Source organism: Cavia porcellus, unplaced genomic scaffold, assembly GCF_034190915.1.
Source record: "Cavia porcellus strain 051 isolate PalLab524CR breed Dunkin Hartley unplaced genomic scaffold, mCavPor4.1 scaffold_30, whole genome shotgun sequence".
In the NCBI taxonomy this organism is placed as follows: Eukaryota; Metazoa; Chordata; class Mammalia; order Rodentia; family Caviidae; genus Cavia; species Cavia porcellus.
In genome coordinates this window covers 24,501,853-24,573,941 of record NW_026947513.1, presented here as the reverse complement: position 1 = coordinate 24,573,941, position 72,089 = coordinate 24,501,853, and positions in this window count along the sequence as shown.

Sequence of the window (72,089 nt, the reverse complement as noted above, 5' to 3'; positions counted from 1 at the left end):
AGTTCTTGTTTACTTCAGCAAATTCTGACCCAAAGCCCTAGACTACAGAAATGATCCCAAGATACCATTAATCTTAGAAACATCTTTGGGATGTTAGCTGTCTTCCCATAATGAAATCTTTCTCAATTTATTAAATTTTAAAAATTATACTGAACTTATCTGAATCCTACCTATTAAGTTATTTTTGAAATGTTAGCTCACTAGAAACCGTGACGAAATAAGTAATTAAACTATGAACAGGGCCCACAGCTCCACCACCCAGCCTGGGTTAAAACCTCTGACTGGTGCTTCTGTGGCATGGACTCCCTCAGGGTCCACACCAGCATGAGATTCCAGCACATTTACTTTTGTGCTCTTCAAGAAATTCCCGTCTCTGTAGCAGAGAGAGATCTCCTGCACACTACCGACCAGTCTCCTCTGGTGGTTCCTGCCAGAAAAGCTAAAGTTCTTTCCATAATTCCTGACTGTCCAATAACAACAGTAATCAAACGCTTTCCAGATATGCACAAAGATGAGCCAAACAGGTTAATTACTGATGCTAGATATCACTATTCTTTCCCGAAGTTCATTATTCAGACTCCTAACTATAATTTAATTACTGTTGTTGATATCACTGTTTTCCATTATTATTTTAGTGTCCCAACTATTTACTTCTGTTCTTGATTTCTCCTATCACCCTTTAGTCAAACTCTATTCTATAATTTTGCTCTCTAATCATAAGGAAATGTTTGTATTTTAATTGACACACATACATATTTAGGTGGCCAGACATGAGTTTTCAAAATATATATATTCATTGGCCCTCGTGTGATATTTCCAAATATGTATGAGGTATAATTATCAGATATAATTAGCATCTCCATCACCTCACATACTTATCCCTTCATGTAGGGAACATTCTAAAGCTTAGCTATTTTGAAATATACAATTAATTCTTGTTAACCATAATTACTCTATCATGCATTAGAAATTATTCTTCCTAGCTAACTGCATTCCTATAACTGTTAACCATCCTCTCTCTTACACAACTTTGTACAACGCACCTCATCTCCACTTTCCACACTAGAAAAACCACTATTCTCCGTCTTCTTATGCTCCATGCATCATTAAAAGTGAGATTCACAGTATTACATCATTTGTGACAGTCACCACTACAAATTAGAAATATAATTATCACTATTGATAAAGCTTAACTTTTTTCCTAATCTTTAATATTACATATTTTCTTTAAAGAGAAAATATTAAAGATAATTATGCTTTCCTTGAATTACAGCATAATTACCTTCATTCATAACTGTTTCATGCTGAAAAAGAGGTTTTTTCCATTCTTTCCTATAGAATGATCGCCGTGCTAACTTAATTACTGTTTACATAATTTTTATAATCTTTCATTTCAAAATTGTTTTGATCTGAGTAAATGTATAAGCAGATGTACCAAAATAGCTTGAAAACGTCAAGACAATCAACAGGAAAAAAAATGGACTTAGAGATTTCATAAAAAATTTATGTATAAATTTAAAAGTACATGACTCTCTCCTATGAAGGTGAAATGTCACTATTTCACATTATTTTTGTTTTTAAAACTATAGCTTCTACAAATACTCCACTAGCAACATTAGCCTGAACTGATTATTTATGTTTTTCTTTGTAAACTAAGTGATAAATGAACTGCTCTCTGTTGCTGCTCTCCTAAACATACAGAAAGCTACAAAATATTCCCTCTCAGTGGAGAGGAAGGTCTCTCTACTTAGAAAAGGAACTAACAATCATAGACCAGAAAAGTTAAAGAATTTTTTGAGAAAAACGGAAGAAAACAGAGTTTGTGATGATAAAGATAGGCAAATATGGAAAATCTAAAATGAATTTATATTTCTAGCTTCTAAATATTTGGATACTTTCCTTAACTCATTCCATTATTAAACAAAAATTATGGAAATTTTGGCGATTTAGAGACTGTTAAAGAAAGGGAAATTTTCAGACAAAGAAAAATGGCAAAAAACATGAGACTGTTTCTCTGCCATGCATAGTCCCTTCTATGCCAAACTGACGAGATGATCCAGGAAACGTGAAGGGAGCAGACCTCTGCTGAAATCCTGGAAGGTCCTTCACATCTTGGTGGTCTACTAGGCCCTGGCTACTCCCCACCACTCTGGGATGCCCTTTGTCTTTATCCCTTTAGTAACCAGCATAACACCCACTCACTAGGTGCCTACATGTGCTATAGTAGTGCCTCTTGCTGTAGAAGCCCCAAGGATCCCTCACCTTGCCCTATGACACTCATGTAACTGCCCAGCTGCTTGTCTGTGAGTCCTTCTAGAACCTTCTATAACTATGGAAGTAGGTACAGTATTTTCTTTCCACGGTTACAGCATTAATAAGCAGTTACTCAGCAGTTAGCACACAACCCTCACATGCGGTTAGTGACAAAGTGGATACTGGGATACGTGTCTATTTTCCAATTCATAGATGGTAATAGTTTTGCACTACAATCTTCATAGCAAGGAAAACGAGATTTGAAACCCACACTGTCTCCCAGAAAGAGGAAGTTACCCTGACAACAGGGTTCTAAAATGTTAATTCCTGTCATCTTTTCCAATGTCAATGAAAATTTTGTGAAAAAATGCAAAAAAAAAAAAAAAAGATGAAAAAGGTGTCTTCTGTTGTTTTCAAACTGTTTTGTAACAAATTTTTAGAAAACCACTAGCAATGCAAATGATCCAAAGGCCTGACATTCTTTTCTTATGTAATAGACCAATTTCACACTTACCTATATCATATTCCACATTCTTGATTGCCTTCATATGTGTGTGGTACTGAAACTTTTTCTTTGAATTTACTAAAATATTAATTACTAAAATTGGCTTGGATTTATGTATGTTTGTAATTTGATTCTTTAAATATCTTTTGATGCCTATAAAACTTACAAAAATTGTTTTTATCTCTTTTTTGTGTATTTATTTAATTCAATTAAATGAAAGGTCTAAAAATGTGTGTTACAAAATACCTTTTGATGTCACATGATTTTGATATAAAGCCCAAAACAGTAAACTGACAGAACAAACATTCTCCAGTTATTCTCAGGCTGTTCCTCATAGTAGTGTTATAGTTACCTTCTGAAAGGAATACCTGCAGTCCAGGCACATATTTTTTAAAGGCATGCTATTTAATTATTCGTTTAAAAGGAAACGTTAATCATGTAAAAAATAAATGAAGGTGAAGATGTCTGCCAATATCATCTTACAGCTTTCTTCTGTTTAATTAATATTATTTCATGTTTTAATTAGAAGTGTGCTTTGCTAATCAATAGGATATATTTAACTTACATGAAACTATATCCAAGAGAAGGCCCCTGGGGAAGCAACAATTTATTCTGGACTATGTACTCACATTCTGAATAAAAATTATTCAGTTCACAGAAGACTTTGCTGCATCTTTCACAATTAAGTTGAACTCACAATAATACATGTTTATTCTTTCTTAAAATTTTCTTGAGCACTTAATATCTCAGAAGAGTTGCAGAAAACAAATAGACACTGATGCATACAGTGCTATTATAATCAGTTTAAGGTGCTTATTTCCCTGTTTTTGTTTTGTTTCATTTAGTGAAATCCTTTTTGAGTTTTTAGTGTATGAGAATATATTTTTAGTACTCCTTTTTGTTATATGCACATTACACATCTTAAGACATTTTTTCTCCTATCTTACCCTCCTTCTCATTAGCCCTCCAAATCTTGATCAAATTCCCAATTGAACAAAAAGTATCTCCTGACTATCTATTATCTAGCTTTTATTTTATTCTTCATTTATATTCTAGGTTTCTCATAGAAGAGAAGCCATGAGATATTAAGCTTAAGTGTCTGATCTATTTTGCTCAACATGATGGTCTCAAGGTGCATCATTTTGCGGCAGAGTAGTTAGCGCTCCACTGGGTATAAATACCACATTTTCTTTATGCATCCAGCTGTCGATAGGCAGATAGTCCTCTTCCAACAGTTAGCTGTCATAAATCATGTTACTGTGAAAAGTGATATGGATGCATCATTGCAACATTGTGTCTTTAATTCTTTCAGCAAGACTTCAATGAAGATAACAGCTACATCAGATGAATTCTAGTTTTCATTTTCTGAGGAATCTCCACACTGATTCCCATAGTGGTTGTACAAGTTTACATTCCTACCAACAAAGTAGAAGGTGTTTATTTTAATTTGCATTTCTCTTTTGGCCTGTCATAGTGAGAAAAATTTTTATTAAACTTCTTTTCAGAAGTTCCTATACAATGTATATGCCTATTTTTTAGTTTTTTTTTTATTTTAAAGAGAATAAAACCAAACAAAAAAAAAACAGAATAGAGACAATCAAACAGAACAATGAAAGCAATAGAGGATTTCAAATCAAGATGATAAGAAATCAGCAATGGCTACCATAATGTCTCTTGTTTTCTTTTAAAAAGCTGTCCATATCATTGGACATATGCCCATTTTTTAAAATTGGGTCTTATTTGAAGGGTTATATTTTAGATTATTTATTATTATTCATAATTATATTCTGGATAGAAATCCTCAAGAATAGCTGACAAAAGGTTTTCCCACCCTGTAGACAGGCTTTTCGCTCTGTTGGTTGTTTTCTTTGCTGTTTAGAGGCTTTTTAAATTTTGTTATGCTCCCATTTGTTGATTCTTAGTATTATTTCTTATGCCACCAGAGTTCTACTCAGAATATCCTTGCTTATGCATATGTCTTAAAGAATTTTACCCATTTTATCTTCCAGCAGATTGTTTCTCTTTTAACATGTAGATCTTTAATTCATTTTTATTTTAGTTGAGTAAATGGTGACACATGTTGATATTCAGTCTTCTGCATTTTCATAGCCAATTTTCCCAGAAACATTTATTAAGGTGATGTTATTTTCTCCAGTGAAAATTTTGGCCCTTTGGCCAAAATATAATAGCTATGTGTGGCTGGGGTTCTTTTTGCAACATCTTTTCTGTTCACTTGATCTACATATCTGGTTTTTTTATGTCTTTTTTTTCTCATCCATCCCATTTTTGTAACCATGACTTTGTGATGTAACCTTAAGTCTGAGATGGTGATTCCTCCTGCTTTGGTCTTACCCAGTATTGCTTATGTTATTCTGTGTTTTTCTGGTTCCAACTGAATTTAGGATTATTTTTTGTAGTTCTTTGAGAAATGTTATTGGTACTTTCATTGGAATTGTGTTAAATCTATATAACGGTTTTGGAAGTATGGCCATTTGACAGTTGGTTCTGCCTATCCCAGAAGAGAGAGTATTTTTCCATTTTATCATGTGCTCTTCTATGTCTTTTTTTTTTTTTTTGATGTGCTTTTTCAGAGTTCTGTAGCTTTGGTTGTGGAGGTTTCTCACTTCCTTAGTTTGGTTAATTCCTAGTAGTTAATTGTTCTTGATGCTATTGTGAATAGTATTGTTTTCCTAATTTATTTCTCAGTGAGTTCATTATTGGTATACAGGAGCACTATTGATTTCTGTGTTTATTTTGTATTCTGCTACATTGCTGAATTCAATTATTAATTCTAGGAATTTTTTGGTGGAAGTTTTTGGGCCTTAAAGCTTTTGGGTCTTAAAGAATCATATTATCTGCAAATAATACTAATTTAACTTCCTTTCCTATCCATAATCCTTTCCTTTCTTTCTCTTCCCTGATTGCTCTGGCTAATGTTTTGAATACAACACTGAACAAGAGAAGTGATAATAGGTATCATTATCATGTTCTTGATTTTATAGGGAAATATTTTACTTTTTCCCTACATAATATGATTTTGGCAATAATGGCACATAAATGGCTTTCATCAGCTTGAGAAAAGATCTTTCTGTATCTATTTTCTTCAGTTTTTATTTTTTTAATGAATGAATGTTGGGAGTTTGTCAAAAATTCTTTTTGCATCTATTGCTCCTTCTTATATGATGTATTGCATTTATTGATTTGCATATATTGAACCATTCCTCCATTCACAAATTATTATGACATATGATATTTTGGATAATTTGTTGCATTCTCTTTGCTAGTATCCTATTGATGACTTTTTCATCTATTTTCTTTTTTTTTTTTTTTATTTAAGAGGAAAAAGAGAAAAACACAAAACAAACCAAGGCGGCGTAAGGGTACACGCAATACAGAACTACAAAACAAAACAAAACAAAACAAAAAAAAACATAACAGTAAGAAATCACCTGCTAGTAGATTACACACTATCTTCTTGAAAATAGTTCCTCAAATCACAGTATCAAAGAACACAAGGTGGACATTCAAACAGGGAGACTGCAAACAGCTGTGTTCAATGTTCCAAAAACATTGATAAAGTCAGCTATTTAACACCCCCAAACACACTTGCTGTTATGTCCGTTAGAGCTCTTTTTCTTTTTTTTTTTCCCCCTCTCTTTTTTACAACAAAATTTACACATCTTGGATTTTATTACTCCTTAGTGCTTATTACTTTCTTTGGGGGGGGGGGGAAGAATACAGTCAAATATGGCAAAACAAAGCTGTCAGTCAATACCAAGGATAGACATAGCACATGGTGTAGAACAGAGTACAAGTTTATCAACAATGGTTATCAACGTTGTCCCTTGTTTCCTTAAAAAGAATTGTCTATCTCATTAGATATTATAAAGTTGGACAAAACAGTAGAGAACAAGACCGATAAAACTTAGGCATTGTAAATATTACAGGACTTCCAAAGAAGACAATAGTCAAACCAGAATGGGCATCCTAGTGAATCTTATTGTCTTCAAAGTAGTTGCCTATGTCTTCAAACTTGATACTATCATATAGAATGGAACAGAGTCTAATCAGTCAAAACAAGATCGTGGGAGTATTACAGGACTTCAAAACAAGTTAATAGGAAATCGAAAAGAGTTACTATTTATATATCCTAATTTTTTTGAATTTTTTCTTTAATTAAGACAAACATAAGAAATGACTAAATAATTTTTTTGAAACAATAAGGGGGAGATTGAGATAAAACAGGACATAACAATATAACAATAGAGGTCACAGCATGACTGTTTCAACAACCTAGTACTTCACCACCTTATAACCTGACTTAATAGTAGTTACCATAGTGTCTTTTTCCTTGAAATATTTGGATAAAACTTCATATACTCTAGCTTCAAATATTTTCATATCAAGAAGCCCAGAATAAAGCCTTTCTAATTAATGAGTGAAAACTTTATAAGGCTTCAAGGCCACCTAATGGGGAATCATGATTACCACATATTTTTATATATTTGAATCATTATTTACATTAGGGAAACTATTCGGTATTCACACATGCGAGATTGATTTATTTCACTAATGAGTATGGTCTCAAGCTGCGCCCATTTATTGATAAATATCTCAATGTGATCCTTCTTTATAGCTGAATAATACTCCATTGTATAGAAATACCACAACTTTTTTATCCATTCCTCAGTTGATGGGCACTTGGGTTGTTTCCAAGATCTGGCGATTACAAATTGTGCTGCTATAAACATAGGTGCACATATATCACTGTGGTATGATGCTTTCAGTTCTTCTGGGAATATGCCTAGAAGTGGAATAGCTGGAATAAATGGGATTTCCAGTCCCAACTTTTTGAGAAATCTCCAGACAGATCTCCACAAAGGCTGTACCAGTCTACACTCCCACCAGCAGTGCAGGAGAGTTCCTTTTTCCCCACAGCCTCTCCAGCATTTGTTGTCGGTTTTCTTGATCCTGGCCATTCTTTCAGGAGTGAGATGGTATCTCAGTGTGGTTTTAATTTTCATTTCTCTAATGACCAATGATGATGAGCATTTTTTCATGTATTTATTTGCCATTTGCATTTCTTCATCTGAGAATTGCATATTCATCTCAGATGCCCATTTTTGGATTGGATCTTTGAATTTCGGAGGTCTGAGTTTCTTTAATTCTTTATATGTTTTAGACAAGAGGCCCTTGTCTGAGAGAGAGTTCACTAAAATCTTTTCCCAGTTTGTGGGTTTTCTTTTCACTATGCTGGAGATTTCTTTTGACATGCAGAAACTTTTTAATAAGAAGTGGTCCCAGTTATTGATTCTGGGAAGTATTTCCCGTGCGGTTTGAGTCCTGTTCATGAATTCTTTACCTACTCCTATGTCTCCAAGGTTTCTACCTATTTTGTCTTCCAATAGATTTAGTGTTTCTGTTTTAATATTCAGATCTTTGACCCATTTAGATTTTAATTTAGTACATGGTGATAGACATGGGTCTAGCTTTAGTTTTCGGCAAATGGAGAGCCAGTTTTTCCAGCACCATTTATTAAAGAGACTGTCGTTCTTCCAGTGAACCTGCTTGGCTCCTTTATCAAAAATAAGGTGGTTGAGTGTGTTCGTAGTTGTGGTTGTATCTTCTAATCTATTCCACTGATCTTCAGCTCTGTTTTGATTCCAATACCATGTTGATTTTACTACTGTTGCTTTGTAGTATAACTTCAAGTCAGGGATTGTGATGCCTCCTGCTTTGTCTTTGCTGCTTAGAATTGCCTTTGCGATTCTAGGTCTCTTCTGGTTCCAGATGAAATTTAGGAGTGATTTCTCTAGATCTATAAGGTATGTTGATGGTATTTCTATTGGGATTGCATTGAATCTGTATAACAGTTTTGGGAGAACGGCCATTTTCACAATGTTTGTTCTTCCTATCCATGAGCAAGGGATGTCTTTCCATTTTCTGAGATCATCTTCAATTTCCTTTTTCAGTGTATTATAATTTTCACTGTATAAGTCTTTCACTTCTTTCGTAAGAGTAATTCCTAAATATTTCATTTTTTTGCTTGCTAATGTGAATAGTCCAGTTTCTCTTATTTCCCTCTCTGTAATTTTGTTGTTCGTGTATAGGAATGCTATTGATTTCTGAGTATTGATTTTGTATCCAGCCACATTACTGAATTTATTTATTGTATCTAAGAGTATTTCAATGGAGTTTAGGGGGTCTTCTATGTAGAGTATCATGTCATCTGCAAACAATGATAATTTAACTTCTTCTTTTCCTATCTTTACCCCTTTTATTTCTCTTTCTTGCCTAATTGCTCTGGCTAGTACTTCCAGTACTATATTAAATAGGAGTGGTGATAAAGGACATCCTTGTCTTGTACCCGATTTTAAAGTAAAGGCTTTCAATTTTTGGCCATTTAGTATGATGCTGGCTGTTGGTTTGTCATAAATGGCCTTTATTATATTGAGGTAAAGACCATTTATTCCAATTTTCTGTAAAGTTCTTATCATGAATAAGTGTTGGACCTTATCGAAGGCTTTTTCTGCATCTATAGAGATGATCATGTGATTCTTATTTTTGGCTTTATTGATATGGTGGATTACATTTATTGATTTGCGTATGTTGAACCATCCTTGCATTCCTGGGATGAATCCCACTTGGTCATGGTGTATAATCTTCTTGATGATTTGCTGGATCCTATTTGCCAATATTTTATTGAGGATTTTTGCATCTGTGTTCATTAGGGAGATCGGTCTATAGTTCTCTTTTATAGTTGGGTCTTTCTCAGGTTTTGGTACTAGAGTAATATTTGCTTCCAGGAATGACTTAGGAAGGATTGCTTCCCTTTCAATTTCATTGAATAGTTTGAGGAGTGTCGGCATTAGGTCTTCTTTATATTTCTTGTAGAATTCTGCAGTGAATCCATCTGGGCCTGGGCTCTTCTTGGTGGGCAAGGACCCAATTACATTTTCAATTTCATTAGCAGAGATTGGGTTATTCAACAGTTTTATATCCTCTTGATCTAGCTTTGGTATTTCATATGCTTCTAAGAATCTGTCTATTTCTTCTGTGTTATCAAACTTTTGAGAGTAGAGGTTTTCTTTCTGTTTCTTTTTTTTTTTTTTTATTTAAGGAGAAAAGAAAAGAAAGAAAAAAAACAGTGAAGGGGTACAAGTTATACAGATTTACAGAATAATAAAATGTGCAGTAGGAAATCACTAGTTAATGGATTACATATTGCCATCTTAGAAATAATTGTTTAAGTCACAAAATTAAAGCTTGTAGAGTGGACATTCCAACAATGATACTGCAAACAGTTCTGTTCAATGATCCAATAAAACTCTGTGCTATCATTTTCTATCTTATACATTTAAATATACATGCAGTTATATAGTTTAGAGCACTTTCTTTTCCTCTCTTTTGTACAGTGACTATTACACATTTTGGGTTTCATTGCTCCCACGGTTCTTGTTGCTTTTTTTGGAAGAGAGTAAAACCAAATGTGACATAACAGAACAGAATCGGTCAAGTCAAAAGGGTGGACATAATAGATAATATAAAAACATAATACAAGGTGATCAACAATGGTTACCATAATGCCTCCCACTATTTCTAATAGAATTGCCTATATCATTAGTTGTAATACAATTGAACAAAACCGTAAAGAATAAAACCGACAAAACCAAAACATTGGAGATATTGTAGGTCTTCAAAAGTAGATAAAAGTCAATGAGAATGGGCGTTATAATGAATCTCATTATCTTCTCAGCTGATGCCTAAACTTTCGAACCTGATACTATCCAGCAAAACAGAATATAGGAACCTCAGTCAAAAACAAGATGGTGAGAGTAATGCAGGGCTTCAAATCGAGATAATAGAAAGTCAAAGTGGGTTACTATATTATATCCTGCTATATTTTTCCCTTTAATTAAATGGATAAAAATAAAAAAATAAATAATGGAGTGGAGATTGAGAAAAAGGAGGGCATAACAGCGAAACAGGGCAGATCAAAACATAACCATTTAAGCAGAATAGTGTTTCACCACCAGCTAATCCTGACCCAAAAATAGTTACCATATTGACTCCCTCCCTGAAGTCCTTGAGTACAACTTCATATACTGTAGCATTAAGTATATCAAAACAATGTAAATCCATTTAAGAGAATGACAGCATTATAGAGTATTTAGAATCGACTAACAGAAAATGAACAATGGTCTCTGTATAATCTCCTTGTCTTTAAAAGGTTTTTTCTTATACTATCGTACATAACAAAATCCAATAAGATACAACCTGTTTAGACCATTGGAGACAGAAGAACAAAAGCTAGATGAGACTTCAAAACAAGATGGTACTAAATCAGCATTACCTATTAAGATGTCATTTTCTCCAAAAAAAGCTGTTCCTATCATCCAATCTTCTGTCTCATTTCTGTTGAGCTCTTTTTCTGTCAGTAGCTGTCAGTTTGTCTTCTTCATTTTGTTCTCTGCTCCATTCATTGTGGCCTCCCCGCCCCTATTTCTGGGTTCTTTGTATTTTTCTTTTTTTAGAATATCCTGCAATACTTTCTGTAGGGTTGAATTGGTGGTTGCAAATTCCCCCAGTTCCTCTTTATCCTGGAAGCACCTCGTTTTTCCATCAATTTCCAGGGACAGTTGTGCAGGATATCTCAATCTTGGCTTTAGATTATTATCTTTCAAAGCTTGAAATATTTCTCCCCATGCTCTTCGTGATTTGATGGTTTGTGAAGAGAAATCTGCTGTAATTCTGATGGGTGTTCCCTTGTAAGTGATCTGTTTCTTGTCTCTTACAGCTTTTAATATTCTGTTCTTGTATTGAATTTCTGGAATTTTTATTATTATATGCCTGGGTGTTTCTCTGTTAGGGTTGTAGGTAGCTGGGGTCCTGTATGCCTCATACATTTGAGTATCTTTACCTTTTGCTAAATTAGGAAAATTCTCCTGTATTATTTCTGTGAGTAGCTTTTGTAGTTCACTTGTTTGTGTCCCTACTTCTTCTTTTATGTTCTTAATCCTTAAGTTATGGCTCCTCTTATCATCTTCTTGTCTTTGTATTATTGCTGTGTGTTTCTTTGTTATTTTTAAGAAGTTTTTCATTTCATTCTCCCATGTTTCAAGTCTGCCCTCCAATTCAGATAGTCTGTCCTTAGTTTCTTTCAAGCTGTTATGCCAGTCTTGGGTAGACTTCTTAATTTCTTGATAGTCCCTTTGCACCTGCTTCACATACTCAATGCTTTCTCTGTTTTCTCCATCAAGCAATTCTCCCCTCTTTCTTTGTTCTTCCATTCCACCATCTGCTTTTTCCTGGGTGGTGCTTAGCATTTCTCTAACTATTCTGCATACTTCTAGCTTCAGGTCATTGATAACTTCATTCCTGAATTGGTCTATGAGGCTCTCTAAATGGCGCTTAATGTATATTGGTGCAGTGTCCACAATTGCCTGATTCTCAGGATTGGGGGTCGAGGAGCCTTTTTTGTTGCTTCCCTTCCCCATATTTTCTGTTCCTTATAAAATGTAATCTTACACAGGAGGCCCGGCTTCCCTGCCTGTCAGCCACAGCTTGATCAAATTGCTCTGGCTAGTTGTTCCCGCTCACCGCTGTGCCCCAGGGAGTTGCGGAGGAGGCAGCCTACGCAGGAGTCGGTCGCTCCTCCGGGCCACCATCAGGCTCTGGGATCTGGGTTAGGCCAGCCTAGGGAGTCCGCGAGCAGCGTCCCTCTGGCCAGGCACCTTTCACCAATCCCGTCCGAGAGGGAAGTGTGCGGCTGCAGTTGCCACCGCGCCCTGCTCTTACAGGGCTGCCCGCGCCCAGAAAAACCTCCGCTGGAGTCAAACTGCGGTAGGGAGTCAGTTCCTCGCTCACCTCGCCACCAGTCAGCCTTCCTCCCTGTCCGTCGCGTTTCCGACTCCGTTCGGAGACTCCCGTTCCCAGAGCTCGGCAGTCGCGTCTCTCCTTGCCGAGCCGCTGTGGAGGCACCGGCCGCCGGGCGGCGGGCAATCCAAACCGCGGTTTCCGATGGCGCGGGAACTACTCCCGTTCCCAGAGCTCGGCGGTCGCGTCTCTCCTTGCTGAGCCGCTGTGGAGGCGCCGGCCGCCGGGCGGCGGGAGATCCAAGCCGCGGTTTCCAATGGCGCGGAGTCGAGCCTCCACACCGAGATTTTTCTGTTCCTATTTTAGCGCCAGGACTGTATTCCAAATTGGATTCTCTCAGCCCAGTTCATTCCTGAGTCAGCAGAGCATATCTCTACTGGTTCGTATCTCCTTAGTCCGCATCATTCCTGGCCTCTGAGCCGAGTCTTTAGAGAGCATTCAGTAGTTGCTGTTGTCTGTCCGCCATGTTCTCTCAGTCCGCATATAGGTGTTGATGATCCTCTGTATTTCTATTGGGTCTGTAGTGATTTCTCCTTTTTCATTTCTTATTGCATGAATTTGAGCTTTTTCTTTCCTTTTTTTAATAAGGTTGGCTAGGGGCTTATCGATTTTATTTATTCTTTCAAAGAACCAACTCTTTGATTCGTTGATTCTTTGGATTGTTTTCTTAGTCTCTATTGCATTGATTTCTGCTCTGATTTTTATAATTTCCTCTCTTCTTTTGGCTTTGGGCTTGACTTGCTCTTCTTTTTCTAGCTGTTTGAGGTGTAACATCAAGTTATTTATTTGTATTCGTTCTGTTTTCCTGATGTGGGATCTCAGTGCAATAAATTTTCCTCTCAGAACGGCTTTCATTGCATCCCACAGATTCCGGTAAGTTGTATCTGCATTTTCATTTTCTTTTAGGTATTGTTTAATTTCTTCTTTAATTTCTTCTGTGACCCAATGATTACTCAAGAGTGTGTTATTTAGTTTCCATGTGTTTGCGGAATTTTTGCAGTATCCTTTGTCATTAATTTCTAATTTCAGAGCGCTATGATCCGATAATATGCAAGGGATGATTTCAACTCTTTTGCATTTGCTTAAATATGTTCTGTGAGCTAATATATGGTCTATTTTAGAAAATGATCCATGTACTGCTGAGAAGAATGTGTATTCTGATGTTGTTGGGTGGAACATTCTGTATATGTCTATCAAACCCATTTGTTCACAGGTGTGATTCAGTTCTGTTATTTCTTTGCTCATTTTCTGTCTGGTTGATCTGTCCCTTGGTGTCAGTGGTGTATTAAGGTCTCCTGTTACAATTGTGTTACTGATAATTTGAGTTTTCATTTCTGTTAATAATTGTTTTATATAACTGGGTGCTCTGGAGTTTGGTGCGTATATATTTAAGATAGTTATCTCTTCCTCTTGGAGTTTTCCCCTTACGAGTATGTAGTGACCTTCTTTGTCCTTTATGGTCATTGTTGGTTTAAAGTTCACGTTGTCTGCAAACAGAATGGCTACTCCTGCCTTTTTTTGGATTCCTGCTGCATGAAGAATTGTTTTCCATCCTTTGACTTTCAGTCTGTGAGTATCTTTCTGGGTTAGATGGGTTTCCTGTAAACAGCATATGGTTGGATTTTGTTTCTTGATCCATTCTGCTAGTCTGTTTCTTTTGATTGGTGCATTGAGACCATTTACATTAATGGTTATTACTGTTAAATGCTGGTTAATTGTAGGAATGTTATCTCTCTGCTGTTGCATCTTTATCTTTCTGTTCTGTTTAATTATTTGCTTTGTTTATTGCTTTTTTCCTTTGTGTATCTAAACTGTCTTTCAATATTTTTTGCAGGGTTGGTTTGGTGTTCATGAAGTTCTTCAGCTGTTCTTTGTCATGGAAGTATCGTATTGCACCATCTATTTTGAATGATAGTTTTGCAGGATATATCAGTCTTGGTTGGAAATCATTTTGCTTTAGGATCTGGAATACTTCACTCCATGCTCTTCTTGACTTTATCGTTTGTGCTGAGAAGTCTGCTGTGATTCTGATAGGTTTTCCTTTATAAGTGATCTGTCTTTTCTCTCTGACAGCTTTTAATAATCTATTCTTGTGTTGGCTTTCTGGGATGGTGATTATTATATGTCTGGGTGTAGTTTTATTTTGGTTATGACTGTTTGGAGTTCTATATGCTTCACTGATCCTGATGTCAGTTTCTGATCTCATGCTTGGGAAATTTTCAGCTATTACTTCTCTAAATATCCTCCTGACATCCTTCATGTTGTCTCCCTCTCTTTCATTAATCCCTATCATTCTTATGTTATTCTTCTTTGCATCGTCTTGCAGTTGTTGAATTTTTGTTTCCTGGTTCCTTGTTATTTTCAAAAGACATTTCCTTTCCTGTTCACTAGCTGCAATCCTGTCTTCAAGGTCTGAAATTCTATCTTCACTTTCATTAAGGCGGTTTTTACAACTTTCAGTGGAGTTTTTTATTTCCTGTATATCTCTGTGCATCTGCATTATGTATTCTGTTTGTTTCTTATATTGCTCATCTAGGGATTCTATCTTTTTGTTTAGTTCCTCCAATTTTTTATCTGTGTTTTCTTTAGATATATTTAGAATCTCTTTCATTTCTTTTATCATTTCTTCTTTTATCTGGGAGATTATTTTGAGTTTGAATTTCTTTAAAGCTTCCTGGAGTTGCTTGTCAATTTCAGTGGCTATTGTGTCCGATATATGAGGTGGATGGGATATATTTTCTTCTATATACATCGCTCCTAGGGTTTCTTGAGATGGGCTGGAGGTTTGAGGTTGTAATTTGGTCTTTCGTTTTGTCATTTTCCTATATTTCTGTGTTTCAAGTGTTATTTGAAAGCTTCCTCAGGATCTGTTGAAAATCCCCTTCTAAGTTTGGAGCTACTGAGACTCTGGCGCCGCGCTACCCCAAGCCATTAGGTCTACAGAACCAGTGGCCCTCCTCTGCCTGCTCAGAACTCCGCAGTTCCAGACAAGCTGGGCCTCAGGGACACTGTGCGCCCACCTGCCCCTTGGAAGCTCCACAGTTCTTCAATCGCAGCCGGGTTAGGGTACTCACCACAGGCCGCAGTGCTTCAGGAACCTGTGGACCCTCCCTGGTTGCAGAGATATCCACAGTCCTCCAGACACATGGAGAGGCCGATGCAGGCACCCCAAATCTGCCCAGCTCCTCCTCTGCAGACCAATGGCCAGGCGCGGCAGCTAAACAGGCTGGGCTAGGCTGGTAGTGTGGGCCAGCCCACCTATGGGGAGCTCAGCAGGTCTCCAAGTGAAGCCAGGAATGGGGAGGCTGATGTGGAAGCCTCAAACCCACCTCTCTCCTTCACTGCACCTGGAAGCCTGAGGGAACTCCAGCAGTCTGGGCGCAGATATCCAGAGTCCTCCAGACACGCAGAGAGGCCGGTGAGGGCACCCCAGATCTGCCCAGCTCCTCCTCTGCAGACCAATGGCCCGGCTCGGCAGCTAAACAGGCTGGGCTAGGCTGGTAGTGTGGGCCAGCCCACCTATGGGGAGCTCAGCAGGTCTCCAAGTGAAGCCAGGAATGGGGAGGCTGATGTGGAAGCCTCAAACCCACCTCTCTCCTTCACTGCACCTGGAAGCCTGAGGGAACTCCAGCAGTCTGGGCGCAGATATCCAGAGTCCTCCAGACACGCAGAGAGGCCGGTGAGGGCACCCCAGATCTGCCCAGCTCCTCCTCTGCAGACCAGTGGCCAGGCGCGGCAGCTAAACAGGCTGGGCTAGGCTGGTAGTGTGGGCCAGCCCACCTATGGGGAGCTCAGCAGGTCTCCAAGTGAAGCCGGGAATGGGGAGGCTGATGTGGAAGCCTCAAACCCACCTCTCTCCTTCACTGCACCTGGAAGCCTGGGGGAACTCCAGCAGTCTGGGCACAGATATCCAGAGTCCTCCAGACACGCAGAGAGGCCGGTGAGGGCACCCCAGATCTGCCCAGCTCCTCCTCTGCAGACCTATGGCCAGGCGCGGCCTTTTTCATCTATTTTCATAAGAGATTGACTTTTATTCCTCTTTTTTGATTAGATCATTTTCCAGTTTCGATACCAGAACAATTGTAGCTCCTAGAACAACTTTAGAAATTCTCTTTCCCTTTAAATTTCATTAAAGATTTTGAGGAGTATTGACATTAGATCTTTGCTGAAGTTCTTCATCAGTGGATACAACAGAAACTGAGCTTTTCTTCATTGGTAAGTACTTTATGGTGCTTTAATTTCATTGCCTATTATTGTATTATTCAACATCTTTATATCTTCTTAGTTTAATTTTGTTAGTTCATGGTATGTATCTAGGAATCTATGTATTTCTTTTGAATTATCTAATTTATTAGCATACAAGTTTGTGAAAGAGTTGCTAATAATATAGGTTTCAGTAGTTTCTGTGTGATTTCACCTTTTTCACTTTTAATTATATCAATTTAAGTATTTCCCTTTTGTTTTGGTAAGATTGGCTAAGGGCCTGTCTATTTTATTTACTGTTTTGACCAGCAAAATTTTTGTTTCATTGATTATTTGTATTTTTTCTTTCAGTTTCATTGATTTTTTGCTCCGATCTATATAATCTCTTTGCTTGTATTAGCTGTGGATTAGGATTGTTCTGAATTTTCTAAGACCTTGAGTGAGGTACCTCATTGGGTCATTTATTTTGGCATGCTCAGTGCAGGTTTCTTCTTTCTTAGTTTTATCAATGCACATTTGTAGTACCTAATTTTTATCTTCATTTTGGGGAAACAGCCATATACATTATATAACCCACTTCTTTTTTAATTCCTTTCCTTCAGTTCCCCTTTTATTGCCACTTTCAGGTTAATTTATAAGTCCTTATAAAACGTCATGCATTCACATTAACAATCAAATTAATAAGCCAAAGTATGTAAAACACATAAGACAATTATACTAAATCAAGATACTTTTTTAGCACATGGTACATGCTGGCTTATGGTAACTATGTTTCCCTGTCTCCTTTTCTTGTTATCTGTATTCTGTATTACACTTTACATATTGGGTTTGTCATATAATAGAAACTATGCCATATATAAGCCTGTGTATTTCATTTACTCCACTTAACACTGTGGTCTGAAGGTACTCCCATTGTCCTGCACATGACTTCAGTTAATCCTTCTTTATGGCAGAGTAGTACTGCACTTTGTGTGAATATCCCATTTTTCTTTATCCATTCATCTGTTTGTGGACATACAGTATAGGCTACTTCAAGATCTAGCTCTAAGTTTATTCTTAATAAATAATTTACTTCAATATAATTGATAAGAAACATAAGAACATGACTCATTCATCATCTGATTCATCTTAAACTATTATCTAGTGTTTTATATCATATTGTATATTAGTAGTTTTATTATTACTAGTACAAAATACTCAGCACCCACTACTTGAACGAGAGATTTTATTTGGTGCATGGTCTCAGAGGTTCACTACAGAATGGCCTGGCGCCATGTTAGAAACATTGTAAGGGAGGGGTATGTGAGGGCAACATGCTTACTTCACAGTAGCTGGGCTGCTGGGCAGAGCAGCAGCACTAGAGAGAAAGGATCCAGGGATCAGATAGAGTCTGAGACCTAACTAGACACATGGGGAAGTGTTTCTTAAAATTCCTCTGGGTGGATCCCAAACCGATCAAGTTGACTCAGTTGAGCAAAACCAAAACACATCACCTACTGTATAAGTATGTGGCATCAGGTAAGTCATTTACCTTCTTAAAAATTTGGAAATAGAATTGTTGTGAAGATTAAATGACATCATTGTATTCAGAGTGCCTTGATAATTCAAGGTACTTTATAAGGATACTAGATGTGCTACATAAGGACTTTTAAATATTCTTTCTGGGCTATTCCATTTTGAGTTTTTTCCTTTCATTAACTGGATTCCACTAATTCACCTTTATTTATTGTTCAGCATGAAATCACCCATCTCCTCTTTACAGCATGAAACTTTTCCTTCTGTGAAGGAAAGAAACTCGTTGGTTTGGGGTCAGATCTGTCTAGTTCATGCTAGTTGCACATAAGAAATAAATGAAGAGCTTTAAGAGAATGTACATATTTTAATCTAATGAAATACTGAAGAATATTGTGGCTTCATGATTAAACTCTATAAAACTGAACTTCATGATTAAAACTCTATAAAACTAAACAAATTATCTAATTCTGAAGCCTATGACTCTCTTGGTGGGAGTTTAGACTTTATTCCTGGATAACATGAAGGATGGAAGAATTTATGTAAGGCAGCATATTTGATACAGATAGCTTTGAAAGTCATGTGGAAATACAAATAAATGCTGCAGAGTAAGAGGAGTATGCAAAAAGGCAGGCTATAAGAAATGCAATCTGTGGTTTGATTGTGATTTTCCACGTAGATTAACCAGCAATTCTAGGGAAAGCAAAAATTCTACCACTTTATTGCTATGTGAACTTCAAGTTACTTATACCTAGGCTATGAAGATATCTTTCATCTTAAAATTATACATGACAATACTTGAATGTATCTATGTCACAAGATTTTCCATAAATGGAAATTTTGAATTATATATGTATGTGTATAAAAGGATTTTGAAGATATGACAGTATCATGTAACTGAAAGGCACAAATGAATATTATTTACTGTCTAAAACTAACTTTCCAATAAAATATAGTCTCAAAAACAGTGTTCTACAATGTGTTCAAAAACAGTAGCAGTTCAAATGTCACCTACATTTCTACACTGAAAACCCAGACCCAAGATATTTCTGGTACAAGTTCAAGCTGAAGATAAAAGTTTTCTAGCAAATCTTTCTTTTCTTACTTTTTTTAGTATAATAGTATACTTATATTTGAAAAAAAAAAACAGGTGGTTGAAGCCAACAGAGTGTAATAATGCACACAAAAAAAGATCTAATTCAGCTACAATGAGTGCAAAATAGAGTAGATTATAAATTTTTAGATTTCACAAATATTCCACTACAAATAGGTTTTCTTTTTTTTTCTGTCTCTGGAAATTCTTAAACTCTTCAGATATGGCTGGCTTTAAAACCATTTGAAAATTCATAAATAAGTAAACATTCAAGAGGCAATATTACTGATTCCATTTATCCTATTCCTGAGTTTGTTGATCAACAACTCATTCTTTCCACTGTCCTCTACATCTGCTTGAAGACATAACTTTCACATTGAATGCCTTCTGTAACATAATTTCTTTCCTCTCACATCAACAGCCTTCTATAGTATATTGCTATAGGAAATAGGAGAACAATAAAAACATTTCCTCAGGTAATTGTTTCTAAAAATTTAGTCAGTTTTAACAAGTGTTGACTAGATTACTTCATAAAATATTGATCCCTGGGGGCTAGTGTTCAGTACCTCTTGTTGAAATTTAAATCACAGATAAGGACCCAGGATGCCAGCTGGTTAGAGAATACAGCAAAGAATACTCAGCTGACTTAGAGCAGCTGTTTTACTGGGTGCTACTCTCATAACTCAGGTGCTGTTCAGTACTGATGGAACTCTCTAGAAATTGTCCCATAGCAGTCATCACATGGGTTTTACACCTCGCTCCAACTCCCAAACTAACAAATAGTCAATGGGCAAGTGATATAGTTACAAAAAGCCAGTCATCTTGTCACAAGTGGAAAAAACTCACTAGGGGCAGTTTGATGCCACATATATAATTTTCCTACCCATCAATGCAAGATTGCATTTTATGAAGGACACACTCTCAACTGTTCTCTCCCTCTGCTGTCTAGCTTTGTTTCCTTTTTTACACTTCAAAATAGTCATCCTTCATCAATGTAATACATGCAATTTCTGTTTCAGGATCTGCTTTGAAAGGATATAATCCAACACCATATTCACAGGATACCTGTAGGACTTCTCCTTAAGACCTGAGGATGGATAATACTAAAAGTAACTGGGAATGCATCTTCACTGATAGCCTTTGAATTATAACAAGAAATTTTGTTGAAGTTCAAAATTATTTATAGAATGCTACCTACACAAATTGCCAAGTATTTATAAGTAAAATCTCCATAACAATGATTCATTGTTATATTCTGCTCGTAGAAATATATTTCACCATTTGCTGAAAGGGGAGTAAGAAAAACATTATTTCTTTGGTATACGTAGGTATCACAAGTGAAAACAAGCACAAATGTATTAGTCTTGGATTCATAATACTTCAGTTTCAATGCAGGTAATATTAAAATGATTAGTTCTATTTTTTGATTAGTAAAGTTTCAACATAGTTGCCTATCAATGACTACAATAATTATGTTAGGAGACATAGAAGTTACTCTTGAGGCGTCATTTAGAAAATTTAAGACAGGAGGATTCCAAGTTCCAGTCCAGCCAAAGCAACCTTGAGATACAGTGAACATCTTTTTCAAAATCAAAATTCAAGGCTGGGGATGTTGTTGATTACAAAGATTGTGTGTTTGATACCCTGTACCATGCACCAAAGAATATGAGAACACAGATTTGTACTGGATGTATAGTGGATCAAGAGTTTTACTCCCCTATATCATTGGAGGTCTTCCACTGAGATCACTGGATGGAGTGCCCAAACACGCATGGTTGCAACTCATCGAGCGGCCCGAATTCCTGCCGCTTGCACTACCTGGAACCACAGTCACACTGAAGTCAGAGGTTGGTGAGCCCAAAGGGGAACAGAGGCAGCAAGGGACCTGCATTGACCTATGGTGAGTGCTGGGAATAAAACTCTTCCATGGGAAAGGGGCACCAATGGGATGACATTTTGCAATCGGGCAGGACTGGCAGAAACAAGGAACAGCATTGACTTCAGTCAGTTGTTCCATGCCCAGACAAGATTTGTGGGGTGTGCTTAGCCTGGGTCACACCCCTGGCTGAGACCCAACAAGTTGTCCCAAACCAATTTCCTACATGCGGCACACACTAACACAGTGAAGGCCTCAGTAGGTTGACTGAACCAGAGGAGATGGGCCAGCATTCTGCCACCCCTGTTTGCACCTCAGTAACACATGGGAGTGGGCAGGATCACCTGTACCCCTGCTTATTCATTCACATTCTTTATTCTTAAGTTATAGATCCTCTTGCCATCTTCTAGCCTTTGTATTGTAGGCTATCAGTGAAGATGCATTCCCAGTTACTTTTAGTATTATCCATCCTCAGGTCTTAAGGAGAAGTCCTACAGGTATCCTGTGAATATGGTGTTGGATTATATCCTTTCAAAGCAGATTCTGAAACGGAAATTGCATGTATTACATTGAACTTCAGAAGAACCATAACAGACAAAGTGCACTTCAGAAGAACCATAACAGACAAAGAAATGGACTGGGACCTCCTCTATATGCCTGTATGGAAGAAACAAAAAATATGAGAAGAAGAAGCAACAAGAAAATGTCCCCTTAGGGACTGGGGATTTAGCTCAGCGGCATAAGCACTTGCCTTGCAAGCAGGCAGTCGTGAGTTCAATCCCTGGTATCAATAAAAATGAAAAAGACAAAAAAAAAAAAAAAGAAAGAAAGAAAAAAGAAAATGTCCCCAACCTCCAACCCTGAGAACACTGATGTAGGAAAAGTAAATACATAAAAGATTCAGGACAGCAAACATGCAAAATCAGACACGGCATCAGTGGATATAAAGAAATATCTTCAGGACCTCATGGACGAGCTCAAAAATGAAATATTTAATCAAGTAAAGCAAGATATAAGTAGATTAATAAAATAAAAGCTAAGCACCTCTCAGGAAGACACAGATAGAAGAATGGAAGAACACAGAAAAAGGAGAGAAATATTTGATGAAGAATATAAAAAAAAAAACTAGAAAAATGAAGCAGATTCAAAGAGATTACCAGGAAATAACTCCACCGAAAGCCAGCAAAACTGCTTAAAAGAAACTAAGGATAGATTATCAACACTTGAAGACAGATTTGCAGTGGGTGAGTATGAAAGGAAAAATTTCTTAAAAATTACAAGGAAACAGGTAGTAACAATACAAAGGCTAGAAGATGGCAAGAGGATCTATAACTTAAGAATAAAGAATGTGAATGAATAAGCAGGGGTACAAACGAAGGAACTACAAAAGCTATTCACAGAAATAATTAAGGAAAACTTCCCAAGCATAGGAAAAGGAAATCATATTCAGATGTATGAGGCACACAGAACTCCATCCATCTACACCCAAAACAGCACCACATCCAGACATATAATAATCAAGATCTCAGAAATACCATATAAGAACAGAATATTAAATGCCATTAAAAAAGAAACAGATCACCTATAAAGGAAAACCCATCAGAGTCATCGCAGACTTCTCAACACAGACCATCAAATCAAGGAGAGCTTGGAGTGAAGTATTCCAAGCCCCAGAAGAAAATAACCTCCAGCCCAGATTGATGTAGCCTGAAGAATGGTCTCTAGAAATTAATGGAGAATCAAGATGCTTCCAAGACAGAGAGGAACTGGGGGAATTTGCAACCCCCAATCCAGCCTTACAGAGAATACTGAAAGACATTCTAAAGAGAGAAAATAGTACCAGGATTTCAGGAATAGTCACAGAGAGGCCTCAATGAATGCAGCAGTAAATAGAATGAAGGAGAAAAGCAGACAACTAATGGCAGAAAAATAGCTCAACAGAAATGAAACAGAGAAGGTTGGCTATAATCTCTAATATAGATGGTCTTGATACACTAAAAATAAAAAGAAAACAAAAAAGGAAACACAGGCAGACTAGATCAGGAGGTAGATTTCCACAGACATGCTCTATATAGGAAATATAATTAACCTGAAAAAGGGTTTATGGACAAAAAATCAAATATGAGAAAACAATGCTGTATGTGACAGGGAACCAGAGAGTAAGAGGGGCAACTGACCAGCACCTGCAGATAGATGGGAAAGACTGGCTTTAGTCGGTAAAAGAATGTAACTTGACATCAAGTCCAGAAATGAGAAGGTTCAGACCCATTTAGGAAATAGCAGGCTGCCCCCAACCCAGTCTAAAAACTGAGGGACTTGGTGAAACCCAAAAATGCACAATGCACCCGGGGGTAGTGAAAAGGGAGGAATAGTCTTAAAATAGAAGGCAGAGGATATTGTTAATAGTATTTCAGGATTTAAAACCCACATTACTCACACCACCCTGCTTAGATAGACTATATTCTGTCCCAGTCTGTCCACTTGCACTAGATCTGAGGGCAGAGAAAGCTATCCCAAAAATAGCAGGAAATAGAATGGTAATCATCTTTAATTCTCTATTAACTTAATCTGAAGCCCTGTATAACTTACACTGTTTTACCATGACTGATCTTAGTTGAATTTGGTTTGTTAGATTGCTGTTTGGTATCAACAGATTTTATTCAAAACTCTTATGAGTGATAGTATCAAGTCTGAGAGTATAGGCAACTACTCTGAATATGACAAGATTCACTACAATACCCATTCTGATTTGATTATTACCTGCTTTTTGAAGTTTTACACTATCTACAATGTTTTGTTATTATTGTTATGTACTCCTATATTCAATTATACAAAGCCTGATGATATAGATAATTCTATTGAAGATAACAAGAGACTACACAGTAACCATTGTAGGTCACCTTGTACTGTGGTTTTATATGACTTTTTCATTTCATGTTTTTATAGGAATATGTTTTGCTTTTGTCTTGTTACACTTTATTTTTCCCTCTAATACAGAAAGGATAGAAATAAATGTAGAGACTCATGCAGGTGTAGAACTTATAAACAGTTTATGAGAACTGATCATATAACACATGATGAAATGAACAACTACTTTGAAGAAAAAGAAACACACTACAGTATCCAGTGCTGATCCCATAGTGCCATGATGTGAAATCCAGCAATACTATTATTCGTTGTTCAGAGTGATTTTACCCGGCTTTGTTTGTTTAATCTTAGCATAAATGAAGGTATGCATGCATGTTTAAGTGTATAGGATTGATAATAATATTACTAAGTTTTTGTTAGATAGTAGAAATTAACTGTTCGCAGTGTCGCTATTTGTATCCCCACTTTGTATGTTTCACCATTGTAACTTGAACAACTATTTGTAAGAGGACAATATGAAATCAACTTGTGATTTCATACTGTTTTTTTCTTTAAAAATAGGTATTATTTCTACACTTTTTCTGTTTTGTTTAGTCTTTCTTTAAGTAAAATTTTTAAAAAGTAATCTTAAATATATCCCTTGCTGTCTTATTGCCGTTATGTGTCTTTTTAACGCAACTTACCAAAAAATGCAAAAATCTATGAAGCCACCTACAAACTATTCAGTTGAATTATTGACACTATTAATTCTTATAGTAAGAAACTACATTTGTAAAATACTTGTAGAAAATTGTGTTTGCTCTGTTCATGTTATAAGTCTCTTCTCTCACAAGAAGTTGATTTTATTCACTGTCTTCATGGTTATTATTTCATCAACTCTGATCTTATTGGTTTTATATATTAATTGTTGGAAGTTATGCAAATTTCCTTAAAATAAGAAATTACAAGGCAAAAATATAATAGCAATTTATTTAATATGTTTAATGAATCAGTGCCTCTAGATATTAATTTTAAAACTCAATGTACAATCTCAGTGATTCCCTCAAGACGACTGATAATATGAGTTGAAATAAAATCATTTACAGAGTGAAAGGGGCTATAAACTGTTCTATGCTGAAAAATTAAAATAACAAAGCAGAGAAAACTTCAGGACTGAGAAAAACAACTAATAGTAATTATTGCTCTAAATAAAATATTTTCTTTCATTCCTGTTAAAAAAGCTATGTGTATTTTTATGCAAAATTTACACAGACATTTGGCTGTGAACCCTTATATACATATATGCACTCAGATAAAAATGTATATATTCTAAATTCCACGTGTCAAGTATTGTTGCTACTATTCTATTTCATGGTGATGATGATGATGATGATGATTCTTTTACAAAAACAAGAACTATGGGGGGCTGGGGATTTAGCTCAGCGGCATAAGCGCCTGCCTTGCAAGCAGGCAGTCGTGAGTTCGATCCCTGGTACCGATAAAAACGAAAAAGACAAAAAAAAAAAAAAAAAAAAAAAAAGAACTATGAAACAATTTGTATTGGAACTAGAAAGCGTAGTTCAGGGCCTTTCTCATGGTATTATCTCTCACAATAGAAAGCTATATTTCTAAAGGGCTGTTATGTCAAGACAGCAGTAAATTTTCATAAAATAACTCATGCCAGCTAATCTTAGCTGTAGAGCTAGACAGAATCAAAGGACAAAGACTGAACACATTTCTAAAAATGGAACTTTTCACAAAAAATATAGGTTCTAAATACTTTATAGACATGCCAGAGGATCATGTTCTTATTCCATCATGTGGCTCATTCTATACCAGGACAAATCAAAAAAAGTGTCACCCTTCCCTGCTGTAGCTATGGCTGGTTTCACTGGCTGATGGCAAAGTCTTCCCACCATGGATAGATGCAGCCTCAGCCTGCCCTCAATTCTGCAGACTAGGCAGAATTTATCCATTGTCAGAGTCAAAGTATGAAGTCAATTGTTTCAGACCTGTTACAGATGCTTTGTTTTCTTGGTTCATCCTAAGACTAACACAGCCCTTTGGGCAATCATATAAAGCTATAAAGTCACAGTAAGGCCATCTTTCTCCTGCATAGCTTTCTACTGCACAGCTAACATGTCTTACACACATGTTGCTACAAAGTTTAATGGAAATAAGCAAAGCAACATGGAAGATTATTCTACTAGATAAGCGTTTAACTTTATTTGCATTTAAACTCATGGTGATTCTTGAATCTTGCTCCTAGATCAGATTTCAATTACATTTTCAGCCTCAAGTTAGCTACAAAATTACTGATTTACTTTGACCTCTTCACTAAGTAAATTAATAACATGTTTCAACTCAGAAAATTTACCCTGTTTGAGATATGCTCATTGTATAGTAATTCAGTTTTTGTTTCAATGTTTCAATGTTTCATTGTTTCAATGTTTCATCAACATCTACTGCACAGGAACACTTTCAAAAGGTTTTCAAATGATTCCTAATCACTCAAGTGGGATTCCTAAATCTAATATTTGATATCACCAGTGCCTGTAAAAACCTGCTGAAATCCAGACACCGGCAGTCACCTTCTCCCTTTCTACTTTCAAAGACAGAGTAAGTTTAATAGAATATAACTTGTTTTTAATGAATATTAAAAAAATCCATGAATGCTTTCTCTTCACAGGACTGTCAAATTTCTCAGTCTGTGCAGAAGTATTTATAATTCAAAGAGAATCATATTATAAAAACATGCGAAAAAGTGTCTTCCAAATGTCTGGCTATAAATAAGATCTCCCTCGGATACCCTTCAAATCCTCTGTAAGACAAAAGACCTTTCTTACTGTTTTTGAGTTCCTGGGGGCAGGGTGGTGGTGGCTAACATTTTTGATTTTTCATCTGTTTTCTAGCTTTATTCTTGGATGGAAAATGCTCAGTTATCCTGCTACTCCATATAAGCTAACTTAAGCTAGCCTTCCTCTTGAAATGATCATAATGTTTCTTATACCAGGGAAGTTTCTTGGACCACATTTGTTCCCAGCATTAAAAAAAATTTTCTCCCTTCCTTTCCTGATCCCTTCCTTTTTTTTCCTCTTTTCTTCTTTCTCAGAAGTAAAACTCAAATACTTTCTGTTTGCACTTTTAAATGGACTATATCTATGTGCTTTGGCTCTTGCCCTCGAGATATCTAGTCTCTGCTACCAAAGCACTTTTTTAATGTAAAAGAGGCTAAAAATGTATATATTTACTGAGACGTGAGACACAAATGGCTAAACTACATGTCAGAAAATGGCAAAGGAATTCCAGTGAAATAAGGCAACTGACATCCTGCTTCAGTGTGTTCAGAAGAAAATAGGACCTGATTTGGACCATGGTAAACTGTAAAGGGCATGCCTCGTCTAGGAGGGACAACTGTCACTTTGCTAAAAAAAAGTGTTTGTATGAGCGCCTCAATCTATTCTTTTGAGAGTGCCTTGGATCTCCTGCATAGCTTTATGTTTATGTTTCTTATGTTTATGTTATTAAAACAGTCCTGTGTTTAAAATATTGATTTAATTTAATACATATAATTCGTTCAAAGTTAAAGTCTATAAAGGCTGTGGGGGGAATGTGAATCAGAGGGCAACCAATGATTTAAGCAAACAAACAAAAATTCCCAGTTAATTCTGGGACCAGCTGCTAAGCAAATGAAATTTTTATAAACAGAGACATTCTCAACATTGTAAATGTCAGAAAAAGCAGTTCATGGAGATGTAGCTGGTGATTTGTGAATTTCAAAGCTAACAGAAGAAGCCAACATGAAACGGCTACAGAATTCCCAACTTCCCTTCACTGAACTCGGCTTATTTTGTGTGAACATGGCTTTAAGTTTTTCTTTAAAGGACAAATGGGTTATTTTTACTGATGTCACAAAGACACATTAGCATAGAGCGAAAGTTATGCCTCAAATTGACCGCTCCTTAACTATTTTTCTTGTTATTTTTCTCAGTATTAAAAATCACTGCTTCACATCTGTCACATAGTTTTTGTCCCTCTTGGAATTGCTAAGTCAAAAGGGAGGAGCTTCCATCTGCAAAGACATGATTCAATAACCTTCTATGTCGTCCTCCCCTCACTACGACACAGACATAAAACTTTAAAAACAGGCATCAATACAAAAAGACACTAACATCTTTTGAGAGATGCTTTTGTCACTCTGCCTCCTCTGCTTTCCAAATTTCTCCTGTCCTTTCAGAAATTCCATTTCTCCTGTCCTTAATAATGCTATTAAGTCACTAGACTCTTTATGGCAGGAAAGAATTAGCATTCACTCTGTGAGAGCTCTCTGATCACCTATTTGATCTGCCTAGAAGAAAGCACTACACGCCTTTAATAAAGGGCTACATTGTATAACTTGAATGAGAATTCTGAAATTTTCTGTGCAATCTATTAAAACTCTCATCCTAGATCAATCTGAACCAATACTCAAACTGAAAATATTTTTCTATTTTTTTTTAAATCACATTGGCAATGAGTTTGTACAACCGTTACTTCTTCCCAGATAGTGAAAATGGAACAAATCTCACCAATACATCTCCGTCTGCAGGGGACAAACTCTGTATTCTACAATTCCTTTGAGACATCCTATTTTTATCTCCTTCTTCCTTTCCTAAATATCCTTTGCATTTTTAAGTACGCTGATTATTTTTGCAGCTAATAATAATTACAATCATCACAATGACAAAAGTCTTAGGGAGTAAATGAAAGATAAAATTAACTACTGAGTTTCTGGAAAGGCTGAACATTATTTCTAGCAAAGGATTAAGGAAAGGTTTGCAATTAATAACAGTGTTTAGCACATCTATGAACAGCTTCATGCCTACCTGCACAATGCCAAGACATAAAGGCAAGCCAAAGGGAAATCTAGCATGAAGGCTAAATTTTATTAAAGTTGCTTTTATGTTTGTTAATATTTTCCTAGGTTTCCATAGAGAGATCTGTAGGGGACAATACAATAAATTGCAGGAAAAATGTGTTATTTTTCTATTATTTGAATGAAATGGAAATTAATGAAAAGTACTAAACTCTGGGTTTGATGGCTCTTAGGCTGTCTGGCATCCTATTTTCTGATCCCATTGGTCATACCTGCATTGTCTGTTAAATGTCTTACTTGAACTTGTGGGATCCCATCCATGGTTCAAAGTCTTTCAATGTTGTGTCCCTGGCAAGGAATGAATCCTGATTATTACTGGGATACAAAAGAGACTCCTAGTAGTTTTGGAAGTTAATGTGCCAGAGCAAAGTCCATGGCTATTTAAACAGAAGTAATTAGTGACACAGCCTAATGATCTGTTAGTGTTTGTCTGGTCCTCACTCCATCCATCTGTGCAGAATCTGCATCCAGCTTCACACTGTCTATCGCGAGTCTCCCCTAGACACAATCAGAGGAAGTGGGTCAGTATTTCAATAACCTGTGCTCTTTACTATACTAGTAGAAAGATACAATTAAGAGTATTTTTTCTTCTGTGCCCAAAGGATAAACTCTGGTTTATGTCATTATGATCTTCTCAGACAGAGACAAATTTCTTGTCTCTGTTGCATGCTGCCAAATGAATCTTTTACCATGCTCCTGCCAAAAGAGCCACCTGTCTGCCTGGCTGTCCGTGGTCTTCCTTAGTGACAATTGACCTATCTGCACTTTTCTTTTTTTAATTTTTTTATTCCGAAAAGAACAAAACAAAATGAAAAAGCAAACAAAATGGGGTCATTCAAAACAAAAGGATAGATATAACACATGATTAAAACCACAATACAAGGTGATCTACAATGGTTACTATGATGTCTCTTGTTATCTTCAATGGAATTGTCTATATCATCAGGTATGGTAAAATTGAACATAGCAGTACAGAACAATATCAATAAAAACAAAACATTGGAGACATTATAGGACTTCAAAAGCAGGTAATAGTCAAACCAGAGTGGGTATCCTCATGAATCTTATTGTCTTCAGAGTAGTTTCCTATTGATAACATCAAACATAACAGATTCCAATAAAATCACTCAAGACAAGACAGTGATCTAACAAACCAGATAAAAATAAGATCAGTCATAATAAGACAGTGTAATTTATACAGGGCTTCAGATTAAATTAATAGGAAATTAAGGATGTTTACTGTAATATATCCTATTTTTGGAATAGCTGTCTGTGCGCTCAAATCTAGTACAACTAGATAAACTGGAACAGAATATAATCCATCTAAACACAGCGATAATAATGTGGGTTTTAAATCCTGATACACTATTAACTATATTCTCTGCCTGCCTTTTTTAGGCAGTTCCTCCCTTTTCATTTTCACAGAGTGCATTATACATTTTGGATCCCACTAATTTCTTTAGTTTTTAGATTAGGGAGGCAACCCACTATTTACCTAAGTGGTTCTGAAACATTTTACCCCTGAGCTTGATCTTAAGTTGTATTCCTTTACCTACAAGAACCTCAAGATTTTATTTCCTTATAGCCGAGTAGTTCTCCACTACACAAAAGTATCATGTCTTTCCAACCTATATGCAGGTGCTGGATGAATTGGCCCTATTTCTCTCTGGTTTCGTGTCACGCACAGCATTATTTTCTTATCTTTGACTTTTAGTCCATAAACCCTCTTTCAGGTTAATTAAATTTCCTATACAAAGCATCCCGATGGACCCTATCTCCTGATCTACTCTGCCTGTGTTTCTTTTTATTAGTGTATTGAGGCCATCTATGCTAGAGATTATCTGCACTTTTCATCAAAAAGTTCTCAGGCTCTGATTCCCAAGTGAGTTCATCTGACTGTCAGTAACAGTCTAGATACTAACATTTAACAAGGAGCTGGCATTCAATTTTTAAGGAGCAGCTAAAAAGGTATTGGAAGTCATGACAGACAAGTTTCAATTTGTAGTTAGGCTGACTCAGCAGCTCAAAGAACTGAATCAGCTTTATTTATGTATGTATGTATGTATGTATGTATGTATGTATGTATGTATTTGTGGGTACCAGGGGTGGAACTCGCAGCTTCACATTTTCCAGGCACTTATGCCACTAGGCTAAATCCTCAGCCCTCAACAAGCTTTTAGACCCTTACTGATTTTTTTAAATGTAGACACCTTGTTTACAATCTTATTATAAAACTACAAGACATTCTTTTAAGGAATAAGACTAGCATTTTGAGAAATGTTTATATCTATTTTGAATAAAAGATTTTGTCTACTAAAAGTCTTACTTTACTTGTGGGATCCCACGCACTGTTGAGATTCTTTTAACGCACAGTCCCCAGATTGTGACTGTGATATAAGAGACTCCTAGTAGTTTTGATGGTGAAAGTTGAGTATTGTGGGTTTTTATACTCTCTATAAATATTCTCACAGAATAAAAAAGATACATGGATGCATTCCATGAATACAATTAATAAACTGCAAAAGGTTTTGAAAACACACACACCAACTTCCTAAAAATGTCAGTATCAGAGCAGATAGGGAAAATATCCTGTCTTGTCCTACACTGCCACCTGGTGGGCACTTTAAAGCAGGAGGTCTGAATACAATTTTGAGTCATTTCTAAGGGGCTTCAAAATTCAGAAGACAGTATGTAATGGTGTACCCAAGTTGAGCCAAGTTTGTAGCTCATCACACATAATCAATAATCCCTTTTACTTTTAAAATAGTATTGATTGAGAAAATAATTGATAAATAAGAGGTTTAGCTCAAAGCGCAATACCTTGAGCCACTGCCTACTTGCCCATAGACTCTCCCTTGTTCATTATATTTTGAAGAGGCCAAGCCACTGCTGCTGTTATTCCAAGTGAGCTTGGAACACTTTCTCTTCTCACAGATAAAAATGAAGCTGTTCCCACTCATTATTTGGGTCTTATCTCAACAATGGGCTTCATTTCTCTACTCTCCAAAGCTGCTGTTGCTACCTGACTTGAATTGAGCAAAACAAATCTTATGAGACTCTTTATCCCTTTCCATGGTTGTCACTTTAAGAATCCTGGATTTGGGGGCACTTCCCACCTCTCTCAAGCTAACTCTCACGAGGCAATAAAGCCTACTCATTAGCGTGACATTCCCTTATAACTTTCACAAACAGCCTTCCATCGTCACCAGGCCTATGCACTATTCAGCTCCGACCCCTGCATAATTCCTAAAAACTTCTGTTGGGCCTTCTCATACACACACAGTTCAGGATCAGAAACAGTTCTCTGTATCCATTCTTAAACTCCTCTTTTTGTGGTCCCTTCATTTTTCTCGTTGAAATGGAAATATGGTACTTTCCTGAAGGCAAAACTTTCCTACATTTCTCATGTCGAGTGATGGTCATCTCTCTGCACAGTGAAGAGGGTGCAAAGGAAAAATTGATATATTTCTTGGTCCTCATTCCTGCACTCAGAGGTTTCGGCACATGCTTTTAACACAGAAGCATTTATTCACGTGGCATCAGATAATAATTCAGCTGCTGCTGCCATTTAATACTAAGAGTGAACACCTTGTCAGATTTCCCAAGTTTTGAAACTCCTGGCTGCACCTTGGAGTGAGCCTTTCTTCAGGTCCTAGAAGTACAGTGACTTTATTACCGGAAGAATTCAGTGAGAAAGTTACATGTTACCTAGCAGAAATGTCTAATAAGCTATTGTCTTTTTCTTGAGTTCCTAAAATTTTTAGGCTTTTCTCCACATTTGTGCCTTTATTCATGAGCGATCACCACCAACAAAGTAACTGAAATTTCCTTTGTGAATATAATTTAGATCACTGCCTCTGAATGGGACCAATTCCCAACTCTCTGAGCCCAGCCTTACCTTTCACCCTCATTCACTTGACTCTAGCCAGCAAGAACAGTCATTTGAAAGGGCTTGCATCATTACAAGTGACTTTCCTAAGTGACTCTTTTCTCAGTCTGACCTTCATTTCCTCATACTCTCTATCTGCATGATCTGTTGGTTCATGAATTTGAAGAATCGGTTCAAATCCACCATTTATATGCTGTCTTTGATCTCCTATAATTACAACCATGATCAACATCCTCTACTTACTATTACCATCTTTTTCTTTCTACAACCATTTTTGTTTCTTATTTCTTTACCTTGATTGGAATCTGATAAAAATGGAGACTGTCATCTAGCTTGCCACCATGTATGCCAAACACGCAGAATATAGTCTAGGCCAGTGTTGTCAACCTATGGCACATGTGCTGCAGAAGGGTTCTTGTACCACTGAAGGCTCTAAAAGGTGCACCATCACTGGCAGCCCACACTCTGTGTGAAATGACTAATTTTGAATACATTAGTATAATGTTATGCTAATTTGTTGTGCCCATGCTGGTGGAAACATAAGTATGATCATAATTCTAAGATTTGTCAAGAACTTTCACCTTTTGAATATTGGTCAGTTCTTCAAATCAAGAAATTAAAGACATGGAGATCAATTCTGGGGTGCTTAGCTGTACTTTATGTGGCTGGCAATGTGCCTTTCACTTTTGTATTTGAACATATGGCAGTAATGGAAAATAATACATACTTTTAACTTAACAGTCCCCAGGATCCCGTTGCATTTTATACAATACCTATTTGACATCACTTAGAAGAAACCCGCTCGTGAAATAGAAGGAAGAAAAGCACAGAGAGAAGAGAGGAGCCAGCAACACCACTTCAGCCCCCACCTCCTGACAGCACATTGGGGTCCCTGAGAGTCAATCAAATTATAACAGCGCCACCTCTGAACATAAGATTTTGATGACATTTTACATCTAAATTCTGACACTACCCCTAAGAAATATCCTTTTTCCATGCATGCTAAATAAAAATGTTAAGTAGAAACATTTTCTATTAAATATTCTATTGTAGAATTAATTTTCATTTTCTTTGTTCAACTATATGTGTATGGAAGACTGAACTCTAGTTTTTATAGAAAATCATATAAAATACATAAACAATCAAGTTCTATTATTGGGACTAGGTCAGTGAGCAAGTTGATAGCTACATGAGACATTGTATACACAGTGTAAATATCGGAACAAAGAACTATTCAAAGCAAACTCGACTCTGATGACTTTGCTTTTATTTGTATAACTCTTAAATGCAATACTGTAATGCATAACAACATAAAACTACAGTGGTGTGGGGCTGGGGATTTAGCTCAGTGGCATAAGTGCCTGCCTTGCACGCACACAGTTGTAAGTTTGATCCCCAGCACTGGAAAAAAAAAAAAACCACAACTACACGGTGTACTTACAGAACAATTAACAAAGTTACACTGCTGTTTTGTAAAGACGTCAACATGAGATCACACTGCTTCTCATGTTCCTGTGTGATGTCTGAATATGTGTAAAGTACAAACAGTGGGCCTCAATTCAAAGTCCAAATGTTCACAAAGTAGGTACGTCACGAAGCAAAGCATATTCAAGATAGCTAAAAAGGAATATAGCCAAAGAAAAAATACCAGAGCATTACCACTTATTTTAAAGGATAAATCTCAAATTTAATGGCTATGAATCATTTTAATTTACCACATTTATATGATAAACTATCAAGCTGATTACTAAGCTTACGAAGAATTTGACTTGTTTACAAATCAATACATTCTATAGTCAAGTAAATGAATTATTTAAAGATCTCATTACTTTAAAATACACACTCCTTTCTTTCTTCTGCTGAAAATTTAACTTCAAATTCAAGATGGGTAAACTGTGTTAAAAGAACTGCTAAGTTCTTTCCCTCAAAAGCTAACCTCGTTGATATTCACCAGTTTTTGGTAGACATCTGTCCCAACATTTTATTATATTTTTGAACACAGAGTTATTCAACAGTCAGCTTTGAAAAACATCACTGGAATTTCAATACGTCGAAGACCACAATCTCATGCGTTATTTACCAGAGTGAATCTTATTAAGGGAGAGCTCTTCTATATAGTATTTAATACCAGCCAATCTAAAGGTAGAGAATGTAACACAAATTATAATTTTAAACATTTTGCTTTGGTGCTTCTAGATTTGATCTATGTTTGACCAAATTCTCCATTATTTATTTGTTCCTCCATTATTCCTGTATTGAATAAAAACAATCATCTTCTTTTCTGTAAAAAACTAAGAGTAAGACTAAGAAGGAGGATAAAACAGGAGAAACTTGACCATGAAGTCAAAATAAGAACGAATACCAATAAAGCACTTTTCTCATTTTCTGATCTTTCTCCCACAATGAATAGGGAACTCTTGGTCAGTCCCTTAGTTTATCTCCAGATTTTACTAGACAGGATAAATTATTCTTAGGAAATTTCCTTTCAACTGTCATATTTAAATAAAAATTCATATGTGAAAATGAGGACTGTGGGGGCTGGGGATTTAGCTCAGTGGCATAAGCACCTGCCTTGCAAGCAAGCGGTCGTGAGTTCGATCCCTGGTACCGATAAAAATGAAAAAGACAAAAAAAAAAAAAAAATGAGGACTGTGGAAAAGAAGTTTAAATAAAGCCATAAAAAGCACATATTCTTACAGTTCTTTTCATAGTTGTGACTGATTCAAAACACATAAAGATAGGGCTCTGTAAGGTCACATTTGTATGTAGTATGTACTGATTAGGTTGGGGCAAAGAAGAAAAAGAAAAAATATGAATTAGCAAGTTCTTAAAATACGAAGGTGATCAATGAGAAGTCACATGAAAGACAGACCGAAACAAAAGAGAAAGAAGAAAATTAGAGATTTTTAAGATGGAAGTTAAAATGATTGTTGAATATAAGTGGACTGATGCACTGACGCATGGGTGAGGGGTGCAGAAGGACGCCAGGGGTGGACACCTCAGTGATACCTGATTGGAATCAACTGAGAGAAAAAACTCTTGAGGCTTGGAGCAAGTTGGAAGAGGAGAGAAATCCCTTAGGGTTCAGGCAGAGGAATACACAGCCTGACTCCTACTATGGCTGCCTAAAGGCAGAAACACCAGCCTGGAGCTTCAGACAGAGACGAGCTCTGAGGTCCTCAGAAACGAGGCTACAGGACATTGGGGTGCCAGGATCACAGGCACTTCCAGCAGGGCTGCAGCCCATCGGTTCAGTGGAAAGCTCACTGAGGCAAGCAGAAAGGTACCCTGACTGAGACATCCACCAAAAATCCAAACACTTTTACCTCAGGAAGATTATTGTTACTATGCATGACATTCCTTAACTGCTGTCATCACATCTTCCTGTGAGATGGTTCTTGATTAGTTAAAATAGGTGTTAATTGTATAAAAGACTTAAATACTTGTATGTCATCTAGGTCCGTCCATCAATCTTGTCACCTACACTTAAAGTGAGTCATTAGGAAATTCATTTTAAAAACTTGTATTTGCCCTATAAATTCTAAATTTTTAATGTTGTCAAGGTTTCATTTTTCATTTTGTAATTGCTCAAGTTGCTTTATGTATAAAAAAGCTTTTAGCAATTTTAGTTCAGAGATAGTATTCTATAATTGTCAGTTGTATGAGGTTGTTTTTCTATTACACATGGGATAGATGAATGAAGAAAGATTTAATGTTCACTCCATGACTTTCCTTCTCATGCTTTTTCATTGAAATAATTTACTAAATTTATTTATCAATTTTTAAGATCACAAATCTAGGTATAGGAGTATTATACTTTTGTGAAGCAGTACACAAAAGACTAAAATTTTCTATTTGTACAAGATTCATGGAAGTCATTAAGATTATTATGAACAGCAGAGAGAAAAATGAGAAAATGATGTGAACAAGTCCCAGAAGGACAGATATCAGCAAAAATAAATGCCACAAAGAGAAAACGACAGTCTTTCTCATAGTCCCAGAAATTAATGTTTAATCAAAAGATACATTTTGAAGACTCTCTGAAACGATCCTTTCTACTGCACAGATGAAACACAAAAAGATACACTATTAATCAGAAGATAAATTTGTGCATTACTTCTTGACAGCAATTTGACAACTTGTATCAAAAATATTTTTAATCTGGCAAATATAATTGTCAATTAATTTTCAGGAATAAGTCAGATTCATACAAAAAGAGTTACATGCATGAATGTTTATCATAGCATATAAAACACTTAAATATTAAGCAAGAGGTAAATATTTAATTAAATTTTTGTACATAAATTATGTTGAAATGTATGCAGACATCAAGAGTTTTCATGAATGTTTATTATTGAAGGACTATTAGTGATACAGTAAAATAATAAAACTTTTGAATGTCTTTATAAAAATTCCAATAATTTTTATACAAAGATATTTATGACACATAAAATACACCATTAAAAAGATTGTAACATTGGACATGGTGGTACACATCTGTAATCCCAGCATTTTGGAAGCTGAACAGGAGGATCACTGTGAGTTCAAGCAAGGACTACATAGTGAGTTCAAGCCCAGCCTGGACTACATAGCAATACCCTGTCTCAGAAAACAAAAATATAGGAAAAGAAAAAATGATTGTAAATGTGTGCTCCAAAATGTTAACACTTTTCTCTGTATGTTGGTATCATTGCAATTTGTACTTAATATATTACACTTTTTCTGCATGTTGTCACTATGATGCATGTATACTATTTTCATACTTAGAAAAGAAATAATTTTAATTGCAAATTAGCTTTAAAAGGCCAGAGTAACACAGTAGTTGAAGAAACAAACTGAACTTACTGACTCAGTATGCTTGTAAAACTGCATTATATAAATTTTCATCTGGAGAAAAAGTCAAAGCAAATTGCAGTAACACTGAAATCATTGAATAAAGACTGGAGTTGCTAACAGATACTCTGCTAATTTAGTAAGACTGAACAAAAGCAGAGAGAGATATAAGGACTTCTAAATAGCAGCCATGTGAATTAATAATTCTAGAAGCCTTCTATATGCCACTATAGTATTGTAATTCATACAAAGAGAAATGCATTTCATTCATTTTTAAAAGAAAACATGTCAAACATATTTGAATTTATATTATATGTACCAAGTTTATATTTACTATAAGTGAAACTAGAAAAATTCAAGGAATTTCTCACATAATAACATTTTAGGCAACATTTGCATTTAAATGCTCTCTCTCTCTTTCTCTCTGTCTCTCTCTCTAAGTTGGATCTGGCTATGTAATCCAGGTAGGTTTTGAACTCACTTACAGTGCAGGCTGGCCTGGAGTTGTTGGAAATCCTGTTTCTGGTGGCTGGATTACAGGTGCGCTCCACCGAGACAGGCCAGTTGTTTATTCTGTGTGAAGTACTGCTCTGCCTCTCCCCTATTAAATTCTCACATCCTACACTTAAGTAACTTGAATTTGTTCTCAGTTCTGCCTTCAGTCATTCTGGTTGACTTTTTAGCTCTGCTTTACCTTCTAGGGTAATTATACTGTTATAAAAACCCACATTTCTTCATTTACCCTAATTATGAAATTTATATGCGGTTATGAGTGTGTATGTGTTGTGTACTTGTTCCTGGAACACATTACTATAAAGTTGGCAGTTTCTGTTGAATCAATTAAACAGTTATCTGACATTTTGTTTTGTTTTTATTGTCATAACAGTACTATGAAGGTGACAGTTAAATCTTAGTAAAGCTGTTTTATATATAAGTAAATAAGAATTAGGGAGTTTAAGTCCTCCTGCAAGATGATATGGATACAGGGTATGACATAGGATGTTTATTAATTTTGTGATAATTTCAGCATGATTTAACACCAAAACTATATTGCTATGCACCTGCACTCATTCAGTAAGGAGAAACTGCTTCCATCAATATTTCCCTTTTATTTAGGATAAATATTGCAGTGTATATGAAAAGTTTTTCTGCACTGAATCCCATGTGCAGTCCCCATATCTGCATCAGCTCTGCTGTGCCTAACATCCTTTGTTAGATCGGGGCTCCCCTTTTTATTCCTGCTCAAAAGCCTGAGTCCTAGCCTTTATCACTACTGCTGCACAGGGACAGAAGCTGTGGATACATCCAGGGCTAAAAATAGATCGATAGGATTGTTCAAGCCCAGGAATAGCTAGAAATAACAGGCCCTCGAGCTCACACCTAGCTTTTAGTCTAAATGAACGCACACAATACAAAGCTCAGTGAGAGCTGAGATGCGCTCAGACTCTTCCCATAATCCTAAACCAGAGGAACTCACTGCCAAAAAGGGCTTCATTAATAAGTAGGCAGATGTGTTTGCTTAGGATGTTTTACCCTGAATTTTTAGGAAAATTGACACTTTCTTAGTTTCATAGAAACTTACCAGCTGCTTTTCTCAGCTATAGACTGTGAAAATGGAATACATTGCTTAGTCTTTTAACCGTGGATCCAATTTATATCAGTAATCAGATCTGAAAACTAATTAACAGTCCTACTGGGATATGAACAAGTTCTGACCAAAAGAGAGAGAGTCTTAAAGGGCCCTTGAGTAAGATATCTGACTATAGTGTTGAAAAAGTAATAATAAAATTATTAAAATATTAATTTGCTTTTTGTTTGTTTTTGCATTTTACAAGGTTTTATTAAGATTATTCCACCCGGAAAAAAGTTCAGCTAACCTGACAATATTTCTCACTCATCTAATCCTCAAAAGTTTTAAGTTTCACAGTGTCACCCAGATTTGGGAAATGGGCCTTGTTCAATGGGCAATTGTCATTTAATACAGCCGGTGTCCTCAAGAACTTTCTGTATTCACATTTCTGTGCACATGCTTAAAAATTTCTAGGTCTTGAACTACTGAAGTAGTTAGTTTCAAGAATGTTTACTGAGGCTTTGTCTGTGATAACAAATTGGAAATAGTCTAAGTGGCCACTACTAGAGGAACAGACACTGAACTACAGAATATAGAATGGAATAAATAGAAATGAGACAAATTTCTATGTTTTAGGACCAAGAAATCATCGCAGTTGCAGAAAGCAAATTGTGAAACTTGTTTTTATGTCTAAAATATGATACTACTTAATATTTTCCATATTTATGCATATTTATGTGATTCAAATATAAGAAAACACAATAGAAAGATAAATATGAAGTTATTTTCATAATTAACCCTAGAGAAAGATGAAGGGGAGGGACCAAGTTCGTAGTCACCATTAAAACGCAGAGAAACAGTTTTCTTGTTTTAATTATTATTAAGGATAATGCAATCAATATATTACTTATATAATTAAAAATACTGCATAATAATTAAAAATATTTTTAATTGCTAATGCATTATTTTGAATAAATCTATCAATATTTTTAGGTAGTCACTGATAACAGATCACAAAAATAACCCATGTTGCATATTTCTTCTACTTTTTTTCTAAAGCAATGGAAAGCATTAAATATAACAGACCTCTGCTTCCCTAAGTACATCATGAGAGAAAATAAGCAATGCCACTATTTCTACAGTGCTAATGCTAGGGAACAGACCCAGTTCAGATCAAAGGTGTCTTTTGAGAAAGGAGAAGAGGGAGTTCAGGGGGAAAGGAAGGGAGGTCAGAACCAAGCTGCCAGGCAGAAGAGCAGTAGTGACTCAGAACCATGAAAAAAGCCGTGGCATCATTGCCACCATTGCTTGCCAAGATACCAGAGCAAGAAGACTAGGGGAACAGACAGCTTCAAATTCTCTTTCTTCTTTCCCTCATTCTCTCACTGCACTGAAGAAATGAAACTTACGTCTCATTTTCTCTTTTTTTTTTTTGGGGGGGGGTCTTTTTCGTTTTTATCGGTACCAGGGATCGAACTCACGACTGCCTGCTTGCAAGGCAGGCGCTTATGCCGCTGAGCTAAATCCCCAGCCCCACGTCTCATTTTCAATCTCATTAATAATAATAAATTCTTAAAATTCACAATCATAAATTGGGAATTTGAGTCTTACTCAATTTATTAATTATTAATAATTAATAATCTTATTATTAATAATCTTATTAATCCAGAATAGTCCAGATGGAACAGTTATGAAAACTGAGGCTTTTAAGTTCCTTTTTGTACATTTTACTCTTAAATCGAAGTCATCTCTCTATATTAAAATCTTTGCAACTTTGAAGCACCATGATGCAATGGATGCATCTGGCACTGACAAAATAAGACTGAATTATTGTGTAATATTTATGAGAAGGCTTAACATTGTCAACACACTAATACAGTTTAAACTAGTTTTAAACTCTCTTTTTGAAAAAGGAAGTGGAGTGCATTAGCCCTCAACATAGTGATCTCATAGGGTCTTTGAAAGTTCAGAGAGCAAAAGGACTTGGAAACTGTAAATAACTTTCACCTTAATAGTAATGGTGGGTTAAGTCTAGCTATAATTTAGGAATATACAAATTGGGCAAATAAAGTATAACAAAAGTAGATGGGAGTTACTGTGGACACGTTTTAATCCCTCAGAAAGAAAAAAGGTAAGGGAAAGATGGTGTTTGCAAAATACATTTCTAAATTTATAAAATAGAAATAGCAAGAACTCAAAGACATTTACTCCTAAACAACCTTTGGTTAGTGTAGGTAATTTATTTTCAGGGGCTTTTTTCTTAGCAGTCATCTGCATTAAATGGAAAAGAGTAGGAAAAATACATAAATGCATATGAGACAGAGAGGGTGTAAAGGATGCATGGAGACCTCAATGCAATAATATACTGGGAATTTATAGTCTTTATTTCATAAAGAAAGCAAATAGACACATCAGGAGAAATGAAATAGCTAAAGTTTCCTGTAATAATTTTAGATGCAAGCTTTTTGTTCTAGGGATGCCCAACTCCTATTTTGAAACTGAATTAAACTAGCAAAAGATTACCACAGGTAGTAAAGCCCCTTGAGAGTGAGCCTTGGAGAAAATCGTGGTTTGGCAGGGTGATGGCTTTTCAACTCCAAACACTGATGCATGGTCTTCTTATTTTGACCTACATGGATGCCACATGCAGACTCCAAATTTACTTGTTTTAATACCAAAAATATATGTTATTTCTGAGTTTATCAGAAACTTAAAAAGACCATTTGTCTCCACTAAAAACATATAATTTATTGATAATCAAAATAATAAAATATGCTTTCTTGTATGTATACTTTCACACATACACATATATTAGGATAAATTATTCATGTATTATTAGTGTGTGTATGATTAATATACTTTGTTTCTAACTTTAAAATACTTGCCATTCATTATTCAAATTATAGAGCAATTCACATTTTGCAAATGAAACATACATAAAACACAGAACTACAGTGCCACAATTCATACTGTACACAATGGTATGTATTTTTCAGTTTTACATTCTTTACAAATATATGCTATAAAAATTAGTCATTACTTTTTTTGTAGTAGAAAGTGTATAATATTTATGTATTTAATAAATGTATAATATTTGTGTAATTGTTAGGAGTAAGGGGTAAGGGTTGAAAAATATACCAAGACTTAGCAATTGGTAAATATTTCATTAAGCGTTTAAAAAACTGCAAATGTTATTTCTCTTTCTTTGGGCTACTAGCTTCTGCCTTCCTTCAAAGAAACTCGAAATAGAATACAGAGACTTATGGCCTCTTAATTAATAGTTAAGTTATTATTAGTAATTATTAGTTATGATAGTTATAGTTAACAGTTATTATTAATGTTGTCTACAACATAGAAGTCTCTTCACTGGGGAATGAACATGTCAGAGTAGTGAGGAGTTAGCATTTAGAAACTGCACAGCATGCTAAGAACTAAATTAATGAAAGTTCAAAACCACAGACCACAGAGGAGTCCCAAACAGTCTAGGAATGTGTGTGTTCATGGGTGTGTTTGTGTGTTTGTGTGTGTGTGTATGTGTGTGTGTGTGTGTATGTGTGTGTGTGTGTGTAAAACCATTGTTTTATCTTAAAGGACAGCTGACTAGGCAAGGTAAAAGTGTAAAAGGGGATGGGACTTTAGCAGAGCATAGTTTAGGCAAAACATTCAGTGGTCCTTGGGAGAAAATCCATCTTACACACAGAATCAACAGTTAACCCTGCAAAAGCTGAACAAGGAGGGAGAAAGAATGCAGGATGGATCACAGGCAATAAAATATAATATTCCAAGTCATTAAAGTAGAAATTTTAAGAATCTCATTTTGTCTTAGTGATCAGAATCCTGAAAATTCAGGCCTGGACAATTTATTTTAGTTTTGTTTTATATTCTGGATTAAGTAATGACTCTTCTCACTAGAGAGACTTTTACCAATATATTGGAATCTACAGGTGAAAGGCATATGGAAGACTAGTAGATGGTGTATGAGAAAGATTTTAAGAGGTTGTGTAACATGATTTGTTCCTTCTGAGCTGTGGATGCTAACAAGGTCAAACAGAATTAAATTGTGCCTCTGCTATCTCACATTCTAGGCTTCTTAAAATTCTTGGGCTTCAAACAACTGTCATTTTTTATATCTATCTTAAAATTTGATGTATGAAATAGCCAAAAATATTTAAGCTTGGAAGATGCACATCAGTTACAAAAACGAAATATAGTCAATGCAATAATAATCAAATACTACTTGAATATAGTGGCAAGCTGAAAATACCTCCATGTGATAGCTAAATACTCAAAATTTCTGGTTCCGAAATACCTATGTATTAGGAGTTAGCTTTTCATTAGCATGCATGTTAATCAGTTGGATAGATTTGCACATAAAATAGGAAGACTACTTGCATTTCCAAATGCTTCAATTTCAGTTTTCAGAGTAAATCATCATTTTAAACCTAGCTTTTATATCCAGTCTTTTCTCACTACAAATACAGATGAACTCTGAATTTTAAATTACCATATAAATGACTTTATGTTGATTTAGAAGAACTAAGCTGACCCTCAGGTCTTTCAGCCTTCAGTGAAGACTAATGAAATAAAGAGTGTTATAAGTTATGGGGAAAATGTTACCAAATCTTCATGGGTTCATTTGTTAAGTATTCACAGGACATAGTTATGGAGAATATAAAATTAACAGCACTCAATCTCTTTATTATATTTCTAAAGATAAAGATTGCAATTATAAAAGGCTAAAGGTAAATTCTATCAGTCAGGTTTCTCCAGTGAAACAGGATCAATCAAACATGCATACATGCACATGTCTGCGTATATTTAGAGATTGAAAGAGTTGGCTCACAGGACCGGGAGAGGTCAACAAGTCTAAAAGGTGAATGGTAGTCCCTCAGGCTGGAGACCCAGGCAAGAGAGACCTTGTTCTCTCTGCAGCATTCCTTTTTAGAGATTACCTGTGCTCTACGCCCTTGGATCCCAGTTGAGGAAGATAAAGAGGAAATGGAGCTGTAGCTGGAGGAGCAGTGTAGACATTCAAAATGATCTATGATAATTGAATCATTCTCAAAAAAAAAAAAAAAAGCAATTTTGATGATGACACATCTGGTCACATACCTGTGCCTTTGTGGGTCACAGGATAGACTGAGAATCACCAGGAAATATAAAAAGCATTCAGAGGGACCACTGTTCACCTAAAACAAAACTCTCCTCCTGAAAGTCTAGGCAACAGTGAGCTTGTAGAAACCAGTCCTAAGCATTTCAATGGGCTCTGGTCTCCAAAATTTCCATAGGGATGCCTTGAATGTATAAGTTCCACTATAATTTAGTTTTAAACATGAGGCGAAGTCTCGTGAAACTGTCAAATGTAAAGAACATCCCCGACTGTTCTTGTTCAATATATAAAAACCCAGTCAGCAGATAACTCTTGTTATCTGTGGGCATAGTTTAACCTTTTAGTGTAAAAAGCTTAAATTTAGTGTCAAAATACATAAGGAAAAAATGCAAAATACTTGAGTAAAACGAATGTAGGAGAATTTTTGTGTCAGGATATCTTTTAATAAAAATCAGAAATTTCCTGCTAAAGCAACTTAGTCTTCCCGGAACACAATCTTCAGGAGCACAGCTGCCCTCACATGGGGAGCTCTTTCTTGAGACACACTCCGTGGATGTCTTCAGCCCTTTCTATCCGTCCCTCTGTTTTGTTCTCATCTCTTGTGCAGTTTCTACCACCTGACACTTTTCTTCCTCTGTCTCTCACCTTTCCCTGCATGCTCCTGTCTAGGCCTTGCACATTAGCATAATATATTTATTTAGTCTATATTACTTTTATGTATTTATTTTTTGCTCAATAGCTACATTTTTTTCTAATGAGTGACACATCCATTTGGTTTTCCTGCCCCTTTTCAGGAGAGAGAGTTACGTGTTCCTTCATGCCCAGTCTGAGTTTTCCAGTTTATCAGCTTTTAATTGGATATAATTTTAAAGAAGGATATTACAAGAAATTACTATTGTGTAAAATAAAAAAATTATAATATCAAAATGGAGGAAGGGTATGATGTTAAAGAACATTTTCTTCCCAAAATAAGACAGTTAGCAAACATACATCAAACACACACACATACAAACCCACATGTGTCCTTGCATTGTCTTTACGTTTCCCATTTTGACACAAAATAACAAAACTTTCATCTTGGGCTGGTTATTAGATGAGATGAGAAGAGATGACCCTTGATATGAATAGAGATTTTATGATTTTTAATTTTTTTTTAATTTCTAAGTTTTATCCTTCTATGGTGGATGTATGTTACTTATATGATCAACCACTTTTAAGTTTGTCTGTCTGTTTGTCATGGGTCATCGATATTAACTTTCAAATTCCAAGCAGGATTTCTCTTTCCTTGCTATTTTCTTAACATTGAAATTTTATGGAGAAGTAAATTCATAGGCAATTGTAATGCATTGTACATTCAGTTCTAAGAAGTAATTGAATGACAGTTACAATATTCCAGAATACTATGATGATAATACTTTGCAGCATACAGAAAGGATCATCAATGGATATGTCAGTATCTTATTCCAATTTTTCTTACTCTTTTTGCATTTGCTTGCATGTATATATGAAATTCTCGGCAATTTTACCCTATATGTAGGTATATGTATCCATCATTACAAAATTCCCCATGTTCCCCTTTATAATCATGCATACTAACTTCTGCTGACTCACCATCCCTAAGCTCAAACTATTCATTTCAAAAATGTGATACAAATGAGATAATAAAGTATTTATTCTCTGAGATAAGCATATTTCACTAGACAGTCATCCAATTTGCTGTGGCTATTGTTCTTGTTGCTGAGTACTATTTCATGATATGTGTAAGTGTGCTAGATTATCTACCCATTAATCCATTAAAGAACATCTGGACTGAGTCCATGTTATGGCAATCAAAGACAAAACAACTTTGAATATTTGTGCAGCAAAAGATGACAGAAAGACAAGTGAAATATTTGATGCAGCTTTGGTTTTGTGATAGTCAGCAAACCACTCTTCCTAACTACAAGGTTTATCCAGATTGATGCGATATACTAGTTTCATCCCAGATTTCGATCAAAAGGATTAAAAGTACTCAACTTTCAGAACAACCCTATAAAGGCAATAATGTACTGTGTATTTCCATTTTAGCAGGAGGAAACTGAGACAGATTATTTAAGCAGCTTGCATAGAATTATGTAACTTGTAAATGGCTAAACTAAAATGTAAGCCAGGAAGCTTTCCCCAAGGATCATAACCATAATTCAAAATAAAATTAGAAAAAAATGGAAACAGTTATTTTAAGCTATTTTTCAGCTCCTCAAAATTCGATTGTGACCATGTCTTCTATAGTTGGGTACTGTTTGATTGTGGCCCCCAAAGCTTCAGGCATGGGCAGTTTGACTGCCAGTGCGGTGATATGGGAGCCCTGGAATCTTTGAGAGGTGGGACTTTGTGTTATTTATGACATTGAAGGTACTCTCCTTGAAGAAAATGATCATTACTTCTCAAGAGACTCTGGTTAGTTCCTTTGAAAGAATAATTACCAAAGATCAAGTGTGTCCCTGCCCACTTTCTGGCTTCCTGGCTCAGAATGTGATCTTTCCCTTCACACATGTCATAATGCCATTTGCCAAGATGTGATACATCATTAAGGGGAATTTGTGTTGGATTCAACCACTTTCCAAACAATGAACTAAATAAACCCCTTGACTTTATAAGAGAAGCCTCAGGTTTTTTTGTTAAGGCAACCAAAATGTATAAACACAGTATTATTTTAACATATCAGATTTAAAATTTTTAATGATAAAATGGAGTGGGTATATTTTCATGTTGCATGTATGCACTCCCATTCAGAGCTCATAAACTGCCGTAGTTATTACCATGGTTGAAGAAATGTATGCTAGTATGGAAGACTACTGACTGTTGGACTTGAGAAGGCACAAAAATTTCAGGGCATTCAGGTTTATTTTGAATATAAAGCCACTCAGCACCAAGTATTTCATGTCTCATATTTACTTTAAAGTGGAGCATAGTATTTAACAATAACTATATCTATTTCAGAAATACATTTTCTTGAAGAAATATTTTAATTTTTACTTCAAGGCAAGAAGTTTGTAAGTGTAAGTGACAGCATGTCCTAGAAGATCATTTCCAAAATTTTGTCACAAAAAAGAATGAGAACAAATCTTTATTTTCAACACTCAAAATGAAATTTACAAATGAATAAACAATGAAAAATTAATACTGTGCTTTCTCTAATAAACATTATCCTTCCACTGGCAGTAGTCATCTTAAGCCTTCCTTCATCTCAGAACTTCTGATTTCTTTAGGATCTTTTTAAATTTCAAAGTTATTCAAGAGCATTGCTAAACTAAGGAATAATATCATATGAATGACACACAAATTATAATTCCTGAACAATGTAGTGGTTGACATTGTTATTTAAATAAAAAAACATGAACATCAGAATCCTTGGGCAAAATGTTCCTTTTAAAATTTAATGGACAAGCAAGATATTCTTCTGAAAGAGAAATAGTAAATTCTATTACAATCTGTAGCAGCACTTTATTGTTTGGTTTACTTTTAAATCATTTTCAAATAGAAGAAAGAAACCATCTTTGTGTCACAAACAGTAAAGCTCGAAATACATTTTCGTGAAAAGTTCATATGCAGTACTTCAAGGAAAAAATTCACCTGTATTTTATTTCCATGGAATTTGATAAATCATTGGTCTGAAGTGCAAGTTTCACATGAAAAATGTAGAAAGAGAAATTGATAACATTTTTCTGATAACTGCTATTTTCAAAATCACTATAGAAATAATACTGGCTTTCAGAGTTTGTTATGAAGTTGTTTCCAAACCCACACATACACAAATCATAGCAACTTTCTACTCTGTGGTTGCAGACACATAAAAAAAAATGTTTACCCCAAAGGATCCTCTCTTTATTAAATGCTATGCCCAATTAAGTTTAGTTACACATTTTGGTGTAAAATGAATTACTGCGGAGTTGTTTTCCTAAAGGAGTAAGCAGCTATCTAGCTTTGGGTTATAGAACAAACAGCTGAAAGCAATCACATGTAATTCATGATCCACAAGAAGTTTCTTCTTATATAAGATCATTTTTCTAGACACAATTGTCTAGTAAGGTTAATAAAACGTTTCTCTAAATGACAGGATGGTGTGTGTGTGTGTGTGTGTGTGTGTGTGTGTGTGTGTGTGTTTCTAAACTCCTATATCCTCCATACTATGGTTGGTTTACAAAACGAAGGTTCTCAATGGCTTATGACACTAGTGTTTTACAAGAGGGTAGGAAAGGGCCATCTTTAATAATTTTATCTAAAATGAGAATCACTTAAATGTATGTTGATGGTGAATAATTATTTCTCATTGGGAACTTCTTGTATTTAAAAGACTTTGCATTAATTATGACAAACAGTGATGCTACAATTCATGTTTTCCTAAGAAATTAAGACTCTAAAAATCGTTTGAGTTCTATACAGCATTTGAAGCATTCTCAGTCGTTGTAACTATTTCAAAGTATAAATTGTTGAATAAGATGCTCCTAAAGTCAGACATGGTATCCATACCTCTCTAGCATTCTGGGAGTTTGAGGCAGGAGGATCACAACTTTGAGCCTAGCTTGGCCAAGTCTTAAAGAACTCTAAAGTTAATGTGAATAAATCAGAAGGAGGGGCATTAGGACTGACACAATGCCTACAGACCTGAGTGAGATGTTGAGACAGGTGACATAGTTCCAGAGGCAACTGTAGAGGGGTGTCCAGAAGTCTAAATGTAGTGCCTGTAAATTGCAACAATCTATGCACAATGCACATGAGAATAAAAATCAAAAGGCCAAGCCAAGTGTGCTGGTACATCCCTGTAATTCCAGCATTCTGGAGGCTGAGGTACAAGAATCGCAGCAAGTTCAAAGCCAGTCTGAACTGCATGGCAAGATCCTTTCTCAAAACAAAACAAATAATAATAATGCCACAGTGACCTCATGTTAGTGGGAACTGACAGTATCCTTATAAGGTGTGTGTGTGTGTGTGTGTGTGTGTGTGTGTGTGAGTGAGAGAGAGAGAGAGAGAGAGAGAGACAGAGACAGAGACAGAGAGAGACAGAGACAGAGAGAGACAGAGGCAGAGAGAGACAGAGACAGAGACAGAGAGAGAGACTAGCTACAAAGATATAGACATTTCTCAGGAAAGTCAAGCGTAGAATATCAGCTGAGATCTTGTAAAGTATGTAGTCAATAAAAACAAAGCTCTAAAGCACAAAATCATCTTTATCTCTTGCTCTTCTCTACACTAATCTGCTTCCCTCTTTTTCCACTTAGGAAATGAGCTTCCTTTGCTTTACAGCATACGTGGAAAAACTTGATGTTCACTAACAGCTCCCAGTCACTGGCTCTCTTTAAGAGTGATTCCAAGTGTACTGGACTCACATAGAATCAATTTACAAGTCATACTTGGCTTAGGTCAATAATATAACTCTCTGTGGCTATGAATAGGGCAATGGAGATATTCCAGCAATGAAAATCATTTGGAAACTATTTTTTAAAGGGAATCCCTATTATTTCTATATTTCTATATAAAACAGAGATTTGTTAAAATGCATTCTAGGACAAAGTTTCAGAATGAAAATAACTAGCAAAAATAAGGGGAACATCTATCCCCTGGATAAATTTCTACTAAGACCATTAATCCTGAAGGGATGTCATGGTAACTGGCAGGAATTCTTTGACAGATCTGCTATGAAAGGTACCTAGTAGATCTGATATAGAATGGAAAAAAGGAAGAAGGAAAAGGGAAAAGGAGAGATGAGTTATCCTCCACCCCACAATGATAAGACCTAGACCTGGTGTTGCTATGTATGTTTTATTGGTCCCCAAAAGACCTACAATTAATTACATAACAACTGCTCACAGAGAAACCTGGGAGTCCAGCAGTTGTGGGTAAGCACCGAGTACCAAATTTGAAAAAAAAATAATTTTATTTTCCTTTAAATGCTAAGTTCTGAAGCTATTCCAATACACTTGTATAGTTCAGAAAATAGAAGTAAATTAATCCAGCTGCAGTGGCTCTAGGGATTCCATGTCTTAGGAGAAAGGCAAGGGCAGAGGAAATGAAAGAGAAGTTTTTATTTTTATTGGGTGTGCGTTATCTAGGGGTAGGTCTGCACTTGCTATTCTTTCAGCCAAGAGTAACCTCTCACCACATTCTTCATGTCTACGGCAAATACGTGTTAGACATTCATGAGTTATTTGGACCAGCAGCTCCACCTGGAAACTTTTCAGGCTTTTCTAGGATATATCTCTCTACAAAGTGTAAGACCACACTGGGGATATTATCATGTTGCTTTGTAACTATGATTTGTAGGTTTCGTGGACAGAATATTAAACTTCTTCTATTTACAGACTTATAAAGTAAGATAAAACTTGTAAATAGTCAAACCAATTTATACACTCTCCAGTTATAAATGAAACAATCCATTTCCATAAATATCTGCTAATATCAAATATTCAACCGAGAAATAATTTTTCTATTTATTTAATTTTCTGTTATATGGTACATTAATATTCATTTCATATGAAGTTTTACCAGACTTTTATATATTTTGATGAGAACAGCAATATGTGTTATTATTAAGTTTTAAACACCTTACAAAATAAACATTTTACCTAACAAAAGAACATACATTGTTCTGAAGCATTTCTCTAAGAACTTTCTTCAGGTAACTTAAAAATTTTAAGAAAACTAAAATCATACAAAATATTTTTTCTAAGCACAATGGAGCAAAACTGGGAATAATAACAGTAAAAAATGGAAAAAATTCACAAAAATGTGAAAACTAAATAGTATACTTTTGAACAACACTGAACAAATAAAAATTTCAAAAGGAACTTTAAAAAGTATCTCAAATTCAGTGACAGCGAAATTTATATTTTAATACAATGAGTCATATAAATTTTCATACACATAAACCATAACTACCCAATCAAGATACCTGCTAAAATACTAAATTAGGAGATTATTTTCTGTGCTGAGGTTGAGCAAAAACCATCAGAATTTTTTCCTCTCATCTAAAAATACTAAAACACCAAAATTTGACAGGCAGTATATGAAACAACATGCTCAAGGCACTATATATCACATACTTTAAGACAGTAATTCTTGAAATGATTTTCATGGTGTGTCAAATAAAAACAAAATCAGTCATCTCTTAGTAGAAAAGACAGAAATGAAAGACAGAGAAGTCAAGATGAAGAATTACACAGAGAACTTCAGAGCTTATAAAGTTTTCCCCTAGAAAACTTTAGCTTAGTAAATAGTTGTTAGCCATGCATCAGAAGAAATAACATTAAGTTAGGAAAAGAGTTATCCTAGGGCATTAGATGCCATAAACAGAACTCAAACAAAACTGAGAATAGTTTCAGTTCCCATCAGCCAAAATTGTGGAAAACTTCAGGATTCAAATGACTTTACGTATTCAGAGAAATACACCTTAATAGCAAGGCAATATTAAGTGTGGAGTAATGCCAAACAGATGTAGCCTAAGTTTAAAACAAACAAACAATAAAAAATAATAGGAATCAAGTTATTTCCAAATAAATTGACTGTGCCTCAGAATAAAGAGCAGTAATATTAATAGGATGCAAAACTATCCAGCATTCAATAATGTTAAACATTCAAAGTGCTGGACGTCCAGTCAAAAATTATCATGAATGCAAAAAAGCATAAAAACAAGACGAGTTAAAGGAAACATACATAATAAATTACAATCAAAATCACATATCAGATAAGATTAACAGAGAAAGACATTAAAGTAGTTATTTGAACTTTAGACTAAGAAGCCAGGGTGCGGGGCAATAAACTGAAAAATATAAAAAGATAAAACAAATTTCTTGATGGAAACTAAAATGTCTAAAACTAAGTATCATAGTAGTGATTAATGGCAGATTTGTCACTGCACAATAAGCAGTTAGTGAACTTGGAAATATAACAATAAAAAGTATAAAAAGGAAACTGAAAAAAATTTTAAATGCTGGGAGGCAAGTTTAAGTGAGCAAATACATATGTAACTGGAGTCTCTAATTAAATGGACCAAGGAGTGGAAAAATATTTGAAGAAACTACTACAAAAATTTTTACAAGTTTGAGGAAAATTGTAAGTCAAAAAATCTTTATAAGCTCCAAGTGCAGGAAATATGAAAAAAAAAATGAACACAAAGGAGAACATTTTTAAATTATTTGAACCAGATAAAATCAAAAAGAAAAAATAGAGAAAAAAGGAGGAAAGTAAAATTGACTACAGACTTGTTGCATCCAAGTAAACCAGAAAACAGGGGAACATCTTCAAAGTAATGAAAGAAAAGCCTGCCAACTGGGAATTCGATAAGTAACAATAAGATAAAACCTTTTAAAAACAGAGATTAAAAATGTTTTTTTCTTTCAGCCATATGAGAGCTGAAGGAATTCACTGATATTATTCTGTAATAAAAGAAATGCTAGAAATGCTTTGTGAGAAAATCAGTGTCAACACAAAGGGTTAATGACTAAATTTGATGAAGGCAGCATGGTAATAATACTAATACCAAATATTACAGTGTGTTTGCCAGGCATGGTGGTGCAGGTCCGTAATCCCAGCACTCAGAAGGCTGAGGCAGCAGGATTGTTGCAAGTTTGATACCAACCTGGGCTACAAAGTGAATTCAAGGCCAGGCTGAACTGCATAGTGAGACCCCATCTCAAAAAGACAAAAAGAAAAAAAATTACAAAAAGAAAACTTCAGCTCCATAAATAGCTCTCATAAAAATTTGATACAAAATTTTATAGCAAGATTTATCAAATTAAGTTCAAAATAATGATGCATGATAACCAAGTAAGGTGTATCCAGGAATGAAAACCTAGCTTCATATTTTAAAACTAATGTAGATTACCACATTATCGCAAGAAAAAGGAAAAGAATTATGATCATCACAAGAAAAGAGTTGGCAAAACGCAACACCCACTTCTTTCTAAAACATATAAAAGTACTTTGTAAACACAGGATGAAAATGAACCTTCTCACCTTGACTAAGGACTTAATGTTCAGTGACTGAATGACTCTCCCACAAGAGCAAGAACATGACCAGGATGTCCACTGTCATCATCGCCCTTTAAATCACACAGGCATTTTCACTTGGCATTCATGAGCAAAGAATTTTTGAGGAAATCGGCAGAAGACCCACTAGAAATACTAAGGAAGTTTAGCTGAATGGTAGAATTCAAAATCAGTGTATAAAACTGGTTCTGTTTCTATAAACCAGATTTTAACACTTTGAAATTAAGAAAAAATACAATATTAAAAACAACAAAATTCTTAGGGATAAATCAGTTAAAAGATAAGTAAGCCCTGTGCACAGATTACTGTAAAATATTGCTTAGAAAAAGTAAAACTCTAAATGGTGATATACTATGTTCATGTATTAGAAGATGTGATTGTTAAGATGTCAGCTCTCCCAATTTATCCACAGATGCAGCATAACCCACATGTAGGCATCTTAGGAGAAACTGGCAAATGGATTCTACAGTCCCTGTGAAAAATTCAAAGAACAGAATAATCAATACAACTTTGTGAAAGAACAAATTTGAAGTACTTCGCTAATATCAATTATAATCTAAAATGTTTTGTTATCAACTAAGTATACTATACTTACTAACATAAAAAATATTTCAATGATAAAGAATGTAAATTCAAAAGTAACCTGAACCTTTTAAAGATGAAAAACTCATTCTATAGAAAGTGGTGGCAAACCTATGGTATGTGTGTCATTTGTCTTTCTAGTAAGACAAAAGGTGGAAGCTAGGAGATACAGCTCAGTGGCACAGCACCTGCCCGGCAAACCTGAGGTGCTGAGTTTGATTCCCAGTACCCACAAAAAAAAAAAAAAAAAAAAAAAAAAAAGAAAGAAAAACAAATGATGTTACTGCATGAGCTTTTTTTTCATAAACTAAAATCTCAGTATTCAAGTTTAATTGCAGTGTTGGCACTTTGCAATAATTAAGTGGGTTTTGGACTACAGTTTGAGCATTCAAGTCTCTAAAAGGTTTGGCATCACTGCTATAGAGAAGGGATAGTCCTTTCAACCAATGGTAAATATCCATATTGGGGGGAGAAATGGATTTTCAATCCATAGCATGCATTATATGTAAAATTTAAGTCAACTAGATCACAGACCTAATAGTAAAAAAATGAAATAAAATAATGAAACTGCTATGAAAAATCATTTTCTCTAAAATTCGATTAAACAAAAAATATTTCAGATAGAAAAGTACTGATATATTTTTCATAACCAAAATTAATAACTTGTATACTTGAATGATATTATTTACAGGAAAATTATAGACATCAAAGACTAGGAGAAATAAGCAAATAATCAAAGATCTAATAAAGGATATATATCCAGAACATGCAAAGAATTCTGAAAACTCAAGAAAAAAGCAACATATTTTATAATCAGGGAAAATATTTTAATTAGGCACTGAAGTAAAGAACAAAAATATGAATGATATAAGGGGCAAGGGAAAATAGTCATCATTAAAGTTCATTATAGAAATGTGAATTAAGGTCAACTGAAAGTAATTTGAACCCTTCAGTTGTCTAACACTATATAAGCCTGGCTAAACAAAATGTGAGAATGTGGAACACTAGATCTCCCATATACTTCTCATAAACACTTCAGGCTTTTATGAAAAAAATGGTCAACACCTTTAGCAAGCAGTTGTTTTCATTATACAATCAAAAAATCTTATAAATACCTAAATGTTTAAAACAAAAATTGCATGTAAAATATATAAATATATAAAATGAATATATTTGCCATGTCAACTTGCCACTTCACATCTAAATATTTACCCCAAAATGTATGTTCATATAAAGACTTATGCATATAAATACTGTAATACAGTTTCTTGTTACTGCGTTTTTCAGTACTGGAGATGAAACCCAGTTCTCTCATACTGAGCTACAGTGTTATCTTTTATTTTATTTTTTATTTGAGATAAACCTTGGTAAGTTGTTGAATTAACAAATACCAGAAGTTAGAAACAGTGCAAATGCCCATAAACAAATAAAAGACAAATTGTAGTATATCAGTATACTGGAATATAACATTATAATAAAAACAAATGTGCTATTTGATATACATAACCAATTGATGTCTCAAAATATTATCTTGAGTGAAAGAAATGTTACAAAAGTATGAATATTGGAATTATACAAAACATACTGTATATAATAAAATATAATGATATATAATAAAGAGTAATTTCTGAGAGAGTAGGCTGAATTAGCAGACACAATGAAGTGACCATTGGAGATCAAGAATATGTTCATTATGCTCACTTTGATGGCTTCAGGGATGTATGCCTGTATCAAAGCTTAACAAATCTGTATACTTCACATATAACTTATTATCTTTTGATTATATTAAAATAAAACCATAAAAAGAGAAAACGAAATGCTGTTTGTAAGTATAGCTGGTATCAGAAAATTTCATTATGGTAATAAACCTGATTGTCTTAAAAATAAGGAGCACATAGTTTGAAATATCTTTTTAAGACTTTTTTTTCCAAATGAAGCTATAAACTCCATGAAACAACTGCTATCTTAGTCATTTTGTATATATAGAACCATCTCTGGCACACAGAAGTTGCTTAGTAAATATTTCTATCCTGAACTTGTTTACCATATTATTCACAGCAGAAAGGACACCATGAAAAGAAGCATTTAAAACTGACTAGCTGATGTTTGTTCAAAAACCATCTTCAAGCTGTTTCATTTCTAGGTCCTTAAAAAAGAACAAACAACATCTGTCATTCTGTGCATTATTGGTTTAGAGAACTTTGTGTTTAAGGAATGTAATGTTCATTAAATATTCAAATTATTTCCCATTTGGCCAAAAAAAGAGATTAAAAATTAATAAGAATTAACTTATTCAATTTCAATCCTTTGAATATATTAAATTAAATCATATATATGTATTTTTTTATCATAAAAGAAACAGAAACGCCAATCATCTGTCTCCCCATTTACAATAAAATAGTTACATGTAAGAAGTTCAAAGTAAAAGACCTTGGAGGAATATGGGAAGTCTTTTGTGTTAGCCTTTTTGTGGCTGTGACTCAAAACCTGACAACCACAATTTAAAGGAGAAAGGAGTAATTTGGCTTACAGTTTCAAGCAGTCAGTTGATGGCTGTGTAGCTCCATGGCAAAAACAGTATGGCAGAAGGGTATGACAGAGCAAAGATGTGTAGTTCATGGCTGCTTGGAAACAGAACAGGGAACAATGCCAGACAGCGAAGGGACCAGGCACCACACACAGAAGCTAAGGTTGTGCCTCTGTGACCCAACACATACCCAGCACTGAGCTTTGCTACCATGCTAGGCTTTTCTTAACGCAGTCTAATTGACTTCTCAGGATTAAAATTTACACTTTTCAATAGACAGTATCTCTGTTCTGTCCATAATCATGATTAAAGCTCAAGTTACAGAATCAAGATATTAAGTTATACCATCAAGATTATTTTAAAATTTAAGTGTATTCCCTTTATAAAGTCCAGTTTGTCAGGTAAATTAGACAAAATCATCACATAACACAAAATAGTCAACTCCAGTTCTCGTATGCCAGTTAACAGTATCTAGAAGAATTGGTTGAAAATGTAATTCCTCTACAGTAATTCTCACCAGAGAAAAAAACATATTATAATTATGTATCCAAAACATTACTTTTAATATTTCAAAACTGTTCTGTGTGCAAACAAAATAATACATTTGAAGTAGACTTGGTTCTCTAAACATGTTGGATATTTAAACCCTCTCAGGATAAGGGGCTTCCTTTAGACAAATATCACAAGTGAAGGAGCTATAAAAATAGTATAATGGTTTTACAAGTGTGTTTTCATTACAAAATAAAATTTATTTTTCTACCAGAATTCACTTAATTGAATGGTTTCCCTATCTCAAGTTTAAATTGAAACTGTATGCCTCCCAGAAATATATTTGTCATGGGTCAAAAAAGAACTTGTCAGCTTGGCTTCTTACACATAATGAAATGCAGAATTTCAGATCCTTGAAATAATTTCCAGGATCATTATAATATATGGTACCCTGGGGCAAAACTCCAACCTGCCTTTGCCTGAAATTTGAATCATGCTCAGAGCTGTGTGCAAGAAAACCAGGGCTTCCTCTGTCCTGGTCAAACAAACCAGCACGGTCCAAAAAAGTGAGTGAAAGGTTGTCCCACTGCTCTACGGGTCCATATTTTTGGGCTCATAAGCTCAGTTTGGACAATGTATTATTATTTTCCCTCTTTATATAAAGACAGAGACTAGAAGTTGATGGCTTAAGGATTATTCAGGATCAACAATTCTGATATCATTCCCTCTGAGGAGAGCTCTGCATCCCAGCTGGTATTTACTATGCTTCTGTATTATGAAGCTTAGTAAGCTATAGGATGATATTATTAATCTCAAGATTTCTTTAGTAGGAAAAAAATTACAAATCTAAGCCCAAAATGAACTGGGAATAAGTTGGTAGGAACGTAAAGCAAAATACAGGGAATAAGCCCATGTTGAGACAGAAAAAGTGGATTCTCATCTTTGAACAGTTGCTCATTGTCTTTGAAACTTTAGCCAAGTCATTTAACCTAGTCAAATCTGTATGTTATACATAAAATAAGATGACAGATTCTCACAACTTTCAACACAATATAAAAGGCTAAGGAATTACTTTTCTATGGTAAATGTTGTAGCTATAGGATTTTTCTTATTACCAAGTAGAAAAATATTGAGAGATTTGAAAGGGAAGGCTGTAATCAATCAGGGCATAATAACCAATGCAAACCATGAAAAAAATGCCAACAAGCCCAGGTACATTTGTCTCCAAAGCTTTAATAAATGCAGCTTCAAAAACACTATGAAATTAAAAAAAAAAACCAACAACAATACTACATAACGAGGGAGAGGACAGGGAAAAGGAAAGATGGAACAAGAGGGAAAAAAGAAAATAGAAGGAGAAAATAGAACCAAAGATTCAGTAAATAAGGGGAGGAAGACAGATCGAAAGAAGGAGGAGGGAAATGGGAGAAAAAAGAAGCAGCAAGATAGATCATGGACAATTTCAAACTCCCAATGCTGCATGTGATCATTATGGGTATCTAAAATGGGCCGGCTGTGGTGGCACACACCTATCATCCCATCGCTTGGGAGGGACCATAATGTCTCCCATTTTTTTCAAAACGGCTGTCCATACCATCTCATAAAATAAAATCAAGCAAAACAAACCGGAACAAAACCAATCAAAAGAATAAAAGTATTACATTACTTTAAAATAAAACAAGAAATCAACAATGACTACCATAATGACTCGTTTTCTTCAGAATAGTTGCCCATATCTCCCAACAAAACCAAACCAAACAAAATATAGTAACACCAATCAAAACAGAAGAATGAAAGCATTACGGGAGTTCAAAACAAGACAATAGGAAATCAGCAATGGCTACCATATTGTCTCTTGTTCCCCTTCAAAATAGCTATCCATACCTTCACACATAATAAAAATCAAATGAAGCAAAACAGAGTAAAATAAATTAAACAAAAAGAATGAAAGAATTATAGGCCTTCACAACAAGATAATAGGAAACCAACAATGGTTATCACAGTACATGCTATTATCTTCAAAATAGCTGCCCTACCAACAGACACAGTAAAACCTAACAAAACAAGACAGAACAAAACCAAACCTAACAAAATTATGAAAATAATGCAAGATTACAAGACAACACAATAAATTATTAACAGTGATTACCAAATTACCCCCACCACTTTTATAGTATCTATTGTGCTTTTTGAATCCCACTAACTGCGTCAGTTTTTATCCTAAGGAGATAACTTGATGTTCATCCATATGAGTTCAAATCACTTCACCCATGAACATGATCTCTAGTTGCACTCATTTACCCTCAAGAGCCTTGAGATCATCCTACTTTATAGCTGGATATTTTTCCATTGTGTGAAAATACCATCTCTTTCTTACCCATTCCGTGGTTGATGGGCAAGTTACCTTGCATTTTTCTGGTCTCCTGTCACATGGAAAAAATTGTTTTCTCTCCTTTGATTTTCAGTCTATGAATTTCCTTTTGGGTTAAATGTGTTTCTTGTATACAGTGTATTGATAGATATTCTTTTTTTTTTTTTTTGTCTTTTTCTTTTTTATTGGTACTAGGGATTGAACTCAGGACTGCCTGCTTGCAAGGCAGGCGCTTATGCCGCTGAGCTAAATCCCCAGCCATGCTTAGCAATTCTTTCACTATACTTGTGATTTCTTCTTTTGCCTGAGACATTATTTCTGATCTGATTACTTTTATAGTTTCATGAATTTGTTTCTTTACTTCAGTTACTATCCTTGAGGAGACTTCAGGAGTGTGACTTCTGTTTTCTTCCATGACTGTATCTCCCAGACTTTCTCTGTGTGGGCTACAGGTCTGAGATTGCTTTTTGCACCTCAGTTTTGAAATTCTCCTGGGTTCCTCCCAACAAGCCAGTTGTGAGGTCCCAGGCACTTCCCACGTTGGCTGCTCCTCCATGGTGTAAGAAAATGGGACAAGCACTTGGGTTTCTCTGATCACAGGGTACTAGGAAGGTGGCAGGGAATGGTGTGCAAATCTCCAGACCTGTGCAGCAACACTGGAGTATCCCTGATGTCCAGGGGTGCATGGTGATGGAGCTGCTTCTTCCCTCAGCCTGTGTGTCTACATCAGGACTCCTGCGATGATGGCAGGCATACATGGTCATGCTTGTCTGATTCTCCTGGTGGGTGGTGACTTCCCAAAGAAAACAAGCATTTCCAACAGTGGTCTGTGGGTGCACATAGCTTATCAGACTGTATTTCCCTGCTCGCACTGGCTGCCTACAGGAAGCAAGCCTTAAGATGGACAGCAGTCAGCCTGTTCCAGTTCTTTGATTCTGTGATTCTTTCAAATGAAGTACATTTGCATAGCTGGCAGTATTCAGTATATGTTTCCATGTGTTTCATTGATGAACAAAACTATATTCTTAATGTGTGACCTTAGTGACCCATATGAATTTACATATTTCTAGTTTCTGTCACCAAACATAACTATTTAACCTCAGCCATCAAACTAAAAGCCTCAGGAGACTTCTAATTAGCATAAGTGCTGGAAATTGTTAGAAGATATCACAAATGTGTGCCACAAATTTCCAAGACCTGTTTCACTATTTTGGACCCTGGAAAGCAAATTTAGCTTTTAAGAACAAATTTTTTAAAAATATGTGCTCAAAGCAAATACAATCATCCTAATTATAATCTATCTTCTCTGTGGTCATGGTGCTGCATAGCCTCAGGATACACAGAATGGAATAGTGTTCAGTATATGTCACACACCAGTCAAGCAGGTCTCTTTCCAGCCAAGAATCATGACTGTACACTTGCCTTTAGTGGGCCTATAATACAGAACAATACAGATGGGTCAGAGAAACTTCTGCAAAGGTTAGGGAAGAGTCTTCCAGAGTAATACTGCTTAGAGCTCTGAAGAAGGATTGTAAATAACATCAATAACGAAAGATCTGAGGTTGTCTTCTGTAAAGTTGGAAAAATAGGCAACAAAATGCATGCAGAATACTAGCACAAAGCACATATTCAACACATTCTATGTAAGTGAGAAAACCAGGAAATTATAGAGCATAGCCTCTCCTTTTACTCAGATGATACAATGTAGCCACTTGTAATTCCAACAAAGATATAACATAATAATAACAAAATAGTAAATTCCATGGTGGATCATTGCAACCAACTACCCCTGACCCACATACAGACCATTAGTATAGAAGAGAGAAAGAACAATGAACTGAAATGTCAGAAATTGGAAAGTTTTTTGCTTTGAGAAAACAATCTGTTGTAACATACTTTCTTATATAGAAGGGTTGACAAAAAAGAACCAGGAACTCTATCTTGTGGCCTATCTTATTTGTGAATTCTGACCCATACATGAGTACTCTACTGAGAGAAAGTGAAACCAGGAGAGGGTTCAACCACTAGCTGAGCCAATATAATAATGTAGAATGTCACAGGCTCTAAACTTGCATTTGGCTTTTCCCTATAGTACATTTGTTACCTTTCAAGGTTGAGGAACTACTGACACCTCAGGCCCTCGGTGAAAGACTTACACGGAACACATCAGAGAAAAGAAAACTCAGTCTCTCGACAAACATGCAGCCCCGCCTGACCCAACCCAGTCTATACCTAAGGTGATTGACCTTTACCGTATAATTCTTTCTTTCTTCAACTTACTATTTGTTTTCTAATGGTAACCAAGTACTTGATCATCAGAAGTAAAGCTTAAAAAACAAAACTTCGACAAACCTCACCTTATCTTTCTAATGGAATAAAAGATATTTTACATTTGAACTTCAACAAAATCATTTTTCAACAAGAGTCATAATAAAAACTCATTAGTAAAATATCATAAATAGTGAATCACCACCAAGAGAAGACCAAACATGGGATACACACTCTGAGGTTGACATAGCCAGTGGCCACAAGTGTTCTCAGCGATGTCTTCCTCCTGCATTCACCTTGTATAGGCTGCTCCTACACTAGCTAGAACTCACTCTGTAACCGAATATACAAAAATAAGTTTTTTAAAAGAAAAAATTTTACTTTCAAAGTGAAGTCATAAAAGACTTTGTGTTTCTCTTATTTCACCACTTGCATCATGAGTCCTAAAAAAAGCCAGCTGTCATTTCCTGAGGATTTCTAAGCATGCCCAAGCAGGTCTACACAGTGAGGGACTAAAGATGCCTACTGACAGCCGCTCATCTTAGAAATATATTGTTCAATTCATCTTGGAAATATATTGTCAAAGCCTCAGATGACTGCAGTGCTACCTGACATCTTCACTGTCACCTCTGTCAATGAGCAAAGTCACTCTACTGGAACCATATAACAAGTAGGTAGCTTTTGATTTCCTAACCACCATCAATCACTGTGTAAGATTTTTATTGAGATTATTATTGTTTTACGTCATAAAGTTTACAGTAATTTTCTATGTAAGATGAGGTTTCAAAGCAAATTTTTGCAGTTTAAAATAGCATTTAAGGGGCTGGGGATTTAGCTCAGCGGCATAAGTGCCTGCCTTGCAAGCAGGCAGTCGTGAGTTCGATCCCTGTTACCGATAAAAACGAAAAAGACAAAAAAAAAAAAAAATAGCATTTAAAAAATTAGGAGAGTACCTATGGAAATACAAGAGTGCTACAGATATGGGCAAAAGCTAGAAAGACTTTGAAGAGAATATGGATGAAAACCTGCAAAGCTTTAAAACAATGAGTAATATAAATATAATTATATTTTCAAAGAGGCTCAAAGTAGGCATAACTGTCCTACTTTCTATAGACACTATGTGCTTTAGAAAGCTTGGATGAAGTACCTGAAGAATACTGTCCACCTATCCATGACCAGCCCTAGCCAGTTTCCAGCCACCCAAGCAGAAATAACAAAGAATATAGCCCTTCTGCACATACAAGACAGCTAGCCAGTCCAGGAATTCCTTACCAAATGGACACCATGTCAGAAACTTGCAGGGTAATCTTACTGCAGAATCCAAATCAGAGAAAACATCGCTTTGTCTAAAACAAGTCTTTAGTGGAGCAGAGGGAAAAGAGAGGGCATTCTCCTCTCAGGAGACTTTGATCTTATGTGGAGACATTTTTGGTTGTCCAACTGGAAGGGCACTGGCTTATAGTGGGAAAAGGCTGAACAGTATACAATATGGCAAAATAAACCTTCATAACAGAATTATCTGCTTCAAAGTGTAAACAGTATGAAGGCATAGAAAACTTAGTTTAGGTGTTATATGTTCAGAATTAGAGACAGTTATTAAAAATTTTGTAGTGCTTTTTGAACAGTTTAGAGATAGATGCTACGAGGAGCTACCTTCACTTGCCTAGAAGAATAATATCAGTTACAAGAATCTCCCCTATGTGGCTTCTACAGGAACTCTCATTGCCATAAGTTTTGAAATACGATTTAGTATTCACATTTGAACTTAGTTACAATAATTTCCATTGTCACTAAGTTAAAATAATGGCAAATTTTGAAATAATACAAGTTGATTCATTCTCAGTACTAGTGAAAGAGCATGATTGAAAAAAGTTCTGAGAATTTTTATTGAACTATTATCAACTTCAAATTAATCCTGTTCATTAATGTTCCTATTACCACTGTAAAGGTACTCCCATCATCTGTTTCATCCTTTGTGCTTATTGATGGATGCTAAATATCTTATTGTACTACTCAATGCTTCACTCTAGTCCAATAGAAAGGCAATCAAGGAAGAAAAATGAATATGGTTGCTTTATTTCTGTCAAATAAAATTAGTTCACTCTCTGTCTAACATTTTTTAGAGTATTAAAAGTCTTATGCTTCCCAAGAGGAAGTAAAGTAAATATGAAACAATGTTGATGATCCTTCCTGGTCATCTTACTAAGGATAGCTACACAAATGGCATTTGATTCAGCCCTTATGTGTAAAATGCTATGAAGATTTTTTTTCCTGGAAGCCAATTCTATATCCATTAAAGGAGATATATCTGATGTTAGTGCCGTAAGCTTTTGAGATTCAATTATTGCAAAGACATTTGGAGTCAATGAATTTAAAATATAACAAAGTAAATTTAGAGCAAAGCAAGATATATCAGTCGCTTGTTTTGGTGTCCCTCAGTCTTTGAGAGGCAGGAATAATATGGGAAGCAGAAATATGGAATAAGAAGAGATATTTGTAGTGAAAAGTTATAAAGACATGCTGTGTAGCTGCATGGAAATTGAATAATTTTCTTTGCTAAATTTATCCAATGTGGCAAGTTGTTATAGAGCCCTAAATTTACAAGGGATGAGAGATAATTCTTGTCTTACTTTCTCATTTCACTAGAGAGGAAATCAGTCTGATGACAACTCATTCTGAAGTTGAGAGAGAGCCAGAGTTAGTATATATAATTCTCAATACTGAGTTTGTTAATAACATCACATTGTGATAAAACTTTGGAAAAACTTGATTTTAAGACTAAGTTAATACAAACTTGTGGCAGATTTTGGGAAGGAATTTTTTTTTAAAGTTTCAGAGTTTCACGGGAGATAATGAAGCCAAAGCAGTTGGTCACTTGAATGCCTACAGCATCTCCTTTTCCAGTAGCCTAAGGGAGGTCACTTGCTGATGTAATGAGTGAGGTGGCCTGCAGCTGCCATCAATACAGATATGCAGGCATATAAGAAGAGAGTAGACCAGGGATTTAGTTCAGCAGTGGCATAAACTCCAATCTGGCAAGAATGAGGTTGTGAGTTTCATCCTCTTTAACGACAGAGAAAAAGAGAAAGAGAGAGAGAGAGAGAGAGAGAGAGAGAGAGAGAGAGTTCCATACTACTAAAAATAAAAAAGGAAAACCATGATCTTATGCTCAAAGTGTCTAGTTAGAATATTTCTCAAAGTCACCTCTAACACGAGACACACTAGGGAGATCAAGTGTATGTTCTAGAACTAAGACCAATGGAACATGTCGTTTAGGGGTCAAGAAATTCACATGCATCACTAGCCCTTTATCTGAAAATTGCTTTGAATCTAAACCATGATTCATTGTTACAACAGACCCATGCCCTCTAGTTCAAGAAAAAGACAAATGAAGTTAAAGATGTATAATAATAAAATGGTATTAAACTATGGAATTCAGTAATATAGAAAGTGGTGTATAGTAATTGTCTATATAGCTACTTGTATACAGATAATGCCTATGAGTCCCTACCAAGAATAATATATGTGCTTTAGTCTTACATTAGAAATACAGCATATTCTTTCCATATTCTTTCCATTTTTGTATAATGATCACTATCAATGGATTTACTATAGTTTAAGAGAAAAATATATGGATATGAGAAAGGAATGTGACATCATATTAAAAATTACAAAAAATATATGTAAACACAAACCCTCTTTTGGGAAAATTTCCTCAGAAAGCATCCAAATAGAAGTTGTTTTCTTATTATATACCCCCTTACATAGAGCTATCTCTGTAACTCTTCTTGCCAATAAAGAACAGTATAGAGGAACAAAAGTATTTCAAGTGACCATAATAGACAATTTTGGCCAATGCACTGTGGATTTTAAACTAAATGTCTTAACTGATAAGGATTTGGATATTTGCAAACAAGAATGCATAACAGAAGTAATGGAAAAGTAGTTGAGATACTCCATATATTAAACTAAAATTGCTTAGTAATAATTTTACGAACATTAGCATAAATAGTCTGGCAGGATGTTTGTTTTCTGTTGCCTCTCTTTGACAATATCTTCATTGTGGAGGAGAAAATCTTGGAAAACAAGGCCTTTTTTTCATGGTTAGATGGATTACCTTCTCAGGGAAGATTTTCTTAGCTACAGATGCCCAAATACATAAATCCTTGAAAATACTCATCCTTGCCCCTGCAGCATCATTTATCACAGCCACATCACTATAACATACCTTGTTTGCTGTTCTGTCACCTGTTATTGGAATGTAGCCTTCACAGTTATAAAAATGGGATTTACTCATTGCTTTCTACGCAGCAACCAAGTAGTTAACATACTTGGCCTTTGGCATGTGTTTATGGAATAAATGATATACATCAGGCAAGACTCTACTTTGGATACTCTTAAAAGTGACACTTGCATTTAGCATGCGAGAGTATTTACCAAACCCATAAGGAAAAGAGAAACAAGCATTTTTGAAAGGCATTAATAATTAGAAATAGAATATTTTGGGGGCTGGGGATTTAGCTCAGCGGCATAAGCGCCTGCCTTGCAAGCAGGCAGTTGTGAGTTCGACCCCAGTACCAATAAAAAGAAAAAGACAAAAAAAAAAAAAAAAAAAAAAAAGAAATAGAATATTTTTACAAGACCTAACACTTTATAAGCACTGTTGAATTTATTCCCAAGGTGCAAATCCTACTTAAGAAAACGCGGTGTGTGTGTGTGTGTGTGTGTGTGTGTGTGTGTGTGTGAGAGAGAGAGAGAGAGAGAGAGAGGGAGAGAGAGAGAGAGAGAGAGAGAGAGAGAGAGAGAGAGAGAGAGAGAGAGAGAGAAAGAATCTGTATTTTTCACATTTATAATCCCTACCCTTGCAGGAATGTTTATGAGGTTCCTCTTAAACTTTTGAGTATAACAAGCTATATCGTGTCTATAAAATAGTAAACTATTAGAGATATTTATTCTTCCAACTTATTCTCATTTCAATATTTTGAAATCAAGAGTCATGAATCAACCAGTATTTTACTTTATCATCAGATTTTTGCATGTTCATCCCATTCTTGATGTACCTAATATGTACCTAATATTCAGGAAAATAAATAGTAAGAGTCCCTGCAAATTAGGTTAAGGAGTGACAATTCTTTTGTAAAGGAAAAGGATTGTTCATAGAAGAAAGATTCTCCTTCAGAGCAATAGCAGACAAGTTTTATGTATTTCCAGATACTATTTACCAAGATGAAGTAAGCAGGAAAAAGAGTTATGGGGAAATGCATTTTTATATATTCATTTTATTTTTGAGACAGGGTCTCCCTACGTAGTTCAGGCTGGCATTGAACTCACTATGTAGCCAAGGCTGGCCTTGTACTAGCCACTATCCTCCTGCCTCAGCCTCCCAAGTGGGAAAGGTGTTTGTAAAAGAATGTTCCCTATTTACTATCTTAAACTCAGATAAAATAATGTAGCTTATCTTCAGATCATGACAGTTTGGGTCTCTCCATAGAGATAAGACTAGTGGATCTTCTTTTATTACTGTTGCTAAGACTTATCTGATGGGTACAGATCAAAAGCATGGCAGTTTCTGATAAAAGACTTCATGACGCTTGTTCAAATATATATATTTGAAATAAATATATGTTTGAAATAAAAAAAATATTACATATTTTTAAAATAACATACATATATATTTGAAATAACATATATATCCCCATATACATATAGGTACATTATATGTATGCCCAATAAATACAACTATATGTATATATACTTATATATATATGTGTCTTAGTTAACTTCACTTGTCACTGAGACAAAATACCTGATGCCCAAAGTTAGGGAAGGAAAGCTTTACTTGTTACAGTTCTCGGAGGTTTCAGTTCATATTCAGTTGGCTCCAAGCAGCAGGGTGGCATGGCAGTCTGCCATTCATAGCCAGCTGCAAGCCGCAAAAGCATGAATTGGCAAGAAAGACACACCTTCTTCCCGCCATTACATTATATGCTGGCTCCACCCATAGGTGGGTGTAGCCTTCACACCACCAATCTGAGCACTTGACAATGAACCAATCACAAATGCTAGATTTGGTGTAGTCCATAATTGCAGGAGACTCGGGGGCCACTGACATAAACCATGACAATACATATATCCAATAAATAAACAACGTATCTCAAGCTAGAGTGCTTCAGTTGTCTTAATTCATACAAGAGCAGTGCCTTGACCATATGCTCTTCAACGGGGAAGCAATATATGGTAGTCAAGGCCATAGAATTGGAACTCTCATAGACTGGTATTAGAATCCCAGTCCATTACTGATTAGATATTGAGATATTAAACTCACTAATTTCTAGCGTTTTCAGATTCGTGTGTGCGTGTGTTTGTAAAAATGAGTTTGGGATACTACTAATCACAGTGCCTAAGTAATAAAGGTTTGATAAGTTTCTACCTCATCATCAGTCTTTGCTTTCTACTTGCTAAAATGCTACTACCTTAGATAAACAAAGCCCTTCCTTTTCACCTCATGGACAGGTCATTAAAGTAATCTACTAGTTAGTATTCTTACTTTCAGATTTTTCTCTTCTCCTATTCTGTTTTGCAATTGTATAATTTTAAGAACACAGAAAAAAAGCAAGAGACACAGAAAACACATATAGGAGGCAGAAAGATACAAAAAATCATAATCAGTTATACTTACTAAATGTTTACTCTATTATGACAAGAATTTTTAAGCACTCTCTAAGTTTAATTTTCAAAACAACCCAATGAAATGGATACCAGTTTTATTCCTCATTTGAGAAAACTGAGGCACAGGTGAAGTGTACAGGAGATAAGTCACTTAAAGCCGTGCAGCTGGTAAGAGGTGATTTTCAAAGTATGAATAACAGAAAAAATGCTTACATTGAAAACAAGGAGTGAGTCACCCTCATGTATTAATTCCATCAGCTCTCATGAAAGTGCTAATAAATGGCAGATTTGAATTCAAACCTATGCACTCTTTCCAGAGAAACTTGAAACTAGAAATGAGAGTAATAACAGAAGAAATTATCCTATAGCTAATAGCACAGTTCAATCTTTTTAGGGGTAAAATTTTTCGTAATCTAATCTCTAATTGTGAGTTATCACACAGTAAAGCTACTGAGTATTAGTGCTTAATTATTTTTATGAAGTACTCTGTGCATGTGCCAAAAATAACATGGTCTTCTAAATCACTGTGCAATTTTCAATCAGCACTTGAATTTGTCTGGAGAGTTTCTAGACTTCTGCAGTAGAAAGGAAAGGCAGTAGTAAAGGTCTCTGGCTGAACATGAAACAAACGTAGCATTTCATTTTATATTATTCACATGAAAACATGGACAACATATCTGAGCTGAAATGGAGCTTTTGAGCATTGACTTTATGATTCTTGGTTTTCAGCTTTTTAATAGTACGTAGAAAATGTATATAGATTAAAGTTATAATTTAAAAGGTATGGCCTTGCTTCATTGCTATGTTAAGTGCTTTGCGTATTTGTAATTCTATAGGATTCATAACAAGATGGAATTGGAAGTCATTTAAAAACCAGATATTGCTGGGGATTTAGCTCAGTGCCATAAGTGCCTGCATGGCAAATGTAAGGTTGTGAGTTCAATCCCCAGTACCAAATAACAATAATAATAATAATAATAATAATAATAATAATAATAATCAGGTATGGAATTAGAAACGTTAATACACACAGAATTTGAAACAAAATAATTTAATGCATGTACATGTACATCAATTTAATGCATACTAAAGAATAAGCAATGTAAGCAGAACTAATAAGGATCTCTTTTATGAACTTTCAATAGGGGTTGGAGTAGGTAAGAAACTTGAGAGCAGATAGTTGTTGGAAAATAACCATGAATATATAGAAATAATTCACAAGGCCCTAGTTAGTAAACAATTACCAATTACCACACTATTTCTGAGGTCACCAATTTCTCAGCTAAAATTTATTTAATTTGTGTAGTGGGTGATACATTAGTTGAGTTTACAAACTTAACTAAGTAACTCAGCAGTTCTATTCCCAGATGGGAATACTGGGGCTATTTAAACTCCAGAATGTTGTAATGGTTGATTCATTGTGTCAACTTGAGAAGTTTAGAAGATCCTCTAAGCAACACAGCAGGGGGCCAGGGTCCCACTCTAAGTATCCTGAGCCTGTTTAAGAAGGGGGAGTGCAGAGGGCATGAGTGCTATATGCATGCCACCCTGCTTTGGAACTAGTGAATTACTGACTAAAATCCTATGAAGTGGGCTAAACAAGCCATTCCTTTCTTAATTTGGGGTATCCAGTATTTTTTTCTCAGCAGAGTGAAAAGTAATCAGGACAACCTGTAAGCAGATACCTGTAGAGCAGGGAAGGCACGGCTTGAGAATCAGGAAATGCTGGGAGGTGGAGGATGACTGAAATGCAGTCCGCATAGCATCAACAAGTTGGTTGCTCTTTGCTTTCCCTGTACCCAATCTCTTGGCTGAAATTTTGTACAAGTCCCAGGTTCCTATGGAATCAAGTTGCTGACATGCCACTAAGATGAGCAAAGCTAGTTCGGTAGGTAACACTGAGCTTTTTCTCAGAAAAATTATTGCTTTCAAATAGTCATCCATAAAACTAGCTTAAATTCTTAGCTTTAGTTATTTTACACGTGACTCAGAGCTCAGCTAAATTTAAGACAATAGCATTCATCATCATTAGTATTATTAATTCAGGTATAACGCTTAGAAGTATAAAATATGACTTCCTGTCTATCATTCCACCTACACATACAGCACAGTGTGAAGTAGGATTATTTTGGATTACCAGATGGTGAGGAAGAAGTTTATCGAGGAAAAGGACCTTGCCAGGGTCAATACCAGATCTCAAAATCCCTAGACCACAGTCGCTTAGTACTAGTTGTGAATATTTGCTCCCCGTGCTGATCTTCTCCTGCAGAGTCCTGCTTCACATTTAGGCTCCTTCCTGAACTCTGTCATTGCTGTCCCGTTTGCCAACAATCTCCATGGCCCTTCGTTTGCCCACCATGCCATGCAGGCCTGCCTTCGAGCTCTGGTTCTCCTCTACACTTGTTTCATTCTATAGTGTTTCTTGTATTCCAGCTCATGAAGCCACCATTTGTGCATTTGTTTTAAGCAGACACATCTTTACCCTACCCATTCCAGAGTTCATAACATTATTTGAAGAATTTTCTGTGAGTAAAAAATAATTCATAGAGACTTTTTAAATTGTGGTAAAACTTTTGATACAAATGGTACATTCTACTCTTTTAGAATTATTAATATCTTTTTCTGATTTGATCATGAAAATGGGTATCACAAAAAGAGTCAAAGTAAAGGGTATAGAATTCTCATGATTGGCTTTCGTGATACAATCTTACTGTTTTATAATTAACTCACACTAGCCCACATAAGATTGGACCATTTTTATTCCAGTGTATTTTGTATAAGGCTTTGCACTGTTATTTGCACCAACCTCACACAACTTCTATTCCTCTAAAGATGTTACTACAGCCATCAACAGCACAGAAATTATCTAAAAAATCTAAATTTTCTCAAAGACTAGCTAAGTACAATGTACCTGTGTTCATTACAAGAAGAGATAAACAGGAAGGTTTAAAAGAAAGTGAATCAAAAAGGAAAGAAGATGATAATAGAAAAATTGAAAACCAGGAAGGAAATTTTGCAGCTATAAATACTGATTATTTTAAAGAAAGAAATGGGCTTTAAGCACCTAAAAATAATTCAGTAAGAAGGAAATTGCAAAAAAAGATCTGAGAAATATTGACTTTCTAGACTATTATACTTTCCTCATTTGTAAAATTTATGAAACCTCAAGTTTGTATTTGAGTGAATACATTATGATGCATAATATCTATGCTGTCCAGCCTACTATTCAATGTTAGAATTTATAGTAGGTGCAATTTATGAAGATTCAAAGCCTCAGGGTCTGCTTAAACACATCATTCATTTGAATTTTCTATGGTTTCTTCCCATTGTCCTTAGTTATAACACTAAAAATAAATGCATAACCCTAATTCCTCATCCATATGTCATCATGATAAATGATTTTAGACTACTGCAATTTCTCTTTTACCTTTATTTTTTAAAAATTTAGACTGCATTTTTTTATCACTAAATTCCAGTGTTTCCTTGTCTATATATCTGAGTAGACATGTTTTAGAATACTTATTTGAAGTGCAAAATGACAAAAACAAGACTTTTTCTCTGTAGGTATTTCACATTGAATCCTTTAAATCTGTTAACACAGCTGGAGATATAGTTCACTGGCACAGTGCCTGCCTGGCCTGTCCTCAGTTTGACTCCCTGTACCAAAAAAAAAAAAA